The 72,089-nt window shown below is 38.4% G+C and overlaps 2 protein-coding genes and 1 long non-coding RNA gene across 6 annotated transcripts; 1 reads left to right on the top strand and 2 right to left on the bottom strand.

Moving 5' to 3' along the window:
• Nucleotides 1-28,256: 28,256 nt before the first annotated feature.
• LOC113297321 lies at nucleotides 28,257-30,601 on the bottom strand. 4 transcript variants are annotated; one of them, XR_003333448.1, is made up of 6 exons: nucleotides 30,445-30,601; nucleotides 30,235-30,276; nucleotides 29,912-30,149; nucleotides 29,731-29,785; nucleotides 29,086-29,434; nucleotides 28,257-28,570 (listed from the first exon to the last, which is right to left on the bottom strand). It is a non-coding gene; the product is annotated as an uncharacterized LOC113297321 (long non-coding RNA). The 4 variants fall into 4 exon arrangements; XR_003333447.1 differs by having other exon boundaries at nucleotides 29,731-30,149; XR_003333446.1 differs by having other exon boundaries at nucleotides 29,086-29,785.
• A 16,548-nt stretch (nucleotides 30,602-47,149) lies between these two features.
• LOC113297320 (ATP synthase subunit delta', mitochondrial-like) lies at nucleotides 47,150-49,167 on the top strand. Its single transcript, XM_026545754.1, has 2 exons — nucleotides 47,150-47,527; nucleotides 48,464-49,167. The coding sequence occupies exons 1-2, from the start codon at nucleotides 47,264-47,266 to the stop codon at nucleotides 48,806-48,808; spliced, it is 609 nt and encodes a 202-aa protein (XP_026401539.1). The 5' UTR covers nucleotides 47,150-47,263; the 3' UTR covers nucleotides 48,809-49,167.
• A 498-nt stretch (nucleotides 49,168-49,665) lies between these two features.
• On the bottom strand, nucleotides 49,666-52,464 carry LOC113292669 (superoxide dismutase [Fe], chloroplastic-like). The gene is made up of 9 exons (XM_026541550.1): nucleotides 52,346-52,464; nucleotides 52,185-52,243; nucleotides 51,770-51,838; nucleotides 51,495-51,683; nucleotides 50,803-50,974; nucleotides 50,587-50,705; nucleotides 50,322-50,348; nucleotides 50,194-50,217; nucleotides 49,666-50,107 (listed from the first exon to the last, which is right to left on the bottom strand). Exons 1-9 carry the CDS (start codon nucleotides 52,398-52,400, stop codon nucleotides 49,895-49,897), a joined length of 927 nt encoding a protein of 308 aa, XP_026397335.1. The 5' UTR covers nucleotides 52,401-52,464; the 3' UTR covers nucleotides 49,666-49,894.
• Nucleotides 52,465-72,089: the final 19,625 nt, after the last annotated feature.

The following is a 72,089-nucleotide window of genomic DNA, read 5'->3' as shown; positions in this document are numbered from 1 at the left end:
CATTGCAACGTTTCAACACTTGCGACAGTCTATTGGTGTTGTTTTGGTTCATTAAAACGTTTCATTGACTCTTGCCCCTATGCTTATCCTTATATTTTGGGCAATTGAGTCTGAAACTCCAGTAGGTACTTTCCAGTTCAGTTTCTGTAGGATTGTCGTTATTGTCTTTTTAGTATCTCTTTAGTGCTTCAAAATCCTTCTTTTCTTTCGAAATTAAGGTCGCTCTTGTTGTTCTTTCGGGAATGACATCAAATGGGGGAGAGTTTTTTTGAACTTGTGCTTAATGGTAATATCTTGCGGGGTGTGCGGCTGTGGAATTTTATAGGGGTTATCTTGTATCTTAAAACTCCTTGATGAATGCATTTAGCTTCGGCTTTATGATTGCATCTAAATTAAGTTGGTATGTATTTTTTCTTTTAGTTTATGAAATGTCTCTTGTGGAAATTTTATTATGATCCCGTTCTTTTACCTTTGCCAATTTTATTGACAAAAAGGGGGAGAAATAATGTAGTTCACACTACAAATACATATGGTTTTCGGATCATTGTGTAAGGTGGAGTGGTTTCCATTATCGAGATGGAGTATTGACTAAGGGGGAGTGATACATATCACCATAGTATTGTTGTTAAAGTCGTGATGCAATTGGACTTTTGATGTTACATAATGATACTATGACATTGTATAATAATGATCGAGAATCTCGATTTCTCTCATTGTTATAGCTACGGATCTTCAACATCGATGGTGCTAAACTTACAACTTTTGGGATCATTGGAGTACTTGGAAGGACGAAGATTTCAAGGAAAGTTGAAGATTAGACTATGGAATAGGAGCCACTAAAGTTTATCTTTTTTGTATTCCATATGTATTAATAGTTTTGTCACTGAAATTGATAAAGGGGGAGATTGTTAGAGCATAGATCGGTTGACCTCGCATGCGTTGTTATATCAAGCATGTTTGTCAATGTTAGTGATCAAAACTATAAGTCTTGATCTCCTACTTCTTATGAGACAAAAAGTCGTATGCTATATAGACTAGATCATACACATTTGACATTTCGAGCTAAGTATTCACTACTTATCTTTTTCTCGAAATCGTGTGTTGGTAAAGCTTTTCGCTTTGATCAAGTTTATCTTCACCTAGTGACGAAAGTCATGAAAAGTTTCAATTACTTTGAGAATTGCTCTGACGTGAAACGGTCTGTGAATAACGGCTATATAACGTCCTCTGAGAATGTCTCAATGATTGGAATGAGAGTTTAGATTACATAACATGTATTCCTTAATCCGAAGTTTTCGAACTTTGTTGATTGAGAGAAACCGGAGGAATTGGCTTTGCCAAGTCCGCGAACTGACGGAAGTTCTCTTGCCGAGAATTTCTGCTGGGATTTTCCAAAAACTCGTTTGCGTGTTTAGTCCGCGAACTCAGTCCGCGAACTGGCGGAAGTCTCTTTGCCGAGATTTTCTGCTGAGTTTGGGAAACTCTGCCGGTTGCCTTAAGTCCGCGAACTTGTTTGTGAGCTTAAGTGGTTATGAATCTTATGATCTAAAGATGTGCTCTGAACATGAAACTTAAATTACTAAGGAATGCTTTATGCAAACCTTGGATATAAAATTCATGAGCCGATTCATCGAATCGAATCATCTTTGTTTCAATTGTGTCTTGTGTAGTTACATAAGAACTCATAGCAATTGAACAACTCTCTAACTAGTTCATTTGAGTCAATTGAACTAGTTATGGTGAAGAAGAACTAGGTTAATATGAATTGCTCATATGGTTAACCTTTTGGGTTACCATGTTGAACCAACATACACGTACACGTTTGGGCATGGTTTTCACAAACCTAGTAAACGTCTACCCAAGTGTGTGTGACAAGCTAAGTTTTCGATCTAACGGTTGATAAATATTAGCTTGAATCTAAATAAGGTTTTCATCTAACGGTGAATATGGATTGCTTTGTAACTAAGGAAAAACCCTGATTTGAAGACTATATAAAGGAGACATCTAGTATTGTGCAAAACTAATCCCCACACGTCTGTGTGATACTAGTGCGCTCGCTAGAGTCGATTCACCTTTAACCTTTGGTTTTCTTCTGTAAAACCAGGTTAACGACTTAAAGACTTCATTGGGATTTTGAAGCCAGACCGATACTACTTTTATCGTAGTTGTGTGATCTGATCTTGCATCTTCTTTCGTACGAGTACAATCTTTGATTGGCTTGAGATCGTGAGAGTTCTCCGAGAGGCAAGATAAAGAAGTCACAAACATCTTCGTCTCACTGTTTGTGATTCCTCGACAAACCGCTTGTGTATTCAAGAAGGATTGTTGAGAGGTGATTGATTAATCTAGGTTATTCTTCGAGAATATTAGACCGGATTATCAATTGGTTCTTGTACACCTTGATTTTATATCTTAAAACGGAACAAAACCTAGGGTTTTTCCGTGGGAGACAGATTTATCCTTTGATAGACTTTTCTGTGTGAGACAGATTTGTTTATTATCAAGTCTGCGATTTTGGGTTGCAACAACTCTTAGTTGTGGGTGAGATCAGCTAAGGGAATCAAGTGCGCAGTATCTTGCTGGGATCAGAGGCGTAGGAGTACAATGGTACCTTGAATTAGTGGGAGACTGATTGGGGTTCAACTTTAGTTCAGTCCGAAGTTAGCTTGTAGTAGGCTAGTGTATGTAGCGGCTTAATACAATGTGTATTCAATCTGGACTAGGTCCCGGGGTTTTTCTGCATTTCCGGTTTCCTCGTTAACAAAACTTCTGGTGTCTGTGTTATTTATTTTCCGCATTATATTTTATATAATTGAAATAATACAGATTTGCGTTAAAGATCATCAATTTGAAATCCAACCTTTGGTTGTTGATTGATATTGATTGATCCTTGGATATTGGTCTTTGGTACCGTCCAAGTTATTCCTTGTGTTTGATTAAAGACTCGCTAGTGTTTTAGCTTGAGTAAATCAAAACAAGTGAGAGATATTGACTCCTTGAGATACTTTAATCTAGATTGAGTCTAACTGTCTAGTTGATTCTCTAGCAAAGTATTTCGAAGTTTGTCCATACAGATTGCTAATCGAATTATTGGGTGTTGTTGTTAGACCCCTGCTTTTTCAATTGATGTTATTCAAGAATGTTTTGAATTGATTTAGATAAATATAGAACTACTATATTCGGAATACAAGATAGTGCTATCAGTCTTAAAAACTGAGAAAACTGTTATAAGTCTGAAGCTATATTACATGTACTTATACACGTAGAGGAGTAACTATATATCGACTTTCAGATTTGTGTGATACGCATACTCGTATGCAAATCATGGGAAAATCTATTAGTTTCGAGATCCAGATAGGTATGCATATTCTTATTGAAAAAGTGGGGGTACAACAACAACACCCAATATTTCGCTTAGCAATCTGTATGGACAAACTCCAATATACTTTCAAGAGAATCAACTAGACTCAATCTTAATAAAGTATATCAAAGAGTTATATCTTTCTTTCTTGATACAATTATTTCTCAAGCAAATAGAAGTTTGCGAGTTTAATTGAATACAAGAGGAACCACTTGAATGGTACCAAAGACCAATGTTCAAGTATCAATCAATTTCAATCAACAACCAAAGGTCGGATTTCCAATTGATTGATTCAAACGCACAACCTGCGATATTTCAATTATATAACAAAATATAATGCGGAATAGAAATAACACAGACACCAGAATTTTGTTAACGAGGAAGCCGCAAATGCCGAAAAACCCCGGGACCTAGTCCAGATTGAACACACACTGTATTAAGCCGCTACCGACACTAGCCTACTACAAACTAACTTCGGTCTGGACTGTAGTTGAACCCCAATCAATATCACATTGATCCAAGGTACAATTATGCTCCTACGTCTCTGATCCCAGCAGGATACTACGCACTTGATTCCCTTAGATGATCTCACCCACAACTAAGAGTTGCTACGATCCAAAGTCGAAGACTTTAATAAACAAATCTGTATCACACAGAAAAGTCTACAGGAATAGATAAATCTGTCTCCCACAGAAATACCTACAAGTTTTTTGTTCCGTCTTTTGATAAATCAAGGTGAACAAGAACCAATTGATAAACCGGGCTTATATTCCCGAAGAACAGCCTAGTATTATCAATCACCTCACAATAATCTTAATCGACGCGGCGAAATAAGATATTGTGGAATCACAAACGATGAGACGGAGATGTTTGTGATTACTTTTATATCTTTCCTATCGGAGATATAAATCTCAAGCCAATCGTTACGATTGTACTCAAAACGATAGAAGATGCAAGATCAGATCACACAACTATGAGAAAGTAGTATCGGTCTGGCTTCACAATCCCAATGAAGTCTTTAAGTCGTTAACCCGGTTTTCAAGAAGAAACCAAAGGTTAAAGGAGAATCGACTCTAGCTAATACAACTATTATCACACAGGAGGTGTGGGGATTAGGTTTCCCAGTTGCTACAGTTATTCCTTATATAGTCTTTCAAATCAGGGTTTGCAATCAATGGTAGCTTGGTAACAAAGCATTCAATATTCACCATTAGATGAAAACCTGATTAGATTCAAGCTAATATCTTTCAACCGTTGGATCAAAAAATTATCTTGTTACACACAAATGAAATGCACGATTTTAGGTTTGTGTAACCGTACCCAAACATGTACATTTGTTGGTTCAACAATAGTTAACCAAATTGTTAGGTATATGAGCACTTTCATATCAACCATATTCTTCTTCACCATAACTAGTTCAAATGACTCAAATGAACTAGTTAGAGAGTTGTTCAATTGCAAGGAAATCTTATGTAACTACACAAGACACAAACGATTTGATTCACTCGAATCGGTTCATGAACTTTATATCCATGGTTTGCATTTAGCATTCCTTAATTAATATAAATAAGTTCGCAAACAATCGTCTTTAGATATAACCAACTTAAGTTCGCAGACTTAGTTCGCGGACTTAATTTCCCGAAAGGAGTTCTCAAATTCCAGCAGATATCTCGGGTTGAGAACTTCTACCAGTTCGCGGACTGGGTTCGCGGACTGAATTCACGGCTCTTGTTCCGGTTCTCTTGATCAACAAAGTTCGCAAACTTCGGTTCAAGGAAAAAAGAACTTATACATATATGTGTTGCCACACAATGCTTATATCCAACATTGGTTATATAATCTAAACTCTCATTTCAATCATTGAAACATTCTTAGAGGACGTTATATAGTTGTTATTCACAAACCATTTTTCGTCAAAGCAATTTTCAAAGTGATTGAAACATATCATGACTTTCGTCACTAGGTAAAGATGAACTTGGCCAAAGCGAAAGCTTACTAACACATATTTCGAGAAATAGATAGGCGAGATAAACTCGGCTCGAAATAGCAAATGTGTATAATCAAAGTCTATATAGCAAAACGACTTTTGTCTCAAGATAGGAGATAGAGTAGATAGACTTTTGAGTGATAGATAAGTTCAAGTCTCCACATACCTTTTAGTCGATGAAGTTCCACCAGTTCCTTGAGTAGTCCTTCGTCTTGTATGATGATTTCCATGGAGTTCTTGAGATCAACTACACTTTCTATCCTAGTCCGAGACTTAGCTATAGTAGACTTTAAATCAAGACTTATAGTTTTTATCACCAACATTGACAAACATGCTTGAGATAGCAACGCATGCGAGTTCGACCGAGAAATGCTCTAACATTTATGCAAACCATTTTGGAACTGTGGTAAGGGAACCGGGTTAAAGTATTCAAACTAGTATGTTAGAGCACTGCTCGATCGAACTCGCAAGCGTTTCTATCTCAAGATTGTTTGTCAAGTTTAGTTGCCAAAACTATAAGTCTCGATTTCTAGTCTACTTATAGCTAAGTCTCGGATTAGGATAGTAAGTGTTAAGTGTAATTGAGCTTTAGACTTCACGGCGTTTATCGAATAAAGACGAAGAAATACTCAAGGGAACTTGTGGAACTTCATCAACAAAACGTATGTGGAGACTTGAACTCATCTATCAATCAAAAGTCTATCTACTATATATCATGTTTGACAAAAAGTCGTATTGCTATATAAACTTCAATTATACACATTTGGTATTTCCAGCCGAGTTTATCTCGCTTATCTATTTATCGAAATATGTGTTAGTAAGATTTCGCTTTAACCAAGTTCATCTTTTATTCTTGACGAAAGTCAAAAGATGATCATGTGAAAATCGCCTTGTAGCATCTTACATGATATGTGTGAGACAATCATTTGATGTAGACTCGGAATGGTATTGATCATTCAATCACTCAAAAATTATCTTGAAGCTAATAGTTTGTGTGGGACAGCTATTGTCGTCTTCCAAGAATGTTTCAATGATTGAAATGAGGGTTTAGAACATGTAACCATGATTGGATATAAACATAGTGTGTATTCACATTTGTGTAAAGTCCAAAATCGGGAACCATGGTATGCGTACCCGTAGACGTACTGGTTGGTTGTTCGAAGTCCGAAAACTAATTAAGTATGCGTACCCGTACGCGTATTGGCGGAAGTTCAAGTTCCGTGAATTTCTGCTGGAGTTTGGAAGTGTAAATGGTATGCGTACCCGTACACGTACTAGCATAACCAAACTCAGTCCGGCTACTTAGGTATGCGTACCCGTTTGCATACTTAAGTAGGTTATGTTCTAAAATCGATTTGTTCATGAACTAATACATTTATATAATAACGAATGCAATCTTTTGCAAACCGTGGCTATAATGTACATGAAATAATTCGAGTGAGTCAAAATCTATTTTGCTTCAATTATGTCTTTTATACTTCTATGAGAATATAAACAATTGAACAAATCTCTAACTAGTTTCATTTGAGTCATTTGAACTAGTTACGATAAAGATGAAAGGTTGATATGAAAGTGCTCATATGGATAACCATTGGTTAACTATTGTTGAACCAACTAAGTATACACATTTAGGTACGGTTACCTTTATCTAAATGTTGGTGCATTTCATTTGTGTATAACAAGCTAAGTTCGATCGAACGGTTGAAAGATATTAGCTTGAATCTAATCAGGTTTTCATCTAACGGTGAATATTGAATGCTTTGTTACCAAGGTAACATTGATCGCAAACCCTGATTTGAAGACTATATAAAGGAGAACTCTAGCAACTGGGAAACCTAATCTCCACACCTCCTGTGTGATACTAGTTGCCACTAGAGTCGATTCTCCTTTAACCTTAGGTTTTTCATGAAACCCTATAGGTTAACGACTTGAAGACTTCATTGGGATTGTGAAGCCAGACCCAACTATTTTCTCTATAATTGTGTGTTCTGATCTTGTTGTTTTCTATCGTGATTGAGTACTATCTTCTTTAAGATTTGCTCGATATTTATTCTCCGATAGGCAAGATTGAAAAGTAGTCACAAACATGTTCGTCTCATCGTTTATGATTCCACAATATCTTGTTTCGTTAATCGATTAAGATTATTGTGAGGCGATTGATAATACTAGGTTGTTCTTCGGAAATATAAGTCTGGATTATCAATTGGTTCTTGTTCACCTAAATTTATCAAAAGACAGAATAAAACTCATAGGAATATCTGTGGGAGACAGATTTATCTATACAATAGACTTTTCTGTGTGATACAGATTTTTTATCAAGTCTTCGATTTTGGGTCGTAGCAACTCTTATTTATGGGTGAGATCAGCTAAGGGAATCAAGTGCGCAGAATCCGGCGTGTTTCAAGAGGCGTAGGGAATGCAACTGTACCTTGATCAGTGTGAGATTGGTTAGGGCTCAACTACATTCCAGTCCGAAGTTAACTTGGAGTAGGCTAGCGTCTGTAGTGGCTTAATACAGTGTGGTGTTCAAATCTGGACTAGGTACCGGGGTTTTTCTGCATTTGCGGTTTCCTCGTTAACAAAACTTCTGGTGTCTGTGTTATTTCTTTTCCGCATTATATATTGTTATATACTACCTCCGTTTCTAGAAAAGAGGTACTTTCACTTTTTCATTTTAGCCTAAAAATAGGCCAAATTGGAAAAGTGAGAGTAACACTTTTCCAGAAACAGAGGGAGTAATTGAAATATCATAGGTTGTGCGTAGTTCAATCAATTAGAGAATCCAACCTTTGGTTGTTGATTATATTGATTGACACTTGAACATTGGTCTTTGGTACCATTCAAGTTGTTTCACATAATAATCAGGCTCACGGATTTCTATCTGTTTGATTTGTTGATTACATTATGACACAAAGATACAACTCTTGGATATACTTTTCTTGGGATTGAGTCTGACTGTCTAGTTGATTCTCTCGAAAGTATATTGGAGTTTGTCCATACAGATTGCTAAGCGAAATATTGGGTGTGTTTGTTAGACCCCCGTTTTTTCAATTGATATCAGAGCAGGCAAACACGTTTAAGACCTTATAAGTCTATGTTTGTAGCGATCTGACTTTATGGACGAGTGTATCTCTAATAACGTACCAGTTCAGAAATTACCATATGATTTTCAAAGCTTGAATTCACCTGAGAGAACTGTCACATCTAAGTCAATATCTAAACATTCTCGGAATGTAGAAACTGTTGATTGACAAACACACCTAGAAGAACAGTTGGATAAACTTTCTGATGAAGGTGATTCAGATATTGATGAGGAAGTCTCAGAGTATGTTAAGTTTTTGGATTCGTTGAAAATAAAGAAGATTACAACTTCTCATTTCACACCTCTTCCTACTCCTCTCTGTCGAGAAAACAAGAAATTGAAAAGGATTTACGGGAGGTCTTTATTGTTGTAATTTCTCTTGCGAATCGATCCTTAAAGATTCCGAGGAAAACTTGAGTAGAAAGTCACTTGAATGTGATAATGTTTATCAAAAATACTTCTTGTTGGAACAGAAACTTGCAGAAACTGAAGCAAGGATTAATTCCCAGCAAACAAGTTTTGATGACAGAGAAAGCGCTTATCTCTCTCGAGAAAAACGCCTTGAGGCTGATTTAGCTCCTGCTCTTGATAAAATCAAGATGTTTGAAGATGACTTGAAAAAGTTCAATACTAGTTTAAGCAAATTAACCACTATGCTAGGAGCAAGTAAAAATCATCGTGATACACGAGGATTGGGCTATAAGGGAATAGATGCTCCAAGTATTAGCAAAGAGGTAAAATTTGTCAAGGCTGGTGATTCTTCTCAACAAAAGGTTTCCGCTGATGGCAAAAGTGAAATACCTTCACCGGCGGTTAAAGTTCGAAAGAGGAATGTATATCAACCTCCAAAGTCAGCACATACAGATCGAGGTAAGAATATTCCTTATGTTTGCCACTATTGTGGAAATAAAGGTCACTTGGAAAGGAGATGTCTTTTTCGTATAAGGAATGAGAAACTTCATGATGTTCTTATTTGGGCATAACAAGAAGTTGTGAAACCAAGATCATATGCTAAGGCTAATCCCTTTAACATTACAAGTTGTAACTTTCCAACCTTTAGGCAAAGGAATCATTGCTGTGATAAACCTGGATTTGCCTATAAACGTCATATGAAGCCTTTTCACAATCGTAATGGTTATCAAAAGGATAACTTCATAAAGACGAAGACAAGATCCGATGCTCCCAATTGGAGAAATACTAACTTGCAAAAGAATAGTCAATCCAATTCTCTTTCGAGAAATCTTGAAGAGAGTAAGGGAAGAAGGTTCCAATTCTTTCATGATAATCCAAAAGTGAAACTGAATAATCCAAAAACTATAGATGGTGAAAATTCCATAGTTGTCGAAAAGTCTGTTTCAGTCACTTGTGGTGAGCAAGACATTGTTCATCTCAACAAAACTTGATTGTGTTGTAAGTGCATCCTCACCAAGGAATGCCCTGCTATGTATACGGTGAGGGAAGCACGAGAATTAGGGCACACATATTGTGTCAGGTATGATTTTGAATCTTTGGTAACGCCGTAGAATCCGATTGGATTCTTCTAAAAAGGTATGTCTATAAACTTGAGCAAGTTTTGTATTTTTGTTTGTTTTCTTAGAGTACTTATAATAATCCATGTGCCTTGCTTATCGTTCATTTCTACCTAACTTGATCTATGTTTAAGGTTCTTAAATGTTTAGGTTTGAAAATAGTAGTTCGGGATGTTTGGACTTCATGGTACATATACCAGGTATGCATACCATCATTTAAAATCAAAATACAGGGATTTCAGTACGCAATCCCGTTTGCATACTGCTCCAGGTCACGAAAATTCGTTTGCAAACCGGTATGCATACTGGCCTGTAAACGTCGATATTCGGTAAAAAAAAATTGGCCGTGACTTCTTCGTCCGAACTCGGAATGACCTAATTATTTTTGCATTTTCTTCCTCTTTGAATTCTCTTCAAAATAGATATCATAATTCTTGAATTTGGATGAGTTAAATTTGGTATTTGTCCCGTCTCTTGTTTTTGAGTGTTTTGCTCCGTTTCGTCGCACTTGTTCTACTTGTCTTGGACTTGGGCACTTGGATTCTTGGAGTAATTCTCTTCTAAAATTATTTTTATCTTTTACAAGAATGATGTTGGTGAATCACGAAGAAGGGAGTTCAAGAATGGGCAGTAGTACGCATTGCTATGTGATTGTTGAATGTTCACAATCATCTTATGTGAACTATGATGCATGGTCTTTAATGACTTTGTATGTTCTTCTTTGTTAAGAAAATATTTTTATACGCCTTTGGTAGCTATTCTTGGTGTAAATCGTGCGAAAAATATTGATTTTACCTTCTAAGGGAAAAGATTGTTTTTGCAGTATTAATCTTTATTGGTTTTATATATTGCAAAAATAATGTTACGAGATATGTGTGTTTATGTCTGTGAACTATGATTGTCCCATATATGTCAAAAGTTAAGCCTATTATGTCATTATGCAAATATTGATGGAAGATAGGATGAACTTTTGATTGCAAAGATTAAGTCTATTATATGTCTTTATGCAAATATTGATGAAAAATAGAATGAACCTTTGAATATGTCGCAGTATTGATATTTCCTTGATCCACATCTTTGTGTAAGTACTGCATGGCTCCGTAAGTTCTCTTATATTGAGCATTTCCGATTAAATTAATCATGGGTTCTCTTGTGGTTAATTTAATTGAGTATTTTGGATACAAATTCATGTTTCATATGATTTTTTAACGTCCAAAGAAATCCTTCTTTTCTTGTAAAAGTAAGGTCGCTCTTTTTGTTCCTTTGGGAATGACATTTTATGGGGGAGAGTTCTTATTTGAACTTGTGTTTAATTTCCAATTTTCCATATCTTTGTGGGGAGTGCGGCTGTGGAATATTATAGGGTTATCATGTATCTTTATAAACTCCTTGATGAATGCATTTAGCTTCGGATATATGATTGCATATAAATAAAGTTGATATGTGGTTCTCTTTTGGTCATGAAGTATCTCTATGGAAATTTCATTAGGATCCCACTAGTTTTCATACCTATGCCAATTTATATTGAAAAAAAGGGGGAGAATTAATGTGTAGTTCACACTATAAATACATATGGTTTATGGATCATTATGTAAGGGGGAGTGGTTTTCATGTGAGATGAAATATTGACGAAAGGGGGAGTGATACATATCACCATAGTATTGTTGTCAAAGTTGTGATACAATTGAAATTGATGTTGTGTAATAATACTATGACATTGTATAACAATGATTGAGAGATATTGTTTTCTCATTGTTATAGCTATCTCAAGTTTGTTTATCAAGTTTAGTTGCCAAAACTATAAGTCTTGATTTCTAGTCTACTTATAGCTAAGTCTCGGATTAGGATAGTAAGTGTAGTTGAGATTTAGACTTCACTGCGTTCATCGAATGAAGACGAATAACTACTCAAGGGAACTTGTGGAACTTCATCAACAAAAGGTATGTGGAGACTTGAACTCATCTATCACTCAAAAGTCTATCTACTCTATCTCCTGTTTGAGACAAAAAGTCGTATTGCTATATAGACTTCAATTATACCCACTTGGTATTTGGAGCCGAGTTTATCTCGCTTATCTATTTCTCGAAATATGTGTTGGTAAGCTTTCGCTTTAACCAAGTTCATCTTTTATTCTTGACGAAAGTCAAAAGATAATCATGTGAAAATCGCCTTGTAACGTCTTACATGATTTGTGTGAGACAGTCATTTGATGTAGACTCGGAATGTTTCGTATTGAACATTCAATCACTTGAAAGTTGCCTTGAAGCTAATAGTTTGTGTGAGACAGCTATTGTCGTCTTCCAAGAATGTTTCAACGATTGAAATGAGGGTTTAGAACATGTAACCATGATTGGATATAAACATAGTGTGTATTCACATTTGTGTAAAGTCCAAAACCGGGAACCATGGTATGCGTACCCGTACGCGTCCTGGTTGGTTGTTGGAAGTCCGGAAACTAAGTATGCGTACCCGTATGAGTACTGGCGGAAGTTCAAGTTCCGTGAATTTCTGTTGGAGTTTGGAAGTGTATATGGTATGCGTACCCGTACGCGTACTGGCATAACCAAACTCAGTCCGGCTACTTAGGTATGCGTACCTGTTTGCATACTTAAGTAGGTTATGTTCTTGTAGTTCCCTAAAATCTGAGAAAGGTTAGAAGTGGGATTCTAAGGTTTCTGAGAGTGATTTAAGGGAGGTTGAGCACGAACAGTCTTCGCGTAAACCATGCACAGTGGTCGTTCAAAGGATGCTTCAGTCACATGGATGGAGGTTTAGGGCTGGTCTTAGGGTGGGAAGCAGATGAAGAGAGAAATCAGAGAACAAGTTATTGCTCTGAGAGGTTATGAGAAAGATGATCGTGATAGTTTGGAAAAATAGAGGACCTATTTATAGTTGAATTCTCTAATCTAAGGTTGGTGAAGATAAGGATTGCTTTTCGTGCCGTGCGGAGAAATTCTCCCGTCTCTTCAGGAATATAGATAAACTAGGTTGAGTTTATCTCATTATTCCACCGCCTTTACTCTCTTCTGCAGTGAGAAATAAGTCGGGTATTTCTCAAGCGTGTCGTAGACCGCTAGACAAAAACCCTAATTGTTATCCCCCCGATTTGTGTGAAGCTGAGTCAGCCTTTGTGATGATGTGTTGAGAGAGAAATATTCTCTTTAGCCGAGTTGGCCAAGATAGAGAGATATTCTATGATTTGTGAGAATGACTAGGATGAGTCACGTGAGAAGGCATGAAATTCCTCAAGAACCGTGTGCAGAGTGTGAGAGGAGCTGAGGTTGATCTCCCTCTCTCCATGGCCGGTCACATATGTCATGTGAAGATCGTATTATTGTTTGTGGGTCCCTTTTTTGAGCATGCAGAGCTCAAGAGAGCTTATCCACGTTTGTGGATAGACATGTATAATTCATGCTCAATTTACTAGTCGTGAGTGTGTTTGAGAGGCTTAGAAATATGCTTGAGCACTAGGTAAGGCGTGTGCCTATCATGTGAATCTCTCCGAGATTTTGCAGAGAGATTTGAATCTCTCCGAGATTTTGCAGATGGAACAAAATCTCTCCGTGATTTTGCAGGGAGATTTGAATCTCTCCGAGATTTTGCTGACGGATCAAAATGTCTCCGTGATTTTGCAGAGAGATCTGAATCTTTCCGAGATTTTGCGGACGGCTCAAAATCTCTCAGTGATTTTGTAGAGAGATTTTGCAGACAGCTCAAAATCTCTCCGTGATTTTGCAGAGAGATTTGAATCTCTCGGAGATTTTGCATACGTCTCAAAATCTCTCCGTGATTTTTCAGAGAGATTTGAATCTATCCGAGATTTTGCAGGCGGATCAAAATCTCTCCGAAGATTTTCTTAACGGATCCGTATCTCTCTATGGTCAGTTGGGATTCGGCCTGGAGAGAGAGAAAAGACTTTGTACGCCCGATTGATTTCTCTGCAAGACTTTGGATCACTTGTCTTTGGACAGCGTATCTTGCAGAAATGTTCTATGAATCAACTGTGTGTCCATATGATGAGCCAACAAGACCAGTGTATCTCGAAAGGATGTTCTAGGAGTCTGTCGAAAGGGCTCGGAGGTAGAATAACTAGCGTATCTCGCAGGGATGTCCTAGGAGTTATCTGAAAACCTCAGTAAGTCGAGTCAATGCCTAGAGTAAACATAACCAGTGTATCTCGCGATGATGTACTAGGAATCGGTCATTGATCTCAAATAGGGTGAGTCGTGCTTACAGGAGATATGTATATCTCCGCTACGGGTCATAAGTCCGCTGGGGACGTATTTACGCATCTACAAAGCCTACATGACCAGCAACATCTCGTTGAGGACGTATACTAGGAATCATGGCATCACAATCAGCTGCGTCTCGCGAAGACATGCTGGAATTGTGGCAGTTCTGGTTCATAAGTATGTCGGGGACGTTTTACGCTCTACAGAACCTACGTGACCAGCAATATCTCGTCGAGGATGTGCGCTAGGAATCACGGCATCACGACCATAAGTGTCTCGCGGGGATGTATACTAGAAATCGTGGCTAAGGATGCTTTGAGGCCAAGGGCTTAATCTCTCTCGTGAGAGTTGAATTTTGTCTATAGGGTTGAAATGACATTTTTGCGCCTTTTCCAAACTTCACCATCTACATTAAGTCCCTTACTCAGAGTAGAACCTTGATTGTTATATGATGAGTGTATAGATGGTAACAAAACATTCATACAAAGTTACAATTCGTTCGTTCTTTTAGACTTACAGAATCCCCGAATTGATGTTTAGCCTTCGATTGTTATGTCTCTGATCTTGGTTTTGATTATGGACCTTGGAATTTCCTGGGACTTTGTGTTGGACGTTAATGACATGATAATGAAGTCTTGATGAGACAAAATTTCCATAGAATGGAATTTTTTAATTATGGTTTACTTGGCCAAAACCCTATTTTTCTCTCTTTGTGCATCCTTGAGATTCCGAGTTTGTATAGGCGAGTATATGAGGAAGAGAGAATTTTTGAACGGTCTCCTGGATGGCCTTGATGTTGGTGAAGGATCTTGAGAAAATATAGGTACTTCCTTTTGAAGTTACGGAGTCCATATCCCATGTTTTTGAATTCAGGCTTGTACTGTACCTAAACCCTAATTTTTCTTTTCTTCGCGTCTGACTCCTTCAGACACTCTGGAGAGGCTTGACGGGGCTTGGAAGGTGTGCATATATCTTGTGTGGTCGGGACCTTGCGTGATGAGAGCTTGTTTAATTCCTTGTACCAATCAGGCTGCTTTTTATTAGAGAAAATGCATACTTTTGAAACTAAGAGTATTTTCGTCAAAAACCACTATGAGCTTGATTTTTCTTTGGAATGAGAGAAACATGGAGCCTCCCTAGGCATAGTCACGTATTTAAAGAAGGATTGGCGCGTCTCTGGTCCTGGTTTTGGAAATCATGAATCCGAATCCCCTGTTTTGAGCCATTCCTTTTATTTTCTTTGAAATTCTGCCTTCCTGAATTCCGTTTCGATCTCATTCTTATTCAAACACTTAGAGAACTAAATATTCACTTGTATGAGGCCTTTGGAATGATTATATGAGATCTTGGTCGGTCTCTAGCTGTATTAAGGTTTTCTTCTCAAAATTGCAATATAAGGGTATTTTGGTCAAAATCCCTTGTGAGCTCGTTTTTTGTTGAAGAGTAATGAGCCAAATGGGATTGAGAGATTCCTAGAGAACTGTCCAAGAGAATGGAATAGGATTGGTCCCCTCTCTTTTAGAATAAATCCCTTTTCTGTAAAATTCTTGAAATTAGGGTTATTTTTCGTCAAAACCCTAATTCCCTTCGACTTTGATCCCTCTGAAAAAATACCGAGAGAATAAGTGATTTCCCAATGGATTAGGAGAGAATTCTCACGCATGGGAAGAGCTTGTCCACAGCTTGGAGGGATTTTATTAGAAGAAAGAAAACCCTAAATTTCCTTTTTTGAACCAAATTAGGGCTATTTTTCGTCAAAACCCTAATTCTCTTCGACTTTAGCGCCTTTGATAAATTTCCAGGATAATATATATGACTTCCCAATAGTATATAGAATTATCCTTGCTCGTGTTAGGGGCTTGTCTCTTTTACTTTTTTTTTTTTTTTTGAGAAATCTCTTTCTTTGCCGAACTCTTAAAATTAGGGCTATTTTGTCAAAACCCTAATTCTCTTTTCAAATTTCTCTTTTGAAAAATTCTGAGGGAATTGGATGACGTCCCATTGGTCTTGGAAAGTGTTTACACGAGTGGGGAAGGTCTTGGCCATGGTTTGGAGGAATTTTTGAAGAAGGAAAAGCCTAGGTTTCCTTGTTTGACCCAAATTGCCTTAATTTCCTCTTTTTGTTCTAATTCCTTTTCCTTTTTCTTTATGACTTCCCTTTTGAGCTAAGCTTGAAAATAAAACTCTTTTCCACATATTTTGGGCGTGACCTAGGTATGGAGGTCATTCCATCATACTTTCACACGTTTTGTTTGTATTAGAACTCTTCGTTTCGGTGTTCGTCAAGAAACTTCAGTTTTGAGAGCTTGCATAGAATGGATGTAAACTCTTCATTCAGACTCCGATTTGAGTCTCCAACCCCAAAATTTAACGGTAAGAGGATAATCTTTCTAATTCAAAAAGAATCACTTGATTCCGAGTTTGTTTGGTCAATCACATCCATGCATACTTTTGACTTCAGAAATCCCGTATAAAAATTTCAGGAGTTTTCAGATTGCACTTACTTCAGTGTTGTGGCCACATCTCCTAGCTCGTTTGTCCGTTTGAGGCGCCCTTTTGATATGTTGTTGGAAGACATAGGGGAACATATTTTATTGAGGAAGTAACCCAAAATTCCTTACATATTGACATCAGTTTTCGAGTCTTCACGCTGGAATGTGCAGATGTCTGTTTTCGAAAGGAGTCTTGTTGAGTTTGAACTCTTGATACATTGAGAGTCTCGGGAAACGACCCTTTGGAGTTTTATGACCTAATTAATCTTCCTTAGCTTGTCATAGGTCGTGACTTGAATCTCCTTAGGCCAAAACGCGTTCGTGAAATGCCTGTAGGTTTTTTCCTTTAAATGCGAAGTTACATGACTTGATGCATTCTCGTCGTGCAAAACCCTAGCAGTGTTTTTTATTTTGTTATATGTATATATACATATATATATTCAGTCGTTATACTTTTTTACTAGTCTTCTAACTCTCTGTTTCTTTATTCACTTAGTGGACTTCTTTTAACTCTTGTCTTGTTTGTAGAGTCACATGGAAAGTGAGACTTTCATGGGAGCAAGTGCTATTCATGGTGAGAACGATTTTGAATTTGGTAGAATGATGATGAGGCGGGCTTTAACAATTTCAGAGAGCCTTCAGAAAGAGATTTGAGGTTCAGAAGGAACTGACCTTCCTGGAGATGATTTCACGGGATCCATGTCTTTTTTAATTCCGGATGAGACAATTGTTGGAGAATTTAATGTCCTGAGAATAATAACACTGGACAACCTTGCTTCTGGTGATCTCATAAATCTTGGAAACTTAATGACCATCTTGAAAGTCTTCACTTCAGTGTGAGGTGGTTGTCTGGCTCGGTTCTATTTGGGTCCGTCGCACTGAGTTGGGCTCAGGTCCTCGTTTTTTTTAGAGTGGTTCTTAATCTGGAGGATCGTATAGTAGATGAAGAACTAGAACACACTAAGCAGGCGGCTCGAGATGCAGAGGTCAAAGTGAAGATGAATATGAATCAATAGATTTTCTTTCAGGGCCTGTGTTGGATGATTTCATCATTGTCAATATTTTCTCTCTGGACCTTCCTTGTATGCATCTGGTAAAGGAAGTGACCCTCATGAGTTTGAACTTGATGCAAACCCTATATTGCTCAGTCGGGTATGCGATTAGGTGAAAATCCTAAGTTAAATTCGTAATAAGAGTTCCTCCGCTGCGCGACATTCACTGCATAGGCTGTAGAAACTTCGTTTGACGTACGATTTCAGTGGTTGACCCCAACTATCAAACAAAAAAGACATGCCTTTCATCTATTAGAGTAAAATTAGGATTTGGATATACGGTCTCGGATCCTTCCCTTGTTTACTTCAGCGATAATAGTTGGTTGCAGTTGTATGTCGAGTAATGAAGTTTTATCTGAATTGTTGGCCTCATGAGTATCGCTTCAGATTTCTTTTCCCTTAATAAATTCGGCTGCAAAGATATTATCCTTCTCCGTCTTGGGTGAACTGAGGTCCCATCGAAAAATGATACTGGATAATCGAGACTCGGGCGTCCAATTGCTAGGACTCCTCTTCTTTCTAACAGGACGGCTGTTGAGATAGCATAACATTGCTTGCATAAGTACAAGATTTTTCCAAGAAATGTTATGGAAGCTAGTGTCATATTATACTTTATCGCGTCCTGGTCATGATTCTCTGAAACAGGAAAACGACAAGATGCATCTTGGTCGGCGATTTATGACCTTATGTGGCTCTGCAACGCTTTTGTCTAGGTAACGGATATTTTGGATCCTTTCCAAGTTTTCGCTAAGTTTATCCTGTAGACGACGAAAAGACAAATCCGACAGAAAAAGAACTAGGTCAATCTTGTACAAAATGAAAGAGTTATAAGTAAAATAGTAAAGTGAAGTAAACTTCCCGAGTCCCCTGTGATCAGGTTGAGGGCCCTTGACCTAAACGATTTTTGGGGAAAATATTCGTCAAAATCTCAAAGTTTAGATCATCATTTGGTCTTGAAGAGAGATTGGGTCAGCTGGATGGTTGCTCATTTGCTCTGTCGCGTTCGTAATGAGCTTTATCTTCTCCGGTGAGGTCGATTGCAGGAAAGACCCCATCAGTTCTATTCTCAGCAGTTTTAGTACTCCTTCTTTAGGAAACGTGTATTCGATCTGGATTTGTTGGATCTATCCCTACTGGTAACTCTGTGTTGATGGTGGTTTTTAGTTCAGGGTTAAATTTGTAAAACCTTGCATTCAATGTACCGTCACTCTGCAAAGAAACAGAGCCATGTAAAAGTGATGAGTGTCAACCTCTCCACTGGCACATTTACTGAGCCGATATATTTACATGAAATTTATCCATAATGGCGCATGTAGCAACAATCCCAGATACTCTGTAAATTTCAACACATTGCTTATGTTATTCCCTAATATAAGACCATATGGGTACTTTTCCTGTGCTATGTTCCCCGGCAGAACCCTTAATATCGGTATGGAATGACGGATTTGTGTTCACTCGCAGCAGAGTAGCACGTATTTCCAAGTACCAAAGTTAAGGCCATTGCACAAAACGCTCAGATAGAAAGCACAATGCACTCTGTAAATAAGTAATTTTGTGGCAACACACAAAATCCAATTAATTTTGTAATAACTCACAAAAAACTCATGAACCTAACTAATTTGCAAAATTAGGGTTTTTTGCGCCCTGCGTAGTATATTAGACCCCGTTGGTCGAAATTACGCTTAAGAAACCAAACGATTGATCCACCGCGGATTAATAGGTGTAGAGTCCTGACCAAGATCAGAAAACAAAGAGTAGCGGAGCCGCGGAGAAGTAGCAATAATGAGAGGAAGGATGGCCACACCACAGGCCAGCCGACGCCACTTGGCCACGCCCCATGTTACCTAACCGGCCCTACTCCTTTGTCGGCCAATCAGGTCGCCTTAAAACTGCCACACTCCCACGAGTTATGGCTGGGCCCATACTTGCCGGACCCCTTTCCATCGACCAATCAGGTCGCTTTAAATCCGCCACGGCGCACTGGAAGTGTGGCCACGCCCTTGCTTGTCGGCCCCCCTTTCCATCGACCAATCAGATCGCTCTAAAAGCACCACACGCATTTAGAATGAGGTCGGCCCCATGTTGCTTGTCGGGCCCCCCTTTCCATCGACCAATCAGGTCGCTTTAAACTTTCCACACTTACACCAGAAGTGTGGCCACGCCCGTGTTTTGGTCGACCCTCTCTTTCGACCAATCAGGTTGCTCAAAACCTGCCACAGTATTAAAAAAGAGATGTAAAAATTGGATTCCCAAAATTTGCGCCAATGCGCTAACTAACATGCCAAACGTGCATGCCCAACATGCCAGACGTGCCACTTTGCCACAAAAGCATGCCGAACGTGGCAACATACCATAAATAGTGCACTTACGTGCCAACCCACTTCTATCCTTGGCCAACGCCATAACAGACTTCAATGTGGTCATCCTAACCAGAAACACGACGCCGCATGGTCGAAACCCTAATTTTCAGTCGTGGTGAAAATTATGCCACTTCGGGCCCACAACATGCCACGAGCCGTGTGAGACCCAGGAAACCCTAAAAAAGACGCCATATCATAGCCGCCCGTGGTAATACTTACTCCTATGACCATTTCCATATGATGGTCTGGCTATGGTTCCTTTGGCATGGCTATGAAACCATTTGCACAAAACGCCGATACGCCACGGCCACATGCCACATGCCGCATGCACTAATTATGGCTTTGGCACGCCAAACCTTAATTTAGGCAAAGTTGCTACGCCAACCAAGCCTAGTAACGTTTCCCAGAGAATTGGGATTGATGTGGCAATATGGCCAATGTTGCCGGAGCCATATTTAGGTCTAACACCAATATGCCAAAACAGTTGCCACGCTTACGCCACTGGCATGCCGTTATGCCATGGCTACGTCAGGCGCCACTATGCCAATGACGCCACTTTGCTATACGACAAGATATGGCCATAATCAATGGCCATCCTTCCTCATGAGATGCAATATTATCCGTCCAAATTCACCACCGAACTGACAGGCTTGTGGCAAGTTTTAGGCTACCAGCCGCTTAAATCTCGTGGCCATGGCTACGCCAGGCGCTACTTATACCACCGTGCCATTTGCATGCACGAGTTATACCAGTCATGCCGCAGTGCCACTGGCATACACCAAAACGCCATTACCAGGCGCCAACAGAAGGTAGCCATAATCAACGACTACCCTTCCTCATGAGATGCAATCTCAGCCATCCAAGTTTGTCACCGAACTGACGGACTTGTGACAAGTTTTAGGCGACCAGCCAAGACGTACCTAATAGCATCACATGCTATTTTCCTGCGACAATACTCTTGACTTTGACTTGCCGCACATAGCAAAGTGCTACATGTTTTCCACGAAAACACTCGAGACATCAAACATGTAAGAAACTAGGGGATACTCATCAGGGTATTGGTCTGGAGGTTTACATCGTGCGGCGTGCAATACGCTCGTTATAAGAAAGTGTCATGAAGTGGGATAATTAGTTGCGGCAAGAAGTAACGGGTGTAAACGGATCCACTTCCTTCATCATGGAAGCATGGGTTTCTGACGGTTATACGTTACTCCACTCTTCCATCACCCAAACGTTCCCACTTCCTACGAGACCAGGGTACGTTTCAATATGATTTGTATAAATAGGATTCACCTATTTCTACCAAACAACAAGTATTTGTTTGGCAACAACATAGTATCCATAAATCACCAAGAACTGATAAGCTTTTCACTCGGCAAGCCAGTTCCACTTTCTGATACGAGTCATAAAATAAGCCACATCTTCAGAATTAACCATTCTGGTCTCAACACTATCTTCGCTTCCCTCCCTAAGACCAACCCTTCTCCTTCACTTTGTGACCGAAGCAAGCCTGGAACGGCCATTTCTTGTTTAGGCCAGGATTGTACAGATTGATCTCTCGAATCAAAATTACTCCCGTGCAGTGCATTTTTTAGGGTTTAGATTTGTTTCTCATCCACACACCCAAAATTACCAAAACCGGCAGAAACAGTTTTCACCCACAAACAATTGGCGACCACAGTGGGAGATTAATCTCTTGGTTCCAATATCAATTTCCAATCTCCAAATTTCATTTTTCAATCCCGATCTCAAGATGGTAGAACTCAGGTCCGGATCAACAACAAACCCTGAAAACACTAACGCTGAAATTACTATCGGTATTAACGTTCCTTCCAGTGGCATTAACACGCCACCTGTCAACACCAGCGGCGCGGAAAATGTTCCTTCAGGCATTACACCTCCGGTCACCAGATCCATAGTCGCTGCCACCACCCCCAACGTTTCTTCAAGTGTGACACCTCCAACCGTCACCAGAGCCGATTCTACTCCACCATCAGGACGAGAAACTGGGGGAGCCAGGGGAAGCCGATCCCCTATTACCATTGCTGATTTGATGGAAATACAAGAAGTTTTTGCTAAGGCTCAGACGGACATGGACACAACTCAAAAGGAGCGAAAAAATGAACATCCGAATGATTAGTCAAGGGATTCAGAGGTCGGTCATTAGATTGTCATAAACCAAATGTGACCGAACATCAATTGGTGGAGTTGTGCATTAATGCTTTATGGGGACTCTGTTCACAAAACCATGTAATCTATGATAGAACATGTGTGTGAGATTTTTTTTATTTCTCCAAGGTGCAGCGCCGAGATATATTTTCAAGCTCTCATCCGTGTTGCGTTGGCGCTTCGAACTTTGATCCAGGAGCCGCTTCAACTTTTCGCTCCAGAAGCCGCTCCGCTTCAACGTTTCGCTCCAGGAGCCGCTTCAACGTCTCACCTCCATAAGCCGCTCTTCTTCAAATTTTCGCTCCAGAAGCCGCTCCGCTTCAACGTTTCGCTTCCAGAAGCCGCCCCGCTTCAACATTTCGCTCCAGGAGCCGCTTCAACGTCTCACCTCCAGAAGCCGCTCCTCTTCAACTTTTCGCTCCAGAAGCCGCTCTGCTTCCACGTTTCACTCCAGGAGCCGCTTCAACGTTCTCCCCAGAAGCCACTCCGCTTCAACGTTTCGCTCCAGAAGCTGCTCTGCTTCCACGTTTCACTCAGGGGATGCTTCAACGTTCTCCCCAGAAGCCGATCCGCTTCAACGTCTCACCTCCAAAAGCCGCTCAGCTTCAACGTTTCGCTCCAGAAGCCGCTCCTCTTTCACTTTTCACTCCAGGAGCCGCTTCAACGTCTCACCTCCAGAAGCCGCTCCTCTTCAACGTTTCGCTCCAGAAGCCGTCACTCCTTCCTACCAAGGTTCGTTCCCGTAGCCACCACTCCTCCCTGTTAAGGATTGTGATCGCAGCCAGCCAAATCTCTTCTGATCACAGCTGCTGCCAAGAATCGCTACTGCTCGTTTGAGCTTCACCATAGCAGCAACCACTACAAAGAATATTTCGTCCATGTGATGTTCCAAGCATCCCATCCAGGAGAATACGATAAACTTGTATCAAATCACAGAGGTGTGGATTCAAGGTGGTACAATCAAAGTAAGCTACACTTGGGGACTGAAGCCTCCTCCAAGTTTAGAAGTTTAAACGCAGTCACCGCCTTACCAGCGAATGCAATGGAAGCACATCTTCCACGAGGAAATAAGCTCAGGATAATTACACATACGGACTTTTGTCACGCTCCTTACTCACGGGAGAGCCTGATACACCTAAAGCCCAGTCATACGCGAAGGACATACCTAGCGGAGACAGAGCTAAGTAACTATCCTTAAACTAAGTGTTTTATATCTATTAGGCATATTCAATAAATTTTAAATATCTTAGTGTTGATACGTGCTAATTCCTCAACACTCACCACTATGTTGCTAGGCATGCTTCCTCAACACACCCTCCTCTTGGTGTTAAGACGTGCAAATTCCTCAACACTACTATTGTGTTGCTAGGCATGCTTCCCCAACAGACCCCCTCTTGGTGTTGATACGTGCAAATTCCTCAACACCACTATTGTGTTGCCAGGCATGCTGCCTCAACACATCCTTCTTCTTAGTGTTGAGACGTGAAAATTCCTCAACACTCACCGCTGTGTTGCCAGGAATGCTGCCTCGACACACCCCCTCTTGGTGTTGAGACGTGCAAATTCCTCAACACCACTATTGTGTTGCTAGGCATGCTTCCTCAACACACACCCCTCTTGGTGTTGAGACGTGCAAATTCCTTAACATCACTATTGTGTTACCAGGCATGCTGCCTCAACACATCCTCCTTTTAGTGTTGAAACGTACAAATTCCTCAACACTCACCGTCGTGTTGCCAGGCATGCTTCCTAAACACATCCTTTCTCTTAGTGTTGAGACGTGCAAATTCCTCAACACTCACCGCTGTGTTACCAGGCATGCTGCCTCAACACATCCTTTCTCTTAGTGTTGAGACGTGCAAATTCCTCAACACTCACCGTTGTGTTTCCAGGCATGCTGCCTCAACACATCATACTTTTAGTGTTGAGACGTACAAATTCCTCAACACTCACCCTGTGTTGCCAGGCATGCTGCCTCAACACATCCTTCCTATTAGTGTTGAGACGTGCAAATTCCTCAACACTCACCACTGTGTTGCCAGGCATGCTGCATCAATACATACTTTCTCTTATTGTTGAGACGTGCAAATTCCTCAACGCTCACCGCTGTGTTGCCAGGAATGCTGCCTCAACACATCCTTCCTCTTAGTGTTGAGACGTGCAAATTACTCAACACTCACTACTCTGTTGTCAGGCATGCTGCCTCAACACATCCTTTCTCTTGGTGTTGAGACGTTCAAATTCCTCAATACCCACCACTGTGTTGCAAGGCATACTTCCTTAACACATCCTTCCTCTTAGTGTTGAGACGTGCAAATTCCTCAACACTTACCACTCTGTTGTCAGGCATGCTTCCTCAACACATCCTTTCTCTTGGTGTTGAGATGTTCAAATTCCTCAACACCCACCACCTGTGTTGCAAGGCATACTTCCTTAACACATCCTTCCTCTTAGTGTTGAGACGCGAAAATTCCTCAACACTCACTAATCTGTTGTCAGGCATACTATCTCAACACATCCTCCTTTTAGCGTTGAGACATACAAATTCCTCAACATTCACTACTGTGTTGTCATGGGCTCAATACATTACAGTTCTGACGACTCCACCACCTCAACGCTCATCTTTATATTCAAGGCTCGTTGCACCAACACTACATGGCACCAGTACTCCGTGGCCAAGACAGAAGAGCGCCAACCCAAAGATTGCAGACTGCTCAAGCCTCTTGCCAAAGGTCAATCAAATTTTCCTGGTAATATTCTCATGTCTTGCCTTTTCGATTTTGTATCCTTGGCTGTCAGCATCTCATGCTTACCCCGCAACAATGCCACTGTTACGTGCTAAGCAGGGGACAGTTGATGGTGGTTTTTAGTTCAGGGTTAAATTTGTAAACCCTTGCATTCAATGTACCGTCACTCTGCAAAGAAACATATCCATGTAAAAGCGATGAGTATCAACCTCTCCACTGGCACATTTACTGAGCCGATATATTTACATGAAATTTATCCAGACTGGCGCATGTAGCAACAATCCCAGATACTCTGTAAATTTCAACACATTGCTTATGTTATTCCCTAATATAAGACCCTCTGAGTACTTTTCATGTGCTATGTTCCCCCACAGAACCCTTAATATCGGTATGGCATGACGGATTTGTGTTCACTCGCAGCAGAGTAGCACGTATTTCCAAGTACCAAAGTTAAGGCCATTGCACAAAACTCTCAGATAGAAAGCACACTGCACTCTATAAATAAGGAATTTTGTGGCACCACACAAAATCCAATTAATTTTGTGATAACTCACAAAAAACTCATGAACCTGACTAATTTGCAAAATTAGTGTTTTTTGCGCCCTGCGCAGTATATTAGACCCCGTTGGTCAAAATTACACTTAAGCAACCAAGCAATTGATCCACCCCGGATTAATAGGTGCAGAGTCCTGCCCAAGATCAGAAAAAAGAGAGTAGCGGAGCCGCGGAGAAAGAGCAACAATGAGAGGAAGCGTGGCCACACCACAAGCCAGCCGGCGCCACTTGGCCACGCCCCATGTTACCTAACCGCCCCTACTCCTTTGTCGGACAATCAGGTCGCCTTAATCCTGCCACAATCCCACGAATTGTGGCTGGGCCCATACTTGACGGCCCCCTTTCCATCGACCAATCAGGTCGTTTTTAATCCGCCACGGCGCATTGGAAGTGTGGCCACGCCCTTGCTTGTTGGCCCCCTTTTCATCGACCAATCAGGTCGCTCTAAAAGCGCCACACGCATTTAGAATGAGGCCGGCCCCATGTTTCTTGCCGACCCCCCCTTTCCATCGACCAATCAGGTCGCTTTAAACTTTCCACACTTACACCAGAAGTGTGGACACACCCGTGTTTTGGTCGGCCCTCTCTTTCAACCAATCAGGTTGCTCAAAACCTGCCACGGTATTAAAAAAGAGATGTAAAAATTGGCTTCCCAAAAGTTGCGCCAATGCGCTAACTAACATGCCAAACGTGCATGCCCAACATGCCAGACGTGCCACTTTGCCACAAAAGCATGTCGAACGTGACAACATACCATAAATAGTGCACTTACGTGCCAACCCATCTTCTGTCCGTGGCCAACGCCATAACAGACTTCAATGTGGTTAACCTAACCAGAAACACGACCCCGCATGGTCGAAACCCTAATTTCCAGTCGTGGTGCAAATTATGCCACTTCGGGCCCACAACATGCCACGAGCCGTGTGAGACCCAGGAAATCCTAAAAAAGACGCCATATCATTGTCGCCCGTGGTAATCCTTACTCATGTGGCCGTTTCCACATGATGGCCAGGCTATGGTTCCTTTGGCGTGGCTATGGCACCATTTTCACAAAACGCCGATACGCCACGGCTACATGACACGGCCACATGCCACATGCCGCATGCACTAATTAGGGCTTTGGAACTCCAAACCCTAATTAGGAAAAGTTTCTACGCCAACCAAGCCAAGTAACGTTTCCCAGAGCATTGGGATTGATGTGGCAACATGACCAATGTTGCCGGAGCCATATTTGGGTCTAACACCAATATGACAAAACAGTTGCCACGGCTACGCCACTGGCATGCCGCTATGCCATGGCTACGCCAAGCACCACTATGCCAATGGCGTCACTTTGCTATACAACAAGATATGGCCATAAGCAATGGCCATCCTTCCTCATGAGATGCAATCTCAGCCGTTCAAATTCGCCACTGAACTGACAGGCTTGTGGTAAGTTTTAGGCTAACGGACGCTTAAATCTCGTGGCCATGGCTACGCCAGGCGCCACTTATACCACCGTGCCACTGGCATGCACGAGCTACACCGGTCATGTCGCAGCGCCACTGTCATACAACAAAACGCCATTACCAGGCGCCAACAGAAGGTAGCCATAATCAACGGCTACCCTTCCTCATGAGATGCAATCTCAGTCATCCAAGTTTGTCACCGAACTGACGGACTTGTGGCAAGTTTTAGGCGACCATCCAAGACGTGCCTAATAGCATCACATGTTATTTTCCTGCGACAAGACTCTTGACTTTGACTTGCCGCACATAGCAAAGTGCTAAATGTTTTCCACGAAAACACTCGAGATATCAAACACGTCACAAACTGGGGGATATTCATCAGGGTATTGGTCTGGCGGTTTACAGCGTGCGGCGTGCAATACACCCGTTATAAGAAAGTGTCATGAAGTGGGATAATTAGTGGCGGCAAGAAGTAACGTGTGTAAACGGATCCACTTCCTTCATCATGGAAGCATGGGTTTCTGACGGTTATACGTTACTCCACTCTTCCATCACCCAAACGTTCCCACTTCCTACGAGACCAGGGTACGTTTCAATATGACTTCTATAAATAGGCTTCACCTATTCCCACCAAACAACAAGTTTTTGGTTGGCAACAACATAGTATCCAGAATCACCAAGAACTGATAAGCTTTTCACTCGGCAAGCCAGTTTCACTTTCTGATACAAGTCATAAAACAAGCCACATCTTCAGAATTAACCATTCTGGTCTCAACACTCTCTTCGCTTCCCTCCCTAAGACCAACCCTTCTCCTTCACTTTGTGACTGAGGCAAGCTTGGAACGACCATTTCTTGGTTTAGGCCAGGATTGTACATATTGATCTCTCGAATCAAAAGTACTCCCGTGCAGTGCATTGTTTAGGGTTTAGATTTGTTTCTCATCCACACACCCAAAATTACCAAAACCAGCAGAAACATTTTTCACCCACAAACACACTCTGAAGGCATTTTCAGATAAGTCTGATGTCGATCTGAGATTTTGCAAGATTCTGTTGAGTCTCCGGGAGTCTCCTTGATCCGTATCCAATGTTTTCAAGGATTAGCAGTAGATTTTTATGAAAAATAGATTTTGCGCCCGTGCATTGCACGGGCCTAGATATTTTGTATAGGATGTATTTTTTCTAGTGAGTTTCGGGATTAAAAATTTGAAACATGAACATAAAAAATAGGCTATTAAATCATGGAACAAAGAAAAAGCTAAATTATCGCTATTGAGTCATTCTTAACGAAAAGGGGAATATACAAAAGTTTCACACTAATCACTAAAGTAGTCAAGAGAGTCTTCTCTCTATTTTTTTCGTTTAAACATGAAGAAACCTTGTTCCAAATCAATTTGTTGAACAGTCATACGCAAAATTACAGCACATTCCTGATTCTAAGTCGAGGTTCAATCGCAGCTTCCGTTGTTCTTCATGAGTGCAGTAGGCATAACCATGAGTTTGACTATTCTCTATGTTGAATTCCATGTGATTTATAAAGCAGCTAATGCTTGTGCCTGCAATTATTCACAGAAAGAACGTTAATTTTATGATCTTGCAATAGTGATAAAAATGACATAATCAATTAGTAAAAATGAAAACACTTTATACTCCAAAGCTTGTTTATCAAAGCAATGTTTAACTAATGAAAAAGAAAGTCCCAATACCAAAGGCACGAAACATTTTTGTAAACATGGAAATGGTCTTTAACCATTTTAGTTGGCCAGGACGAAGAACATAAGAAAACAAATACAAAAGGAAAACAATAAGATACTAAGATCATAGCTCGGAAAGGGGGAGAAAATAATAAATTGTATTGCAGTTTCAGCCAGCATAAGTGGATTTTTAGTGTGGGCGGTAGATACAGTACAACTACAATATGTTTTGGAAGAAAATTAGCACAAAACCAAGTGATACTGACATGTGAAACTATATTCATAATATGAAAGACTTGAAGAAGTGTATTATCAAAAAGTGTGATAAAAATATAGTGAAAGAAAGAAAAGGGTGCACTTCCATGGCATAAACGAACCTGGCTCCACACTTGCCACTGTGCGGAAAAATGGAGTTGCCAACCCAACCAAATGCAACCATGAGAAGGTCACCACTTCTTCCTCCAGTTAAATGTAGATTTATTGATACTGGTGGTTTGGCATGTATGCGTGGTGTTTATAGACATGGAATCATTTCATCTGATGCGACACAGTTCAATCATCCATATCAACTCTACGTGGTATTTCTATTACTACTTGCAAGCTAGTCCAAAGGATGCAAATAACGAAATGGTTACCATTGAATCTGGTGTGTTTCGAACACACAACCTTCTGACTCGAAGTCAGACACACTACCATTAATGGACCAAACCAAACCATGAAACTTTACTGTAAAAACAAATTAAACATGTCAAAATAAAAAAAATAAAAATGAAGAACCATGTCAAGCAATGAAATTAAACTATGTTCTTTCTGCCACAGCACCATCGTTCCCTTTATATGCATGAAAAATGAATGCATTCTGTCAAGGTTCGTAACTATGTTGTTTAGTATACATAACTTTGATGATTAATATTTTTTTTGCTCCAAAGAATAGCATATATATAGGCATAAAATTCTCAACATTTGATGACATCAAACTGCAGGCTCTGCAACAACAAAATAGTTGTATGTTTCCACCATACCTTAGCGACACCAATATGGTCTTCCTGCTTTCCATATTCGTCTATTATGTATTCTCTGTCGTTGTAGAGGAAGAAAAACTTTACCAAATATAGAATTTAGAAGAATACTATCACCAAAATGAACTACTAAGAAGATGAGTCAAGCCTAGTCCATAAAGTATGAAGAGCATAAGATAATCACCAACTCTTATGTGTCCAATGGACTACCATAGTTCCTTCGGTAGGACATTCCTCTTGCGTCTTAGAATGTATGAGCATAATATTGCATCCTGATTGGACCGGAAATCTTCATCCCAGAAGAAGTGCCTAACCAATTCGGGTGTGGCATCCTCAAAGACAGTGTTACTGCAATAATCTGAAGGGTCGATCTAGCAATCAGAATATACTAACTCCAAAAAAAAATCACCTTATAAAAATCCCTGTGAAACCAAATATCAAAAAAGAAAAAGATAAATGATCAAAATTGTTAGGGTTATTGATTAAGAGAATAAGGTTAGGGTTTACCAATAGGTTTTGGTTATTTATTCTTTTCGGCAAGAATCGTAGCTACAAAAACAAAAACAAAACAAACAATATTAAAACAAAATCAACGATGAAGAATCAGAAAAGATATGAAAACGAAAGAAGAGGAAACCCTTTTTATTAAAAAAAATAAAAGAGCAAACCCCAAGTTTTGAGAACACGAAAAAAGAAGAAACATGATTCTTCTCTTACCAAAGAAGAAAGAACATGGAGATACTACGTTTTTTCCACCGTTTTGGTTCACCATCCGTGGTCAGAGACTAATAGAGGTTATCGGTGAGCAGTTTAGGGGTTAGTATATCTTTTTTGATTTCGAAGAACTGTTTTGAGACGGAAGTCTCAAAGTTAAAACCAAAGATATACAGTATTGCCAAAAGATAAAAGAAGTGGTGTCCAAAATTCGTAATATTAATATTGGTGGTGTGAAAACAAAAGTTTTCTATTGGTGGAAATTAATTCTGGTGGGGCCAGAAGCTCTCAGAATAGAGCTTTGTTCAGCTTTTAACCACGCGAGAGGAAAATCAACTGAAATCATATTATTAATAGATTACTAGGGCGTTTTGTTGTGCAGGAAGAAATCCATGTGATTCGGGACGCACTAGCCTATTCACTAAGGGCAAACTCGAAAGAGAGAAAAGTGCTGGTAGGGATAACTCTCTCGGCTAAACCTGTAATGGATTTACAGAAACTGAATCAATGGAACGTTTTTATGTTCGGATTGGTGGAATCGTATTTCTTCCTAAGAGACCATGATTGATATCTGTAACTGAGTGAACAACCTCCCACCGTGGTCGCCAAAATGTAATTACCTAAAATCTGAAAGAGGTTAGAATTGGGATTCTAAGGTTTCTGAGAGTGAGTTACGGGAGGTTGAGCACGAACAGTTTTCACTTAAACCACGCACAGTGACCGTTCAAAGGCTGCTTCAGTCACAGGGATTGAGGTTTAGGGCTGGTCTTAGGGAGGGAAGCATATGAAGAGAGAGATCAGAGAACAAGTTATTGCTCTGAGAGGTTATGAGAAAGATGATCGTGATAGCTTGGAAAAACAGAGAACCTATTTATAGTTGAATTCTCTAATCTCAGGTCGGTGAAGATAAGGATTGCTTTCCGTGTCGTTCGGAGAAATTCTCCCGTCTCTTCGGGAATAAAGATAAACTAGGTTGAGTTTATATCCTTATTCCTCCGCCTTTACTCTCTTATGCGGTGAAAAATAAGCATGGTATTGCTCACGCGTGTCGTAGACCGCCAGACCAAAACCCTAATTGTTATTCCCCCATTCGTGTGAAGCTGAGTCAGCCTTTGTGAAGATGTGTTGAGAGAGAAATATTCTCTTTAGCCGAGTTGGCCAAGATAGAGAGATATTCTCTGATTTGTGAGAATGACTAGGATGAGTCACGTGAAAAGGCAAGGAATGCCTCAGGAACCGTGTGCAGAGTATGAGAGGAGCTGAGGCTGATCTGCCTCTCTCCATGGCCGGTCAAATATGTCATGTGAAGACCGTATTATTGTTTGTGGGTCCCTTTGTTGAGCATGCGGAGCTCAAGAGAGTTTATCCATGTTTTTGGATAGACATGTATTCATGCTCAATTTACTAGCCGTGAGTGTGTTTGAGAGGTTGAGAAATAGGCTTGAGCACTAGGTAAGGCGTGTGCCTATCATGTGAATCTCTCCGTGATTTTGCGAAGAGATTTGAATCTCTCCGAGATTTTGCAGATGGCTCAAAATATCTCAGTGATTTTGCAGAGAGATTTGAATCTATCCGAGATTTTGCAGACGGATCAAAATCTCTCCGAAGATTTTCTTAACGGATCTGTATCTCTCTATGGTCAGTTGGGACTCGGCCTGGAGAGAGAGAAAAGGCTTTGTACGCCCGATTGATGTCTCTGCAAGACTTTGGCTCACTTGTCTTTGACCAGCGTATCTTGCAGAGATGTGCTAGGAATCAACTGTGTGTTCATATGATGAGCCAACAAGAGCAGTGTATCTCGAAAGGATGTTCTAGGAGTCTGTCGAAAGGGCTCGGAGGTAGAATAACCAGCGTATCTCGCGGGGATGTCCTAGGAGTTATCCGGAAACCTCAGTAAGTCGAGTCAGAGCCTAGAGTAAACATGATCAGTGTATCTCGCCATGATGTACTAGGAATCAGTCCTAGATATCAAATAAGGTGAGTCGTTCTTACAAGAGATATGTATATCTCCGCTATGGGTCATAAGTCCGCTGGGGACGTATTTACGCATCTACATAGCCTACATGACCAGCAACATCTCGTTAAGAACGTATACTAGGAATCATGGCATCACAATCAGCTGCGTCTCGCGAAGATATGATGGAATTGTGGTTGTTCTGGTTCATAAGTATGTCAGGGACGTTTTACGCTATACATAACCTACATGACCAGCAGTATCTCGTCGAGGATTTTCGTTAGGAATCACGGCATCACGACCAACAGTGTCTCGTGAGGACGTATACTAGAAATCGTGGCTAAGGATGCCTTGAGGGCCAAGGGCTTAATCTCTCTCGTAAGAGTTGAATTTTGTCTAGAGGGTTGAAATGACACTTTTTCCCTTTTCCAAATTTCACCATCTACAGTTCTAAAATCGGTTTGATCATGAACTAATACATTTATATAATAAAGGAATGCAATCTTTTGCAAACCGTGGCTATAATGTTCATGAAATGATTCGAGTGAATGAAAATCGATTTTGCTTCAATTGTGTCTTGTATACTTCTATGAGAATATAAACAATTGAACAACTCTCTGACTAGTTTCATTTGAGTCATTTGAACTTGTTATGATAAAGATGAATAAGGTTGATATGAAAGTGCTCATATGGCTAACCATTGGTTAACTATTGTTGAACCAACTAAGTGTACACGTTTAGGTACGGTTACCTTTATATAAATGTTGGTACATTTCATTTGTGTATAACAAGCTAATTTCGATCTAACAGTTGAAAGATATTAGCTTGAATCTAATTAGGTTTTCATCTAACGGTGAATATTGAATTCTTTGTTACCAAGGTAACATTGATTGCAAACCCTGATTTGAAGACTATATAAAGGAGAACTCTAGAAACTGGGAAACCTAATCCCCACACCTCCTGTGTGATACTAGTTGCGACTAGAGTCGATTCTCGTTTAATCTTAGGTTTTTCACGAAACCCTGTAAGTTAATGACTTGAAGAATTCATTGGGATTGTGAAGCTAGACCCAACTATTTTCTATATAGTTGCGTGTTCTGATCTTGCTGTTTTCTATCGTGATTGAGTACAATATTCTTTATGATTTTCTCGAGATCTATTCTCTGATAGGAAAGATTGAAAAGTAGTCACAAACATCTTCGTCTCATCGTTTGTGATTCCACAATATCTTGTTTCGTTACAATTAAGATTATTGTGAGGTGATTGATAATACTAGGTTATTCTTCGGGAGTATAAGTCTGGTTTATCAATTGGTTCATGTTTCACCTTGATTTATCAAAATACGGAACAAAACTCATAGGTATATCTGTGGGAGACAGATTTATCTATATGATAGACTTTTCTGTGTGATACAATTTTTTTTATCAAGTCTTCGACTTTGGGTCGTAGCAACTCTTAGTTGTGGGTGAGACCAGCTAACGGAATCAAGTGCGCAGAATCTGGCGTGGTTCAAGAGGCGTAAGGAACGCAACTGTACCTTGATCAGTGTGAGATTGGTTAGGGATCAACTACATTCCAGTCCGAAGTTAACTTGGAGTAGGCTAGTGTCTGTAGCGGCTTAATACAGTGTGGTATTCAAATCTGGACTAGGTCCCGGGGTTTTCTGCATTTGCGGTTTCCTCGTTAACAAAACTTTTGGTGTCTGTGTTATTTCTTTTCCACATTATATTTTGTTATATAATTGAAATATCACAGGTTGTGCGTAGTTCAATCAATTAGAGAATCCAACCTTTGGTTGTTGATTATATTGATTGACACTTGAACATTGGTCTTTAGTACCGTTCAAGTTGTTTCACATAATAATCAGGCTCACGGATTTCTATCTGTTTGATTTGTTGATTACATTGTGAAACAGAGATACAACTCTTGAATATACTTTTCTTGAGATTGAGTCTGACTGTCTAGTTGATTCTCTCGAAAGTATATTGGAGTTTGTCATACAGATTGCTAATAAAAATATTGGGTGTGTTTGTTAGACCCCCGCTTTTTCACAGTATGTGAACCAATACAATTCTATATTCTAGAACCAGTTTAGTACCCAAACCGGTACGCAAACTGAAAAAGTTCTGTGAACTCCGGAACCGGTAAAAGTCTTAAGTTTGCAAACCGGTACGTGAACTGAAAAAAGTTCTGTCAACTCCGGAACTTAGTGTTGCACCTAAGTTTGCAAACCGGTACGTGAACTGAAAAAGTTCTGTCAACTCCGGAACTCGGTTTTGCCTATAAGTTTGCAAACCGGTTAGTGTACCTTGACTCATCCGATTCACGAACGACTCAAGTATTTGTACTTTGTGCATTTACCAACTATGTCGATTGTGATCCAATTGCGATTAAATTAGTTCTATGAGATGATTTGCATTTGATCAATTCTCTATAAACACGAGACTCATTTGATCGCATGATTGTGACTCAAGATTAATGTTTTGTGAAAATGAAAATGAGTGTTAAGCTTTTATGTTCAAATCGGCTAGTTTAGGCTAACCATGTTGAACATAGTCTTTATACAAGGTTCGGTTACGGTTTAACTGACCAGAGTATATATCTTGTTTATGTGAATAAGATTCAAAGTTTTCATATAACGGTGAATATTGTTTGCTTGGTTCCAAAGCTATCTTAGCATAAACCTAAAGTAACCTATGCTTTGAAGTCTATATAAGGGGAACTCTTGGAAACTGGGATCTTTGAATCCCGATACTACTTTTTGGTGTGTCCTAGTTGTATCTAGAGTCGTCCTTTCCAGAAATCCTTTTAGGGTTTAGCGACTATCAAAGACTTCACAGGGATTCGTGAAGCCAGGTCCAATTATCTTTTATCTTGATAACTTGAGTATCTTGATCTTGTTCAGTTGTTGATTTATCACTTGAACAAGATAGATAGAATTCACAAAGTTCTCTTCGTCTCAACTTTGTAACTACACAAGTTTTATACTTGTGAGGTGAATAATAATCTAGGTTGCACTTCGGGTTGCATAAGTTCGGATTTTGAGGATAGAAGAAATTTTTTCAAGTTGCTATCGATTTCCGTCACCTGGATCTTACGTTTGATCTGATCATCCGTTTCGATCGTAAATCAGGAAATCAATTATATGCTTAATCTGTTGGGAAGCAAATTTGGTTTAAAGTCTTCAATTGAGATTGAAGAAACTCTTAGTTGGTGGGACTCCATCTAAGGGAATCAATTGCGCAGAGTCCTACTGGGATTAAAGAGGTAAGGAGCGCGATTGTACCTTAATCAGTGGATTTCCTTTTAGGGCTCAACTATATTCCAGACCGAAGTTAATTGGTAGTAAGCTAGTGTCTGTACCGGCTTAATATATTTTGGTGTTCAATCTGGTCTAGGTCCCGGGGTTATTCTGCATTTGCGGTTTTCTCATTAACATAATATCTGGTGTCTGTGTTATTTCTTTTTCCATATTATATTGTTTATCTTTATAATTTTAATACCATAGGTTGTCCGTTGATTATCACAGTAACTAGGTCCGACCTAGTTTGTTGGATAAGACTTGATTAATCCTTGGACATTGATCTTTGGTACCGTCCAACAACTATCTTTGTAGTTAAGTTCAAGGATTCAGTTCTGTAAACGTTCTAACAACAAGAGAGAGAGAACTCTAGACACTTTACTTGATTGAGTTTTTACTCTCGGGGTTGTGTTGAGTTTGTCCATACAGATTGCCTACGAAAAAATTGATGGTGTATTTTGGTACCCCAGTGTTTTTATCATTGATGGCATCAAGTGTAATATACGGGTAATTTTTACAAATACTTTCATCTTTTTCCATTACATATTTTAGACCACGAACTCTATCGAAAGCTTGAGATGATCATTTTTGCAAGCATATATATTTTTTTAGGGATGATTAGAGAAGGTGTGAAAATGTTGTGATTTGAAATGATTGCTCAGTGACACATGTTATGCCGCGCGTCTGAATATTGGTTATTCAGCGACACAAGCTGCGTCGCACGACGCTACATCTGTCTGGCGACTCAACATTTATCGGACGACAAATATATATTGCGTCCCAATGTACAAATCATTAAATTTATTGGTTTGGCGATCAGTTTTGGTGATTTTCCCGTCTCACAAATTTCATTAGAAATGCCTTAAAATACTAAAAGCAAACACGGTGGTGTTTTTCTTCTTCATGTGTCTACAGTGCAAAAAAGAGTACACTGGGGGATAAATCAACTAACTATGGTTGATGCATCACATACAGAATGATTAGCTCGAAGAAACTAAGGTTCTGACTTGGACACCATTACTCGAGTATCAGGCCCATAATGATGCGGATAACATCCGAACAATTTTTTTTTAATTTCTTTTATAGTCCTTTCTGGATCGATTTTAGCCGTAACCAGTATATTTTTTAATAAAATATATAAGATCGTTCCTCTCAAACACAATTTGTTCCAGTTATTTGATTTTATTTATTTTTGGTTTCTTATTTTTTCTTTCATTGTCGTTCAAGTAGTATAGAAAAATGGATTTAACGTTTCACTTTACAAAAATATTTTTATCTTATTCAAGCATTCATACCAACCCTTGGAAAAACGATCCAACAAACATCCCTTCATGTTTTGAAAGAGAGATAAAGATTTCTCTTTGACAATTGAAGAGAACAAAAAATAGTATATATGCGTAGTCTTATACCATAATTTAGAGGAACTTCTAAAAATGATGAAATCTCCATTAGATTTATGGGAGCACTAAGAGCATCTCCAATGGAATATGAGTCTCTAATAATATTGAAGTCACCTAGGATTTTAAAAACTCTCAACAAAAAAAACCTCTCCAGTGGTGGTTAGATATTAAAAATTTAATCTGATGTGGAAATTTGAGTTTGGAAGAGAGTATGGGTTTTTAGAGACTCTCATCCATACCCACATCATCACTATTTGTTTTTATTTTATTTATTTTGTTAGATTTTGTGGAATAACTTTCTAAAAATAAGTGACAAGTGTTTCAAAATAGGTATGAATACAACTACCACTGGAGATGCTTATCAAAACCAAAAAAATTATTTGATTATATGTTGTTAAATACCTCTTTTTTAGGTCTTCACATGGGATAAATATCCATACACCATTGAAGATGCTCTAAGAAATAACATCCTACATGCTACAATAAACCGTGAGTACTTTACTATGTTTATATACACCTATTATTTGATTGAAGTCATTTTACTAGTCATAGTAACTTATCATTCATTTGATTTCAGAAAATTTATGGCGCAATAGCGAATCGGGAACTGGTTGGAAAACATTTCGAACACGATGAATGTTATTAGATGCAATAACGATCAAACGTTTGATTGATTAAGATATAATGTGTTTTATTTGATATCATGTGGTTTGTGTACCTATTAACGAATCTGGAACTGGTTAAAATATATGTCAGTGTTTTAATTTCACACTCGATCATGGCCATCCATTTTCTGTAACAACTCTATTTTATGAGTCGTTGGATCTTGACGACTATTTTTTAGATAAACTAGTTATTGAGGATTTATCTATATAAGATTACCCCCTTTTCAAACATAGTTTGTCCTAATCATCTATTAGTTTGTTTGTTTGTTTTTTTTTTGTTTTTTTTTTTATATATGGAAGAAATTGGTATTCACTCAATAATAAGATGTTCTCTTATTCAAGTATACATTGTGAGACATCCTAAAAACAACCAAATGAACATCATTTCATATTTTGGAAAAAAAAAAAAGTAAAAGAATTTGTAGGCTTAAAAGATGGGAATCAAAACAACCATATAAACAAGCAACCTTATATAAATTATTCGCGCTATATAACATCTGATGTTCATGTGCATTAAACTACCGAAGATGGTTAGCGATTGGTATCCCTGGATTGTCAGATAAAGAGGAAGTGAGTATTTTGATATGTGTATCCGTATTTAATCGTCTGATTGAATTTATTTTGGTTAGCATGCTAATTTGTCATTCATTTTATTTCAGAAAAGTATAAGTTAAATTATGTGGAAACAACGGACCGAAAAACTATTCCTGCACAAAGCCTGTTATAATCTCTTCAAGAAATAAAAAAAAAAAATGACATGGTGGTGGGGTTAGAAACCTACGATTATGAACCGCAAGTGCACGACGTCTATAACCCAGACAATGGCAAATACGGGTCAATCCTAAGGGGAGTTGGATTGGTGAACTAAACTTTTAAGTTCTAAAAATACTACTTAACCAAATGGGTAGTCGAAAGACCAAAAGATAGATGGTTATACCAAAGAAACAAGATTGAAAACTATATAAAGATAAACTAGGGCTTGAATCTACCACCTAAATGCATATAAATTTGATAAACTAATTCTCTTTTCAATCAATGAGCTATAGAAGTTCTAGCCACAAACTATATTGAAGATGTGATAAATCACTTGTACATATGAATGACTTAATCTCAGCAAAATATGTCAATCCCTAGCATTATCTATCTGTTTAAGGCATAAATAATCACAAATTGAACTAAACCAGATCACATGGGCTTGAATACATATCAAATGATCATTCTAACTACCATGGATGCATAACATACAAGGTGAAAGTAATTTGATATGAATTCAGAGATTAATCATATTTTTCAATAAAAATCGATAGAGAACAAGTAAAATCAAACAAAGAAATTCTAATTATTTAGAGGTTTCATCTCTGCCCTAGCAGAGAATTTTAGAACATAAGAAGATTGAAATTAAAACCTAGATATTACTACTACAACTTGCACCGGCTACTCCGGGCTTGAGTTCTCATCTACAAGCCATTCCATATTTATACAAGTTTTTCCCAAATCCAATCAACCCATGAAATAATAAAATACAAAGTGGTATTAGACCACTAGCTATAACTCACCATGACCATGTCTTCAATTGCATGCTGTTGTTTCCAAACATGGTGCTTGCAAGGAAAATTAATGGGCATGTCTTCTTTTCTCTTGTACTCAAACAAATCCACCTACCTATTGTTAGGTTATTGTGAAGATAGAGGTACAATTGATTGACAATTAATGGGGAGATGTTTAGAAAGAGTAAAATCGGTGAAAACAAGGATGGGGCTCGAGACTTCATTGTCGACTATTGAAAGAAAATGGAGAAAGTGTTTACAGTAAGGTATGGGTTTGGCAGTTTGAAAAAGGAGGAGACAGGGTGTGGTCGGTATGGAGAGTACTCAGTAGAGAGGAAAATGGATATGAGAGGAAATTAAAGTTTTATTGTCAATGAGAAAGTGATCAAGGCACGTTTGGGTGTTGGATGATTGTACCTAGCTTAGGTGTATGAAGTTTTAACTTGTTTTATCATTTTCCAAACATGGATTAAACCCATTATTCAGTCCATCTACTTTCTGATATGAGTTGATCATTAGTTCACACGTGAATTCCACTCTCTATACTGTTGCCACTCTAACCTCCAGTCACCTTCTCATTTTATGAGCCTCCAAATTTTCATCACTCCTACAAAACAAACACAAAATGTTTACAACAATAAGATTACTGATTCTTCAAGATGCAAAATACACAATTTGGCTTAAAATAGGACAATACAACACTTGATATGTGACAAAAGACAACAAAATAATCTAAAAATATGCATTATTAGGCACCGATCACACCCCCAAACCTGAATTTTGCTCGACCTCGAGTAAACTAAAAACTAAGAAATCATACCTATACCATTATCGCTGGTCTCTCGATTTCATTTAGCGGATGCAATAAGCCTTTTAAACCACTAAGTATCCCTAGTGGACGAGTTGAAGTCTCGTGAGGGTTTGCTTAGTACATACCCATAAAGTTCTAGGACAAAATAGAGCTCATCTTGTATGAAATGTGTCACCTGCAACTCTAAGATTAGTTCACAACAAAATGGATATGTCAATCTAGCTTTCAATGTACAAGTGACACACACTGATTCCAACACAAAAAAAAAAAAAATTGAAATCCAAGAGTTCTAATTGTTAATATGTGATAAGAGTGTAAGGTGTAATTCTATCACGAGCATGCATAAAAACTGATTTATCAACCGAAGTCATGTCTGCCAATAAGTAAGATATAGTTGAACCGATTCAAATCCAAGCTAGCTACACCCTCCTTTGCTTATTACATGACTATTTACAATACTAACACAAAGACTAATTACAAACATATGAAAATGCATTGATACTGACTATTTACTTTGACAACTTTGAAACAAGAAGTAAACAAATACCGACTTTATGGAACAAAATATAACAAATTGTCTTATCATTTATTTATTTAGAGTAAGAATGAAAGAGAAGAAAACAAGATGATACAACGAAGATACAACGACTTTTCATAAAAGAAAAAGATACATTACATTAACATTATAACAACATGCAACATGCAACATCGATATTCTAGATGATTGGCGGTCTGCTGGATTATGCAAATCAGGCGCTATACATGTTTGATAGATAGTGCAAGTGCATTTTCAAATCACATGTTCAAAAAGTTTCAAAAATAGTAAATAAAACTCGAATGTTACTGTGATAGAATCAGAAAGATATCAAACTAGTACATCATCATCTAGATCGAGAACCCTAACATATACGCGCAGGCATCACAGTTCATGGTAGACGAGCACAAATTTATTTTTATTTTTTTCATCAATTTTTTTTTAATTTTTTTTAAAGGCATAGTTCAGTTTCAATTATAGCACAATGGCAGCGACATGGTATCTACTCTTCACCCCCAAACCTAAACTAAACATTATCCTCAATGTTTCTAAAGAAGATTAATAAAATTGAACAACAACATACCATGAGAACCATGCGGAGCAGAGAAAAGGATAAAAGTTACCAGATGTCGGCGAAAAAAAGAACTGAACCCCTTTATTCACGACTAGAATCCAACATAAACCAGCTGCTATTGGATTAACACAATATATACAAAAAAAGAAAACTGAAACTGACTCAAGATAGAGAAATTGAACATTACTTCCATTTTTTTAATCTCCGTCATGTATTCATACTTCCATTTTGCTAATAAAACCTTTATTGATCTGTTAGAATTTTGGATTTTGTGTTCCTTTTCTTCTTTGTATGATGATGCTAATACCTTATTTGCAAAAACCAAAGTCAATTCCTTTTAGCCATATCCTTTTCAACATAGCATTAGAATGGATAAATGGATGTCTCTAGGTTGGACTAAATACATGTTATGTGATACGAGATTTTGCCAATAAAGCTGTTTTCTGCACAACTCCATCTTTTTTGGTATTTTTCCATCTTGAAGCCGAAACTTGTGCAATTTGACGGTTATAAAAAGATGGCATTTGAGATCATAGATTTCCATGTTATTATATAGAGTGACGTACAAAAAGTGTTTGATCAAAATTTGATAGGTTGCTTTCAAAGAAACCTTACCTAAAGGACATTTCTGATTTAAAATCTTCTTTTGTAGCATGTAAACTTTTTTTGGTTACTGTTTTTTTTTTAAAGTCCTCTTTTACAGCATGCAAATTTCTTTTTACTCATAGAATTTGTGATGAAGTAGAACGCTCTCTTGCTATTTGGTGGTAAAATATTACTTCTATTTTTTTTGTGAATCAAGATTGTATTACTGAAGAAACTCAAGAATACAGGGGATAGAAAAGACTGTAAGAGATAGTCAGATCCCTAGCATATTATGCCCGGAAATAGAGCTACCGTCAATCACGTAATTAACTAGAGTAGTTGGAAGGGAAATTACATTATGTACTAACTTTCTATTACAATTATCTATGATCAAAATATTGCCTAGAAAGTTTGGCATTGTTTGCAACCATTCATTGAAAAGAGAAGATTTTCTTGCTTCAAGAGCCAACTTGTCAGCAGCTTGATTTCCTGATCTGTTGGTAAAATTAAACCCTAGGAAGTTGTTGCATTCCTTCAAGATCTTCATAGCTTCCTTCACGATTCCCTGATTCTGCCAAGACATTAAAGACTTTATGCCTCTAGTAAAGTCAATTATTCTTTTACAATCACCCTCTATCCAGAAATTTGCAACGTTCAATTGCTTTGCCCATTTAGATCCCTGCAACAACGTAAGAGCTTCTGCTTTTTCCGGACAAGAAGCTAGCTTTGAACACTCCAGATTTAGCTCCTTAGCTATCTCATGCATCATCTCGTATGATTAGACCTAAACCAGAGTTGGTAATATAAGAAATCCAAGAGGCATCAAAGTTAAGTTTTAAGCAGTTGATATCCAGTTTAATCCATGGAGTTCTGATTTCAGGACAAGGAACAATATTCTTTTTGATAGTCGAGTTTCCCCAAAAATTTAGAAATCTCAGGATAGAGATAGAAGTTTGCAGAGAAGTGATTGATCTATCTTGAAAGATTCTGGAGCATCTCTCCTTCCAGATAAACCAACATTTAGTTGATGCGATTTCGGTCAGGTTCTCGATACCCCTATCATTCCCTGTATTCCATAATTCATAATGTTGCTGAAAAGAAATATTTAAAGGAGCATTCATAAAACCACCTGAAAACGGCGTAAATCCCATATAGCTTTTGCAAAGCAGCAATCAAATAGTAAATGATTTACAGATTCGGTTGAATAACCGCAAAATATACAACTTGTATCATTGCAGCCTAAAACTAGTCTAACATGCGAGTTATTTATGCATTCCAAAGAAAAAGTTTAATTATTTGGGGTAAGCTTGTTTTCCAGAATTGTTTCCAGAAAATTTGATTCTCATCAATGCTTGTACTTAATCCACTTAGGCTGGGTTTGGTAATGCTTTTATTTTTCCAAAAGCACTTTCAAAACCTATATATGTTAATAGTTTTTGAAATTGGTGTTTGGTAAAAAAAAATCAAAGTGCTTTTTACCCAAAGCACTTCCCAAATTCCTCAATTTTCAAAAGTTGGGGAGGAGGAGCTTTTAAAAGCTACAAAAGCATAAGCTTTGGGTCCCACCAAAATTTAATGTTTGATTTATCCTTTTTGTCCCTATTTTATTTTGTAAATGACAAAAATTACCCTTAAATATATATACAATCCATTTTTATTTCATATATTTTATTCTTTAATATTATTATATATTATTTTTAAACTATTTTATGATACATTTTCATTTAATTTGTCAAAAAAAAAACTAAATAATAAAATATTTGTTTAATATCACAGTAGATAATAATATTAAATAATTACTTAATTTTAGTTTGATTTTTTGTTTGAAAATTATTTATATATATATATATATTAAAAAGTGGTCAAGTAAATTTAATATTATATATGTTTATATTTAATGGAAAAAAAAGTTAATTATTTTTAAACCCTAAAATTGAAACAAAATTATTTTCAGATATAAGTCTATTTTTGTCATTTGATACAACAACAATAGTTACATATGATATTTTACCAAACACACTTTGATTGCTTTTGTTAATCAGTTTTAATTTTATTTAATATTTTACCAAACGTCTAACTGCTTTTTTCTCATAGCACAACACATCAACGCACAACAGAAAAGTGCTTTCAAAAGCCGCAGCAATACCAAACTAGGCCTTAACCTATCATACAAGTAGGAATTACCAATAGGTACTATTATGGTAGTCTTAGTTAGTAGCAGGTCCACCCACTAAAGCCCAGTAACCAGAGGTCCATAATAAAAAGAAAAAGAGGAAATTGGACCAAAATTTTTATCCCCTGGTCCGGTACACGTGCGGGACGTCATAATCCACTTTTAAAAATACCCAAACTACCCATTCCCTGATAATACATATATATTTCTTAAAAAAAATCACTATTTTTTTCATCTTGTTGCAGAGGCAAATTTTTTTCCGCTCTCCTCCTCTCTTTCTTCATCTTCTCAAATTTTGCTCCTGCTTTTGGATTACGAGCTAGAGTTTTTATGAAGATCTCTTTGAATATTTACATGTATGTTATGTAATATCTCTTTCTGTTGTTGTTTTTTTTTTTTTCAACTGAATCTGTGAAGATCAGATCGTTTTGATTACGTTTTCACCTTCTTCTTTCGGTTTTTGTTTGTTTTTTGCATTTGTTTTTGTTTTGGTTTGTTTTTTATGAATCTTGATCGTAATTATTTAATTGTTTGGCTAGATTATGATGTTTTTAACATATTTGAAATTTCGATTTGATAATCTTGTTGTTTTCGCTTCTTGATTTTATCAAAATCGTGCTTGTTTGTTATTTCAGGGGTATTATCCAACAGTACATATGTTGAATACTGATACAAATTGCTTTTGATTCTGTTTTGTTCTTAGTTTTATCACTTGTTGTTGTTTGATTCATAAGTACATATCTTCGATACTGAAATAAGACTCTCTCGATTTATGGTCTTCTTCAATATCTCTCGCTTCTACAAAATCAGATGAAAATTTCTTTGTTGCAATGTTTATATTAGGGTTTTCACGATCTAATCGTGGTTGCATTTGATTTCGTCTTTTATCTCCGTGTCTAATTTGTTGATTATTTTAGTAGATCTAGATGAATAATCAGATTGTTTGTTCATTTCGTTATTAGATCTGATTATACCAGTTCCATTTTTGTTGGTTTTAGATTTATTTCAGTTTGTTGTTGTGTATGAACCAGCAGTACGTATATCCCGTACTGACAGAAACCTATTCTACTTTTAAGAAGAAGAACAACAAGATGGTGCATCATTATGATTTACGAGGAGAATATTTGTTTTCTGTTTCCAGGTATGCTTTCTAATCATCTTGTTTGATTATTTTGTTCGGCTTTTCTTCTTTTGATTTGTTTTTTATTGTATTATGATAATCAAATCGATTTGATTGACGCTTTTATGGTTTTTAGGTTTTTTACAGTTTTTTTCGTGTATGAATTGACAGTACATATACGGCGTACTGATACAAAACTCTTCTAATTTTGTTTTATTTGAAGTTTTTCCAATTTTTTTGGTTCGATCCATGAGTATGTATGTATAATACTGATAGGAAACTGAGCTAGTTGATTGTCAACAATTGTGATTCTTAGTGATCAGAGAATCAGACTAGTTAACCCATTACGCACACCTAATTCCCTTTCCTGCTATGTTTCTTGAAGATTGCAGATTCTGTTGGGGCTTTTCTCATGATGGATATGGCTCACATAAGTGGTCTCGTTGCTGCATTTGTACTTGCCGACCCATTTGAATACTGTAATGTTGTAACAACCACCACTCACCAGGTACACCTAGTCCCATTCATGAAGTCTGCAAGACTGCAACTACTGACACCAACACAAGCAGCATTTGTTTTTATTGGTTTAGGTTCAAGGGTCATGTTGTTTACTATGTCTTCTGTTTCAATTTGCAGTCATTACGAGGTCCCAGAGGTGGCATGATTTTCTTCAAGAAAGATCCTGTTCTTTGGGTTGATATGGAATCTGCGATTAACAATGCTGTTTTCCCAGGGTTACAGGTAACTAAAACTGTAGCGGTTATTTGTGATTTATTATTGGTTCAACATTATAACATTTTTTAGGTTTGTTACAGTTGTTTTTCGTGTATGAATTGACAGTACATATATGGCGTACTGATACGAAACTCTTCTAATTTTGTTTTATTTGAAGTTTTTCCAATTTTTTTGGTTCGATCCATGAGTATGTATGCATACTGATAGGAAGTGCTATTTGCTGTGTTTTTGCTCCTTTTTTAGTCTTACCCTTCAGTACTTATGTGAAATACTGTAATATGTCTTTCAATTCTCTTATTTTTCATAGATCTGTCACCTGTTGTTGTCATACTGTTGATTTGTAGTTCATGAATCTTCAGTACATATATCGCATACTCATAGGAAGTGCTCCTTGTTATGTTTGATTCAGTACGTATATGAAATACTGAAATAGATGCTCTTTGTTACGTTTGATTCAGTACTGGAATTGGATATGAAGATGATCTGGAGCTGCAGTTCAGAACTTATTGCAAGAAATGACAGATTTTGAATGATAGGAACATGAGTTGTTGTTGGTTCATATTTGCAAGCTTGTGAAATCGGTGGTGGTCTTGATGAAGTTACAAATTGGTTGTGACGTGTATTTGAAAGAAGGTGTGCTGCAAATGGATTTGGAGGAACATAGAATGTTGGGTTGCTACATTGTATGATCCTAATACGTTTTCTAATTTATTTATCATTGATTCTTACAGATTTGTACTCTACCTGGAAGTAGTGCAGCAAATATGTACTCGAATTTGTAAGCATTCAGATATATAATCGGATTTGTAAGCAGTACGACAGATATGTACTCAGACAGATATGTACTCAAATTTGTAAGCAGTGTAGCAAATATGTACTCGAATTTTTAAGCAGTGTACCAGATATGTACTCAAATTTGTAAGCAGTGTAGACACACACGTTTGGTAGTAATGGGCATTATGGACATTTCCATGTTTTAATTAATTTTGGACCTCTGGATAAAAAAAGATTCCAGTTGGACCCTACTATAAATAACTATATGGGCCTAGGACCAAACAAGAAATTTTCCATCATACAAAGGATTACTTCTATAATCAGGTCTCTTCCTCCATGCTCCAGTCTAGTTCTTACTTCTTACCATCTTTTGAGGGTCTGAGGCAGATCAGTAGCCCCACTGGGCTTTTGCTTATAAAGAAGAATCGTGTGAATAGGATCTAAAAAAATATATGTGTTTACAAGTCTCTCCTTTTAAAACAACAAATTTCCGAATCACATCCCTCACTCTATCCTGCACCAATATATCACAACCGAGTCTTTGCTAAACAACGCAGTGAGGAGAAACATAATATTTGGGGGCACTACTAGAAATTTAACCTAATATCTGAAGAACAGCGAAAGAAAAGATTTCTAGGGTTTCTCAAAATGTTTCGACAAATTTCACGTCAGTTGTTATCTAGATCGAGTATGATCAAAGGGTCTAGATCTCTATCAACAGATCTACCAGCAGGAGAAACAACGGCAAATCAAGCATTCATTGATGCATGGAAAAAAGCATCCCCAAATATGGATCCACCAAAAACTCCATTGACTTTCATGAATCCTCGTCCTGCTACTCCTTCATCGATTCCTAATAAACTTACTGTCAATTTTGTCTTGCCTTATCAATCTGAGTTGTCCTCAAAGGAGGTCAGTCTAACTCAATCTAAATATCTCATTTCATTTCTCGTGATTATTTTTCTGCAAATGTTGTTATTATTTGTTAAGAATTGAGTTTTTGGATTTAAGGTTATTCTTTAAAGTAGATGTTTCTTTTTAGGGTTACGATTGGAATCTGCAATACTGATTAGAGCTGACCTGAAAATATGAAATTTTCTTATTCAGAATTGATAACTATTAGTAGAACCTTATTTGACCTACCAATAGTGGTTGGTGCTAATTTACAAGCTTATGCATAATGCCTAAAGAAACCAAATGTGGGGGTTATGATTATTCGTGTATACTAAGTATTCATGTTAGCGGTGGCTTAGGATTCTTGTGGTTATGTCATACAATATCTATATAGTATTATTTGTGTGTCTGTTGAATAAGTCCCTCTGGAGCTTGATGCACCTAGCAAAGTTTGATACGAAACATTCCAATCTATGCCTGCATTATTACTTGTTGATCCTTTTGATTGTACAAGAGAACATGTCCTTTCCCACACTTTTGATTCTGTAGATACTTGTGAGTTTCAACAAGTTATAATGAGTTGATATAGTAAATGAGTGTTGCACAGATCAGTTCAAATACCAGAGTAAAATCATGTCCATCAATTTCAAGGACTACTCTCTAATTAAAATTGAATAATACTCTCGTCATTGTCTGGGTAAAGTAAGAGAAATGATACAATAACCTATTTGCTTCTCTTTTGCAATACCATTTAACCACTTGTTATCTCTTTTTTGAGGCATATATGTGTTGGAGACCATACAGTTATACGAGTTCAACTCACAAATCAGTGGGGTTGAGGAATCCCGTTTATATACAAGTCAATACATAGTTGAAATGACCTAGCATGACTGTCAGTGCAAGATGCAAGTAGTTCGTTACTGCAATTGTGTAACGTAGTTTTTTTTCTTCCAGGTTGACCAGGTCATTATACCAGCAACAACCGGGGTGATGGGAGTTCTTCCTGGACATGTAGCTACCATCGCAGAACTCAAACCTGGGGTTCTCTCAGTGGTTGAAGGAAATGAAACAACCAAGTATTTCATCAGCAGTGGATTTGCATTTATCCATGCAAACTCTTATGCGGATATAGTTGCTGTTGAGGCATTACCCCTTGACCAAATTGACCCAGCTGAGGTTACAAAGGGTCTCGCAGAGTTCACTCAGAAGGTGAGTTCTGCCACAACTGACTTGGAGAAAGCTGAAGCTCAGATTGGAGTTGATGTTCACAGCGCCCTCAATGCTGCACTTACAGGCTAGTTGATGTCCTCCAACAACATCCCTTTCAAAACTTCTTCTTTTTCTTTTTTTGTGAATGTGAGGGCTGAGTACTCTCTCTTTTGAGATCATACTGATTTTTGGGGAGGTTGAATAAATTATCTAGAAACAAGATTCTCTCTGTAGTTTTTTTCCAAATCACAGTGCAACTTGAATGGTTAAACTCTCTCTGCTGTATTGACTGTAGGGGAAAGGTTAGCAGATGCCTATCTCCAAATGTTTGTTCAGTATGTTCCAATCTGCTTTAAATTTAAATTTGAAAAATGTAACTTCCAATCTGCATTTCCAGACTCGGGCTTTATGTCTCTTTGTAATAATACATGAGAGAGAACATGGACATATTCATAGTAGTAGAGAAATGATCATGAAGATCTGAATATTCATTTTCTTGGTTGGGTGTTTTACCTTTATCAATACGTTGTGGTATTTTCTTTTTCTGGTTAGACCGTACCTTACTCCAGGAGCGTAAGGTGGAAATAGAACACCAGGGACATTCTACCCATTTCACTACTTTATTTATCTTGTATCATTACCATTTTGACCAAAACCCCGAAGTTTTGAACCGTAAGGATTTCCCTTTGCGAGAATCATCAAGTGGTTGGTTCTCAAGATTAGGAGGTTGGGATCGAACTTTTGTAGCATAAAAAATATTAATCTTAGGGACCATTGTTCTATGTACAGAAAAGAAAAAAAAAAGATTTTCCCTTTGCTAAATTTTTTCTCTGCTTGCGACATTTGCCTCTCAAAAATAAAACCTTTTTTTTCTTTTCTTATGTTATGATGAGGAATATAAAACTGAAGTCTTCTGGAACTTTTTTGTTAGTGAGGAAATCTTAGCAGTAGAAACAACAAAACTTCATTTTTTTTCTCCTTGTGAACGATATGATACACTACTGAAGTTCAGAACGGAGAAGATACAAGATTACAACTTGATAATTTTACAAGGACAAGGGCACTGAATCAATGCCACCAAGGACAAGGGCACTGAATCAGTGCCACCAGATAATGAAAGTCTCATTTACAACTGGTGTTTCTTTTCGTTTTTTCTGGTCAAGAGACAATGTGAGTTTATTCCACTTCCGATTCTTCTGTCTCACTGTCTAAATACATTTGTGCAGGTTCGGCATCGTCTATTATATCTTCATCTTCCTCTCGTCTTTTCCTCTCCTCTTCTTTCTCCCTCTCAACTGCTCGAACTTTTGCCATCTCAAGTCTAGAACTGACTGCCTCCCAAGAGACGAGGCTCTCCACAAAGACTGATATGTAGTCAGGCCGTCGATTCTGGTGACATACAACGAGTAGAGGATTAAAACAAAAGTAAATAATGTGCATCCCGGGACAGAAGGGAAGGGGACGTGGATTCTTACCCGGTAGTCGATGTAGTAGGAATGCTGTTAAACCACATGAAAATTTCAAACAAGATTTAGTATTTAGCAAACAGCTATAGTTGCAAAATATAAGAGCAACAAACACATTAAGTATATGTTAGTAGTACCTCCCAAACATCGATGGTGAGAATTGGCTGCAAGCAAAACAAAATGTTGCATGAGATTTACATGGAAAATAACCAGATAATTATACTCTAATGGAGTTCTGATTAGCTGATTAAATTAGCTATTGTGTTGATTACATTTCTAAGACCCGTCGTAGCAACAGGATCTACACTGTGTTTTGAAAAAGAAAACAGGAACCGGGCGCCAGTTGACAAGCATGGACATATATCTAGAGTAAGGAAAATAATGTAGTCAAATTATACGCACAGTGTAATCCCAAACTAGAGGATTCACAGCATTTGGACACTTCACTACTACGAGTTTCTTGTCCTCCTCTGATGGACAAGGATTGACGGCATTGCCCACATCAAGTCGATTGGCTTTATCTGAAAGTAGGAAAAAGAAAGAGATAGACCTTTGGTTATTACAAGAATGTAAATTGTTTCAAAGATAAGCAAACAGAAGAGTATATAATTCACCCACAAGCTAGCCAAGCCCAACCAGAACCGAACTGTGTAGAAGCAGCAGCCTTGAAATCTGTAATGAAATTCTCGAAAGAACCAAAATCTCTTTCAATAATTTCTAAAAGTTCCCCAGATGGTTTCCCCCCTCCACCTGGTTTCATGGACCCCCAAAAGAAATCATGATTCCAAATCTGGCAATAAGCAAAAGATAATCAGTGATTCTTTCTTTGGTTAAGAATGAGTAGTTTAGTATTGAAGGAAATCAATAACAAATACTATGTTCTATGTTAGAATGAAAACTTGCAAACAACAAATACACTTAATCACAAAAGTGTATTCACCTATCTGTTCACTTGTTCTGATTCGTAATCCATCCACTATTATCACGGTGAAGAGTTTTAACTACTAATCTAAGATTATGAAAATGAGAATTTCAGAGAACATCACTTCCTCACTTTAACAGCGGAACCTCAAGTTTACATTCTTACCAGCTTAAATAGTGTTATCAGCAAAAAACTACAACTTTTTTGGGCTTCCGCGGACAAAAAAAGGTTACAGAGTTTCAAAAGAAGGAAATGTATCCCTGTACTAAAAACTCCTCAACCCATGAAATAACTCGAGTGAAATTTCTTAAAAGAATTGTTAAGAACCACTCCGAGCTTTCATTTTAAAAATTCAAGAAAGCCCAAGCTAAGGAAATGGAAAGTATACCTGGGCGGCATTGTTGAAGGCTGGAAGAGGATCCCCTTTGTTATACGTAATACGTACGACATCTTCTAGTGACAATCCATCTAGCTCGGTTCCTATTATCTGTTTATTTAGGTTATCCACATATGTTCTGTGGTGTTTACCCCAGTGATATTCAAGAGTTTCCTTACTCATATGTGGCTCTAGAGCATTCTAGCACATAAATTAGAAAAAATCATAGTTAGACGTAAAACAAAATCAATTAGGCAATGACTTTATGGCTTCCTATGATGAGATACCAGTGGGTATGGAGGAGGCTTCAACTCAAATTGTGCTGTAATTTGAAATGCCTTCTGCGAACATTTTCGCTGAAAAATAAACAGAAAGCACTTAAACAATAGAGACAAGATTTATAACAGGCTCAGCTTTATAAATTCAGCAGCACAAATTTCAGATGACCAGAAATCCAAGTAAAAGAAGAAGATATTACAAGCTCGAGTGAAACCTAAAAATTCCTTCACAAAAAGTTCCCCAAATGGAATTCAAGAGACTCGGTTTCTTATGTAAATTATAATAAATAAAAATAAACAAATTAAATTTAGGGGTTTAGGGTTTAAGGTCTATGTGGATAAGAACCAGCAGAAACTGAAAATAAGCTAGAACTTTTGGTGTAGAATTTCAGCTAACAGTAAGAAGCTAATAATTCCTAATTACCTGTAAGTTTCTCCACTGTGGGTGATTACATTTTGATGGCCCAACAGCTCCATGAGAACCTGAAAATGAGCCCCCAACGAAACAAAATAAAAAACACAGATTTTGATTAGCCTGGTTTCGTTATAGATGATGCAGACAGAGGTTCTAATGGCAATGGGTACCTTGGAGTGGAAACAGTGAGCAGGTTAGAGGAATAGTCGTTGTTGTGGCCTGCATTTTTCTTTTCTTTTTTTCGATAGAGGAACTCTTTGAAAGTAAGGAGAGAAGAGGCGACTGGAGAAGTACGTGTCCGAGAGAAGGGACTAAAAGCAGTAATACACGTCACTACTATACATCCGCAAGTTGTTTTCTTGTTGCGGTGGGTGATTATTCGAGTTTTTTTTACATAGCTTAAAACGTGTAGAAGAGTGGATAAAACTATCCGTATTAGAGCAAGTCTTTGGGGTGAAATTCAAGTAAATGTTTTTTTTTTGGAAAGCAAATTCAAGTAATCTCAAATGTGAATATCTGCGACAAAAAATGAGTCCTACGATAATGACTTCCTATTGGGGTGGAAAAATGGTATTTTTGAGCTATCATCCAGAGGAGTTTGTAAATACCTGAAAATGCCAAAGGATGACGTCGGTATGGGCATCATCGGACCAACTGACGTGTAAGAAGACCATTAGGACCTCTTGGAGTGGTCCTCACTAAGGAGGACACGATAGATGTCCCCTTATCCCGAAAAGGACTGTGAAGTAGTACTTCCCCTTTAGTGGAATACACGTGCACCGTAAAGAAGAAGGAAGCTTCTAGAGAAAGACAGGAAGGACATACGTACGACTATTAGAAAGGAGGTTTACCAAAACATGATAGGAAAGGACACACGGTCAACATTCCACTTCTTAGGAAACGTCTATAAAAGGGGGTATGTTCTCAACTGACAGACTCAATGGTTATCTTGTGGAAAACTGTGTTCTACTTTCTGGAACAAGTCTCTATGCCTTTCTTTATTTGTACCATGTACATCCTGTACCGCGTACATTTTGGCGGCCACAGTGGGAGACTTGGTCACAGGATTAGGACAAAGTTCGTCACATGGACGCTGAAAGATTTGAGCGCCTCGTTCAACCACGCATCTACGGGCCACTGAACCAGGTCAAACAAATGTTATTTGACATAGAAGAAAACGACCGTCAGCGTCGAACGCTTTTAGCAAGGCTAGCGGCTATTGAATCACCGCCTGAAGGGAACTGCGACGAAGGATCAGGCTCACCTCAGCGGAATCAAGGAGGCGGCTTCGATCAGGACCATTGGCTACGAACACCTCAGGGGAGGTCGCAAGCTAATCAGTCTGCGAATCAGCAGATGTCTGAAGCGCAAGCTCGAATCGCGTTGTCTGACGGGAGGTTCACTAGATAACTTGAGGAGAAGTATAGTCTTGAGACTCAAGCCAGCGCATACACAATAGCATCCCCAATTCCTCCAGAGATCTTGGTTAGGCCGATGCTCGCGAAGTACAAAACGCCAAAGTTCAAGCTGTTTGAGGGAAGCGGAAATGCAACTGAACACATGCACTATTTCATGATGTCCCATAACGAATACGCTCAGGATGAAAACGTGTGTATGAGAGAGTTTGGCAAGACCTTGAGGGGAGACGCGTTTACTTGGTACATTTCCTTAAAGCCGAATAGTATACGCTCATGGGATGAAATGATCCAGGCATTCATGCAGAAGTTTTTCTCCAAGCCAGTGAAGATCTCAATCTCAGGGAAATGTTAGGTGGAAAAGTGGGGAGAAGCTTAGACCCTTCGCGAAGCGCTTCAGGAGTGAGTCTCTCAGGTGTCGTACAGAAGTGCCAGAAGAAGATTTGGTGGGCATCTGCATATCCGTGCTTGATCCCAAGACGCATAGGATGTTTGAGAATACTCAGATAACAATGTTTGCAGACTTGGAAGAAGCGTTTTCCAAAACGGATGCCACCAATGAGGAGATTGACTCGGCTTCAAAGGCCTGGTAACACTCTGTTTCTTACGCTAAAGAGGAAATCTCAGGAGCGCAGAAGAAGCGTGGGTCCTCAGGGAATGAAAATCACCGCGCAAAGAAAATATCAGAGCAAGAAGCGCCAGACTTTTCCTGCTAGTATGAGCAAGCAGTAGGATTACTGAAAGAGTGGGTTAAGAATGGTGACATCACATTGCCAGATCCTCGAAAAGTACCAACCGAGGTAGATAAGCGAAACCCTCAATACTGTCTCTTCCACGGGAGGGTAGATCATCCGACGAGATTGCCGGACTTTGAAATGGGCTATTTACAACAGACAGCATAGTGGGTAAGTAGATGTCGACAGCGGCAACCGCATATAAGACGATCCTTTGCCAGACCACCATGTGGCGGCATTTACTCATGATCCAATGGAAGAGGAAGTATACGCTGCAGCTGCAAACGAGGATATTGAGGAAATATATGTAGTGTCCTCAAACGACACGACGAAGCAGATAGCGGAAGCAGTCGCGCAGAAACCTTTGTTCGCCAACTTCTTTGACACTTAGGGATTTGACGCGGGTCAGAGGTACTTGGCTTCGGTATTTTTGACAAAGATCGCTGCAAGAGAAGATGTGATCGCGTATTTGGAAAAGAAGTATATGTTGCCTGCTGAAATCATCACATTCTCTGAAAAACACAAAGCCGTCAACAGTGATCATACGCGTCCATTGTATCTTACTGCTAACGTAAAGAAGGATTCTTTCAAAAGAACGTTCATCGACACAAGAGCGTCCCTCAATTTGATATCATTGCACATCTTGAAGAACGTAGGTGTGAAGGAATCATATTCCAAACAAGGATTCAATGTTTCAGCGGGTTGAGTCAGTATACCATTGGAACGATCAACTTGGAAGTTAAGGTTGGACCATCAGGGCAGTCGAGCCTTTCCACGTGATGGAGGTGAAAACAACGTATCCCATCTTACTTGGGAGATCGTGGTTACATAAGCATGGGATTGTGTTAGATCATAGCTCGGTTGAACCCACCAAGCGTTGGTATGTCAAGTTTGGTTATCATATTTTAGTGAATCAAAACTCAATTAAAGAGTCGCTTGATTATGTACTAGAGACAACTTCGTATAGGTTAGGATAGAAAGATTAGGATAATGAGACATACAAGTATTACTCGAAGACTTGAAGAATGTGAAGAAGTAACAAGCTACATTGACGACATCATCCTTCCTCTTGAGGTTAGTAATATTTTGACTAGAACTATTTCATTCCCAACGTATCTTTCAAGTCGTGCTATATTGAAAATATAACAACGAAGCTGTGAATAATTATACTCTAGTAGACATAGTGTTAAGGAATTGCAATGCGAAGTATAACGCTTATCTTTTGAACTTCGTATATAAGACATCGACATAATCGTATGAATGCTATTGTGATTATGTGTATGGGTATGGGTGAAAATTTTGTCCTAGGAAACAATGTTTACATTCGTTTAAAGGAAGTACATTCATGAACTTGTTTTATGAATCGAAAGGTAAATCTATAGGATTATTGGTATTATTATTCATTGCATATCCTTGGATTACCAATATGTGTGATTAGTACAAACCGATCATAATTTATTACGTATCTTGGTAAAACTATTCACAGTGCCTGACTTATGTATTGGTATGACTTTTATTAGTGTAACCGATCCTAAGTAATCACCTAAGATGGTATGATCTATATTTGTAATTGGTGTGACCGATCCTAGTAATTGGTATAACCGATCCTAGTAATTGGTGTGACTGATCACAAAAGAGTTGTAATTGATCCTTGTAATTGGTGTAACCGGTCCTGGTAATTGGTGTAACCGATCACAAGTAATACCATGAGAATATGGTAACCGGTCCTGGTAATTGATGTAACCAATTTGGTAACTGATGTAACCGGTCCCAGTAACCATATTAAGGTAGAACCGTTCCTTTTGTTTACTAGAACCGTAAACCCATGATTAGAGTGTTGATTTGATAAATCACATAGTTCTTGGAAATCAGATGAACCAGTTCTAAACTCGTTCGGAAGTGTGGTATAATCGGTTCCAAGATTGTAATATGAAAAATGATTTATAAAGAAATAAGATGTCGACATACTTTGAACATGTTCAGTAACTCTTATCTTTTATTGTTCAAAGATATTCTTTAATAACTCAAGGAGGCCCGGATCGAAATAAGTTTAGAATCTTTTAATTAAGGTTGTTAATTTTATATGCTTTTAATTACCAGCAATTAAAATCCATATCTCTGGAAAATAAAAATCGGTAATGTGCATTTACTAATTGGAGATTTTCTAGTAGGATTTCGGTTAATATTGGTCAGAGCATTTCTAGGAATTATGAAAACCGAATTTGGAAATATATTGCATATCTTGAGAATATTTTCAGTTTTGGAAATTCCTTGGTCTATAAATACCCAAGTTTGCATTTCGAGCAAACTATCCTAAGAGCCAACAAAACTACCTTGTTGTGTTATTACTGGTGAAGCCGTCTATTCGGAGAGGAAAGTACCCTAATTAGGCGAAATATCTTACGACCGCTCGTTTAAAGACTTGTGTGGGATCAAGAAGCTCTACGAGTGCCGTTGGTGGGAAACTAGATAATTGAAGTATTATTAGTTTTCGATTTGATTTGATTGACTAATGGTTGTTGAAATTTGATTGCACCTAGTTTGTTTATTCTTGAGAATCTTCTCTTCTGATATAAGATCCACTAAAACTAGATCAAAGTGTCGACGGGATCTTTAGAACTGTTTGTAGATATAAAGACATCTTGTGATAATCCATTGCTAACAGACTCCGTTCTATGCGTGATTGATCACAAGAGATTCAAGTTGTGGTGTCCAGGTGTTTATTGAAGATTTAAGAACATTTGAAGACGAAGAAGATTTCTTATTTGGGTTCATAATCTTTGGTGTGCACAAAACTTGATTGGCCGGGATTCAACTATAATCAGTTTATCTTTTGATTAGTTGCGTAGATCGACATCAATATTTAGTATCTTGGTAGATCCTATTATTGATTTCATATTCTAAACACAATTACTTTGGTAGTTGTTAATTAGATTGATCTAGAACCCGACAAAGGAGTTTATTGGATTAAACAGAAGAGCCTTTGTCTAACTCATATCACTGAGATTAAATAGAGTTGTTACCGAACAGATTTGTTGTTCCTTTACTTTTTGGAATTCAAACCAAAGGAATTATTCCAGTACGTGCACTTATTGAATGTCGGAAACGCAGGGATACTGAAGAAACTAGGTGAACTATAGGTTTAGTTGCTTGGTCTCAACTATACGAAGTTGGTGTGATTTTGTATCGCGACTTAATTATGAGAGTATTCAATTCTGGACTAGGTCCCGGGGTTTTTCTGCATTTGCGGTTTCCTCGTTAACAAAATCTTGTCGTGTCATTTACTTTTGTTTTCCGCAATTATAATTGTTGTTATTATAATTTAAAGTAAATTACACAAACGTAAACTCCGTATTACTTGATAGTGATCCTATAGAGTTTGGTTAAGTCCAAACATATTATCAAGTAATCACACTTTGATTGTTGTATTGTCTCGATCTTGTATCCATAGACGATCACACAAAGTGTGAATACTGATTCGTTGTGTTGTCTCGACTCAGTCCATAGACAATCACTTTCGGTAAGAGGACTTATAGGTGGAAAAATTTTAGATTGAGGTATATTTGGGTACCTTCGTCTTTTCAATTGGTATCAGAGCAGGCAAACACGAAAAGATCTAACAACTATATTTGGAGCGATGCAACCTATAAGAAATGAATCCTATTGATGATTTAGTTAACGTATTAGCAGGATCAGAAGACTCAAATATGTTTGAATAAAAAACAAACACTGAAATTGTTGAGTCCCTTCGGTCCAAAGTGAAAAAGCGGGGGTCTAACAACCACACCCAATATTTCGCTTAGCAATCTGTATGGATAAACTCCAAAATTCTTTTAAGAGAATCAACTAGACAGTCAGAATCTTAATAAAAGTATATCAAAGAGTTATATCTCACTTTCTCGATTTAATACTTACTCAAGCAAATATAAATCTGCGAGTCTAATTGAATACAAGAGAAACTACTTGAACGGTACCAAAGACCAATGTTCAAGGATCAATCAATTTCAATCAACAACCAAAGGTTGGAATTCCTAATTGATCGATTCAACGCACAACCTGTGATATTTCAATTACATAACAAAATATAATGCGGAAAAGAAATAACACAGACACCAGAAGTTTTGTTAACGAGGAAACCGCAAATGCAGAAAAACCCCGGGACCTAGTCCAGATTGAACACACACTGTATTAATCCGCTACAGACACTAGCCTACTACAAACTAACTTTGATCTGGACTGTAGTTGAACCCCAATCAATCTCACACTGATCCAAGGTACAGTTGCGCTCCTTACATTTCTGATCCCAGAAGGATACTACACACTTGATTTCCTTAGCTGATCTCACTCACAACTAAGAATTGCTACGACCCAAAGTCGAAGACTTTAATAAACAAATCCGTATCACACAGAAAAGTCTACGGTAATAGATAAATCCGTCTCCCACAGAAATACCTACGAGTTTTTGTTCCGTATTTTGATAAATTAAGGTGAACAAGAACCAATTGATAAACCAGACTTATATTCCCGAAGAACATCCTAGTATTATTAACCACCTCATAATAAACTTAATCGACTAGCGAAACAAGTTATTGTGGAATCACAAACGATGAGACGAAGGTGTTTCTGAGTTCTTTTATATCTTGCCTATCGTAGAAATCAATATCAATCCAATCTTACGATTGTACTCAAATACGATAGAAACAACAAGATCAGATCACGTAACTACAGAGAAAATAGTTGGGTTTGGCTTCACAATCCCAATGAAATCTTCAAGTCGTTAACCTACAGGGTCTCGAGAAGAAACCTAAGGTTAAAGGAGAATCGACTCTAGATAATACAACTAGCATCACACAGAAGTTGTGGGGATTAGTTTTCCCAGTTGCTAGAGTTCTCCTTTATATAGACTTTCAAATCAGGGTTTGCAATCAATGTTAGCTTAGTAACAAAACATTCAATATTCACTGTTAGATGAAAACCTGATTAGATTCAAGATAATATCTTTCAACCGTTAGATCGAACTTAGTTTGTTACACACAAATGAAATGCACGTTTATTTAGGTTTGTGTAACCATACCCAAACATGTACACTTAGTTGGTTCAACAGTAGTTAACCAAATGGTTAGCCATATGAGCACTTCCATATCAACCATATTCTTCTTTACCACAACTAGTTCAAATGACTCAAATGAACTAGTTAGAGAGTTTTTCAATTGCTTAGATCTTATAGAAGTATATAAGACACAATCGAAGCAAAAACGATTTGATTCACTCGAATCAATTCATGAACTTTATAGCCACGGTTTGCAATTATGCATTCCTTAGTTTATATAAATTTAAGTTCACGAATAATCGTTTTTAGAAAATAACCAACCTAAGTACGCGGAATGGTACGCGAACTTTAGTACCCGGAATAACTTTGTTTTCAGTTCACAAACTCCAGCAGATTTTCACGGGACGTGAACTTCCGATGGTGCGCGTACTGGTACGCGGACTTTAGTTCTGGTTTTCCTGAGCAACAAAGTACGCATACTTTGGTTCAAGGAATAAGGACTTACACATATGTGTAACTACACAATGTTTATATCCTTCCAAGGTTATATATTCTAAACTCTCATTTCAATCATTGAAACATTCTTAGAGGACGTTATATGATTGTTATTCACAAACCATTTTTCGTCAAAGCCATTTTCAAGTAATTGAAACTTAATATGACTTTCGTCATTAGTAAAGATGAACTTGGCCAAAGCGAAAGCTTACCAACACATATTTCGAGAAATAGATGCATATCGACATACGAAAGACTTAACTTTTGACAAAGTATGGGACAATCATAGTTCACGGACGCAAACACACATATCTCATAACATATTGCAATATATAAAATTATAAAGATTAATACTGCAAAAATCATCTTCCAAACAATTTTAGAATTTAAACAAATAAACCTAAAACAATGAATATGAAAACATTGGACATAGCTATGTGTAATCACAATAATGGCTATTCCAAAAACTAGTTATTCTTCCTAAAACACAAGAAATAAAATTCTCATAAAAAGATTTACTAGTCAAAATAAAATCAACTCTTAGAGAATATGATTCGAAAAACATATTAAACAAAGCCAACAACCAAGGATTGAACATGGATGAGTTCATCAGTTGCTTTCTTCAGTTCGTTTTTCAGAAAATCAAGATTCCTTGTTGCAATTCCAAGTTGTTCACGTACCACCTCAAAATCTCGAAGAAGATTTCCGACCAGTTGTGATGACATCTAAACTGGTAGTTTTTTTCATGATGAATAACATGATAGCAGGTTATGAAAACAAGGTTCTCATGAGACTCGATAGACTTGCTCTTCTCAACATTGTCTTCCTTGTTGCATCCATCCATTGTGCACACAGAAATCAGGTGAACCTTTTGACGTTACAGAACATGTATGTACCAAAACTGAGCATGATACATACATATATATACGAGTGTTTCTTAGGAAACCCTAGGGATACTCATATACGTTCCGTGTGGGTCAGGTGTATGTGCACTTATGGTTACAACCTTGGTACGAGACCAAAAGAATAATGAAGCTAAATTTAGAAGAGGTCTTGAAAAACTCAAGAATCATTCTAAACAAAGGATGACTTTCTTAGTTGAAGAGAACATAAGATAATTGTTGAAAATCAAGGCAATCAACAAGAAATTATTCTCAAGAGTGAACGATCATACAAACATTACATCATGTAAAGTACTGGAGCAAGGCTCAACAGTTTAATGATCATCGTTTCGTAAAATGAAATATAACAACAACTACTTTCTCAAAACACACATGCTTCTTGAGAATTATAAACATCCTTCCATATTACAAGAAGGATGCTACATTGAGTAGTCATGTTGTATTTTGATGAGCTTTTTGCTCATCAAGAATATTGACTTCTACTCTCTTTCCTTCTTGAAGATTTTCAGAAAGATCATTAGGATTAGTAGAAAGAGATTTAACCAGAGGGGAACAAGGAAAACCTGAACCTGATGTTTTCCTTGCCTTTTTAATGCTCCGTTTGAGTATGTTTATGCTGATCTTGAGCTCTGAGACTCGATTATTGATATGAATGAAATCTGGAGTTGACACCTCGGGTTCACTGTCTTCTTTAGAAGGAGATAAGGAATTTGGCATTTCTTTCTTTCTCATATGCCTTTTTCTCTTCTCAAAGTAATTTAAAGAGTCAGTTGTCCACCTGACATTCTTCCTTTTACAACTGTAGGCATTTTGTGTCTTAAAATCATAATCTAGAAATGACTTATCACAGCATTTCTCTTGATTGCAGACACTGCCTTTTACTCCAGCAATATGAGAGATAGGTTTAATTACTTCTTTAGACATCCATGCAAGAATGTTATGAAGTTTCTCATTCCTCAGTCGAAAACGATATCTTCGTTCAAGATGTCCTTTATTTCCGCAATAATAGCAGTTAAAGGATTTGTTCTTGACTGTTCTCATGCGAGTTAATTTAGAAGGAGTACAATCCTTGTTTCTAAGACTGTCGGCTGCTTGAAAAGTTTTTTTCACATGAAAAGTTTTCATTAGCATGAACAAAATTGATCTTACCAGTACTTGGAGCGTCTATTCCCTTATAGGCCAGACCACGTGTATCACGATGTTCTGTACATGCTCCAAGCATAGAAGATAATTTTGTAGAGATAGTATTAAATCTTTTCATATTTTCTTCCAGTGATTTTACCTTATTAAAAGCAGCAATGAGATCAGTCTCCAACGATTTTTCTCTGGCGAGGAGACTGAGTTCTCTGTCATTAAAACATTTTTGTTGAGAGTCATATCTTGCTTCTAATTCCGCAAGTCTTTCTTTCAACACAAAGAGATTTTGAAGAAGTTTGTCACACTCGGACCTTTTTGAGCGCAAGTCTTCGTCTCGATCTTTAACGGTATTGTAACAGTTTATATCCACAATCGTAACCTTTAAAGAGTTTTCTTATCTTTCTGTTTTCTTGACAGAGAGGTGCCAAATATTTTCTCAAGCAAGCTGTTGACTTCTTTTCTTTCAAATCATGGTCAATCAACATGATATATTGAGAGACTTCCTCATCAATAGTTTGTCCTTCTTCTGAATCACTCTCATCTTGTAGATGGTGGATTTTCGACAAAGGCTAAAATCGTAAACCCATAATTATACGAACTCCTGATCCAGCAATCAGATGTGAGTATTGAGACATGGGTCCCTCATCGAATTCTCTGACTGAGAATACTGTCTCTCAGAGCACATGCAAATATGTAGTCTCTCGGCTGGACAACGACATATCTCATGAATACTGAACACTTCAGCAATTATTTCTATATAGAATCACGAGATTTACGGCTCCTAGACAGCTTGCTCTGCTAGTATAGAGCGATAACGTCTTCAGGATACAAACAACAAGTTTCCCTGACTATATAAAGGATATGAAGCTCCAACAAGCTCATGTCAGAATAATTAATGCTCCTAGACAGCTTGCTCTGCTAGTATAGAGCCATAAGTTAATTATTCCTAAATTCTTGGATTCATCCACTGAATTTCCGAAAATTTTCAAATATTTTCGCAATATTTCGTTACTTCAATCTATGGTTCTTCCTAGCAGAATTCCATGGGTTAGTAATAAATATTCAACGCACGGGCGTCTGAGCTACCTCCGAGTAAGCCCCGACTCAAATGGTGTAAGTGTACACAACGATGATGCACTAACAATCACCGCATGAACGAGTATTTCAAAATACGATGAAACGATGAACCTATGCAAAATAGGAAGGAAAATAATAAATAATTAAGTATTGACCAAGGTATTGAGGGATTGGGATCACCGGCCGGTCGGCCGTGCCGTGGCCAATCCCACACTAGTTTTATATTTTATCATATTTTTTGTTATTTTCCTTGATCTTATGAAAATCCTTTCATTTGAACAAATATCCTTCGTTTTGAGGAAACTCCTCAGTTTCATGGTGTTTCCTTCGCACCAAGGAAATAATATAAAATTAGGAAAAACATTGTGGGGCCATGTATTGGCCAACCGGCCATGCCTTGATCCCGGTCGGCCCTACACCTCATGGTTCCTCATTATTTTATTATTATTTCCCTAATCTCATGAAAACTCCTTAATCTCATGGTATTTTCACAAAACCATGAAAATATAGTATAAAATTAGGGAAACTCGTGGGACCGGGCCCAGCCGGCCGGCCATGCCTCAGCCGGTCCCACACGCCCCTTATTTTATTATTATTATTTTAAGGTTTCCTTGATCCCATGAAATTCCTTGATTTCATGGTATTTCTTTCAAATTATGAAAATTCCTTCAAATCATGGAAAATAATACACAAAAATTACATAAAATTAGGGAAACTTGTGGGACCGGGCCCAAGCCGGCCCCACACGCCCTTATTTTATTATTTTAATATTATTTGCTTCCTTGATCCCATAGAAACTCTTTCACTTTAAGGAAACTCCTTAATTTCAACAAAATTCATTTTTCATGATATTTTCATAAAATCATGAAAAATATTATAAAATTAGGAAAAGGCACCATGGGACAGTGGTCACTGGTCGGTCGGCCATGCCTTGGCTCCAGCGGTCCCACGCCTCATATTCCTTCATTTTATAATTATTTTCCTTCATCTCATGAAGTTTCCTCAGTTTCAGCAAAACCCTGATTTTGTCATATTTTCTCAAATGGTTACGCAAACGCACGCCAGAAAATATCAAGATTCTCAGGACTGAGACAAAGACGTGTTGACGATGTGATCATGTTACCTTTACCAACCAGGGTTGGCTCTTTGGCTCGCAATGAGCCGGTCCCACGTATTTTCATGATTTGACCTAATTTGCGCAACTGCACGTATTAGGTCCAAAACTCTTCCAAATAATTTTGGAATTTCATAGAATGATCGTCAGTCGATCCAGTGACCACCCAGGGCCGGTTTCATGACCCCTTGGTCCGGCCCTGACCCCTTCATAATTAATTAGGTTTTATCACCTAAGGCTCGGACGAGCATTTTTCGAATAAATGATTAAACCAACATTTAATCATTCTTTTATCAACAAATCACCAACTCTTCAAGATTCCTTGGTATTTGCTCACGCAAGCATATGGACGCTACATGGTCAACCCACGGTCTCATGCAGCTGGTCCTCCTTCATTCCATGGTTAAATTTTCGATAAACTATCACTCGGTCATCAATTGATCAAATTAGGGTTTCTGAGTCCAAGGATCATAATTCCAGAGTTGAACACTAATAACTTTACGACGATCTCATGATCATTATTTTTATTAATTATGCTCGGTTCAACTACCAGTATTCTAATTAATGTTTTATTTTGGTCACACTACCAATAATTCAACAGACGAGCAACACTTGCTCAGATGAGCAATATTTTCTCAAACCAAGGAATATTGGTTCAACTATCAATATACAATAATTCATCGAATGAGCAATACTTGCTCACCTCAACGTGAGAATTACACATCTGTCTCAACGGACACGTTCAATTCATGAGTTTCAGAACATTTTGCAGAATCATGTTCAATTCAGCAAATACATGGACTCATCATCCCATGAAGTCAGCAACTGACTAAATACACTTCTGCCCTGCAGACTCCACGTTCACGAGACATCAATCGTGTCACTTGGGGGATATCAACTAGGGTTTTGGTCTGGCGGTCTACGGCACGTGTGTTCATACACACGATGGAATGTGAGCAAGTCGTGCAATCAGTTGAAGGAGTTAACAAAGTAGTGGATGGAAAATAGACCAAGTCTCCGCATGATGAGCAACTGGTTTCAAACACGATTTCCACTTCCTCACTCTTTGATTCCATCAACTGTCACACTTCATGGGATGATGGTGTCTATAATTCCAGCAATATAAATAAGTCTATGAATCATGATTGAAGATAGAACATCAATCTCACGTCTCACAGACAATACGAGATTAACTCAACATCTGAGTAATTACTCTCAACAGAGATTCAATCATTCAGAACTTATCTTATTCAGAATTCACAACACACCCACAATCTTTGATTACCATTGATTCCACATATTTCTCAGCTTCCCTCCTACAGATCAACCCATCCTCTCTTGTGACCGAATTTACTCTGGAACGACCATTGTCTTGGTTTAGGACGGAGTACTACAGATTGATCTCTCAAATTCAAAGCACTCCCTTCTTGCAGTACATCTGTGTGAGGTTGAACATTTCGCTCGGTTCAAGGAGTCTCCTCCGTGCGGTCATCTCCTCAATTCCTTGAAAACCAGCAAATCTTTTTGCCCCATCTACAGATTGGCGACCACAATGGGAGATCATTCTATCGGTTGCAATCTCACAATTTCACAAGATGGCCGGTCTTAGGTCTGGGTTAGTCACAGGTTCCAACGCAAACGGCGCTAGCACTAGCAACAACAACAACAATAATGAGGATATCCCGGAAATGATTCCGGCCTCTAACACTGACGGTGGTGATGTCACTCCTCCTCACGTCAACGCGGATGGTCATCCTTTGTCCGGCCGACACCCTGAGGAAGTCAGAGGGAATCTACCGCCTACCATTGCTGATCTCATCAAAGTGCAAGAGACTCTTGCAAAGAATCAAACCGATATGTCTACAACACAGAAGGAGCTATTTAATCAACTGAAGGCTCTCACTGATAGAATGTCAGGGAAAATCCAAGAAAAAGGAAAAGAAAAGGAAAAATCCTCAGACGCCGATCCTGAAGTAATTCCAATTCATACAATTGATGATGATGAAGCTCGCAAAGATGCGGACGATCCATCGATGAAAGAATCATCAAACTTCATCACTCGGGAAGATTTAGAACGCCTTCTGGAGAACCGTGGAAAGGATAAGACCCCACATGTCCATCGTCACCAGCCTCCATACCCTGCTGCTATGCAGAGGATTCCTCTTCCAAAAGGTTATATCTCTCCAACCTTTACTTTGTACGACGGAACCGACAAAGCTCGGGAACATGTTTCTCGGTTCCTGGAAGCTTTGGGTGAACATGAGCATAACCATGTTGTTCGCCTCAATTTTTTTTTAAAAATCCTTGAAATTCAGAGCGTACACCTGGTACAACAACATCGCACCTGGAACTATCAACAGTTGGGGAGAAATGGTTAATGCTTTCTATAGGAAGTATTTCTTCGTTTCAGAGCAAGTTACCCTCTCTGATCTCGGAAGGATGTTTCAAAAGAATAACGAACATCCTAACGATTATGTGAAAAAATTCAGATTTCAAGCGTTGATTGCCATGATCCGAATGTCACAGAGCAACAACTTGTGGACTTATGCATCAACGGAATGATTCCAGTCTACAGATCCTTATTGGAGAATCTTAGGTTCCAGACCTTCTCATAACTCCATGAAGCATCCAAGAGGTCGGCAACTACTGCACCTGCTCTATTAGAAAGGACTAAGACTGCAAAAGATGAAGAACCACGAGAGGCCAGAGGCAACAACAGACGTTTGATCAACAAACAATACAACCTTCAACCTTCCACAAATGCTGTCGCGGAAGGAAGCAAACGAAAAGCTGATCCACAACATAAGCATACTTCCTCAGCCCCTTCAAAGGCACAAAAGAAATATAATGGGCAAGCTCCTCCTCAACACACGGAAGATCCAGAAGCACCTGATTTTCCCTGCTCCATTGAAGAAGTTATCGAATTACTGGACGCCTGGATTCAAGATGGTGCAATCAAGTTGCCATATGTCAAGAAGGAACCAACTGAAGAGGCCATGGAAAATCCTCGGTACTGTCGCTTTCATAGGTTCGTCAGCCACCCCACAAGTGATTGTAAAACTTTGAAACACATATTCAGAGAAAAGGTAGAATCGGGAGAACTCAACTTGGGGACTGAAGGAGTACACAGAAACCCCCTTCCAGTCCAAACCTTTACCATCTCTGAGCCTCCCGTCAAAGAAGTAGTTCAATCCTTAATCGAGTATGTCTGCGAATTGCTATACTTATCAAAGGCTCAAAGGAAAGACATGTTTGCGGCATTAAACCACATCGTGTCAGGAAAGTGTCTGTTGATTCAAGAGACACTCACTGAGCCTCCAACAACAGACAAAGAAATGTATGACTGGGGACTGCTCACCACGGTGCACATCAAAGGAAACGAGTTCAAGAGAGCATTTGTTGATGTCGGCACTACCGTCAACATCATATCTTTGAAAACTCTCAGAGCCGCTGGCATTACTCGACAGGAATCTACTCATGCCCCCATGGCAATCAGAGATCACGAAGGAGTTTCCAGAGACGCGTACGGCTACGTCATCCTCAAAGTCAAAGAAAATTTGGTCTGCACTGAGACCAAGTTTTACATAATCCGAGAAGATCCAGGATATGTATGATTCTTGGACGCACATGGATTCATAATGGGAAGGTAACGCTGACACCTTCAATTACACATCTCTCCGCTGAAGAAACCTCTGACTCAGAGGAAGAGAAAGAAGATACCTCACCGTTCGAGTATCTGGAGGAGGTCAAAGCCTTGACAGAACTTACACAAAATCCTGAGGAACACCCAAACGCTTTCGTCAAGAGATTTCGCACTCAGGAAAGTCTTATTCCTTCTCATATGCCCATATCGTCAGTTTTCAAATATGCTTATTTGGTTCAAGGGCTTCACTCCGTAAACAATTTAGCAATCGCAAAATGCTATGAGTGGGTAATCTCGCCTCAGCAATATTTCACCCAATGGTTGGGTCCAGAATCTCTTCAAGTGGATTATAATATCAACAGATTCATTGATGAACATGTGGATAAACATGACAGGCATTACGAGGGATACTCCTTCCTGCACGAGTGCCCATATGTGCCACAACCACAGAATCCCACCACACGAGGAATTCCGAATCAACAGAAGATATTCAAAGCGCGGACGACCAAACCTAACAAATTTTGTGAAGGGGACCTGGTTCTCAAAGAAGTTCAGCGCAATCTTCACTCGGCAAGAAACTCCAATTGGGAAGGACCATTTATGGTTGCTAAATCCATAACCGGAGGATACTACAAACTGATCAACACAGATGGCAGAACCCTGCCAGTAATTCACGAGAATTGGCTTAAGGCGTTTGTCTGAAATTATCAGGCATTTGAGGTACTGGGCGTTTGAAGCATTCATGGCGTCTGGATTTGGCATTTAGGATTTTCTTTCATTGTATTTCAATTCTTCCAAAACGTTTGCAATACTTGCAATAAGTATTTGAATTCAGCAATTTATCAAAATTCAGTTCATACTTCTTAAAAGAAAATCTCTATCAAATCCAAAAGAAAATCCTTAACCATCTACCAATCCAAAACCAGCTAATATCAAAACCCAAATAAAAACCTCACATCTCTCATAAGTTCAGAAGTTCAAGAGATTATGAAAAAGGAAGCAAAGAAAATCAGCAAAAAAGGGTTTTTGCTCCTCTACATCCTTCAAGACTTGCAAAGATGCCTTCTCCTTGTTCAGTTCTTTAGTCAGCCTGGCAATCTTGTCTTCTTTCTCCATCACAACATCATTGGGAAAGGATATGTTGTTCTCACATGAGTCCTTGATACCGTTCATTTGCTTACGAAGCCACTTCACATTGAAGCCAAGTCTTTCTGAATTCTCCAAATTAAACTCCCAATCAAAGATTATATCTGGAGTCACAGTATTTCTGTCCCTAGTGCATATATCACTCACGACACGCAAGATAATACCTACTTGCATTGTTAAGGCATAAGCACGTCCAGGGTTCTTATCAACGATCATGTGACCAAACTTCTTCCATATTTTCTCATATATGCAAGCCTGCATATCCAATGGGAACGCTGAATCCACCAACTAGTTCATGATACGGGAGGGAAGCATAAAATGGAGGATCAAAAGAAACTCCTGCACTTGGATATTCATGCACCACTATACGGTTCTCAATTACTGGGGCAGCTTCTACAATCAGGACAACAATATTCACTACCGGTGTTTCAGTTTCTTCTATCACTGAAGCAGCAACAATATGGGTTTCCACAACTTCAATGACAACCTTCTCATGTACTTGAAGTGCAGGTATGGTTGTTTCTTCATCAATAACTCCAGGTCAGTTCGAGTTATCCTCATTAGATTCAATATCCTCAACTTCGGTATTTGACACCTAATACGAAGATTACATGAGGTTAGAGTCATTTAAGCATGAAACCAAGTGAGATTATAAAATAAAGTATAAAAGCAATTCAACATCATCAAATTTCATCATTATGCACCCAAGACGCGAGCAAATAGCATGAAAGTCATGAAGATACGTTTTACAGTAACCTCGTCTGAAGAAACTGTACTCTGCCCTGTACTAGAAGACAAACTGGGAGCAATATACAAGGAATCTGAATATGGGTTATATACCATTCTCTTTGTATGGATGTCCTATACAACGTGTCAAAATTCCATAACAATCCGATGAACGAGCAAGGAGATGTGGCCAAAACATTGAGCAACATACCATCTGAAAAAGTTCTGAAAGTCTCATGGAAGTTTACTATTTCGCCTTTTTCAGGCCCTGAAAGTGCTCAAAACTTAAAAATATTCTTTGCTAAAGCTTGGAAATTTTCCGGGCATGAATATGCATATGCAGATCATGAAAATCCGACTCCAGATAAAGGTTTTACGACATTTTTGCTAAAAAACTGAGTTCTGAATTTTCTGACGACGAATTTCGACTAAGTTTTCGTATATACACATGGATTCTCATTCATTCATTCACAAATCAGCACTTTCATACTTCTATGAAGAGGATACAAGACATTTACTTACTTGGGGAGTCTCCGAAGTGTTCGAGGAATTGGGATTGTCCTTGTTAACGACAAAGGGCTCATTACTTCTATTCGGCTCCGATTTTTTGGAAGTGCCTCCGTCTCTATTCTCATAGGATGGTCGAGTATCAGCACTATCCATCTCCATGACAACATCCTCCCGGACACATCCTCAACAATCAAAATTTTATCTAAAAAGCATCATAATTGAATATGTGAAGGGATACTTACGGCTTCTTCTTCATCGCTCAAATCAGGAATTGTTGCAGAAAATCGAAGACCATCGATATTTGATGGAGTAAAATTCTGCAACGGAATAACAACATTGGTTTCATGATCCTAATAATGTGGGCGAGAAAAAGTCACGACAAGGGAAATACCGAGAACTCACCAAAGAACCAACTGGGGACTTTATGGTATTAGGTAACAGCTTATAAATTTTGTTCCTTTCTTCTCCACCGTGAACAATCGCTTCAGTTTCTGAGAAATCTACACAGATTCGAGGTCTTACATTACGACCGTCCTGTGGTAAAATTCAGTAACATAATTAGAATATAGTTCTCATAATTTCATGAAGATTATACGAAGAAACATACCTGAGAAGATCCTGGAGACGATTTTCGTTTATCACCAGAGAGATACTTCAATCTTGGTCGACCAGAAATCATCTCAGTAGAAGGAGGATCCTTCACTGGAGGTTGACCATCCATCACGTAATCACGCAACCGCTGAAGTTGTTGATCCCAAAAGTCTACATAACCTGGAGTTACATATGCAAATCTCTCGGAGCAAGGGAACCAGTAATTACTTCCTTCCACATGAGTATGGTCTAATTGGGTTCTAATATGTTCAACTGATGGCTTCCTCCTTCGAAAAGTTGGAACACACTGATCCATACCCATTTGTCGAGCTGCTCTGTCAATATTATATTCCTCCACTGAAAGTCCTCCGTATATAGCCGATATCAAATGACCAGGGGTGCAACTCAACATGAAAGATCTTTCTCCATCACTCAGATTTGCACCAGACATTAGCATCACACTCTCTCCAGTATTGAAAGTTGTTGGCTGGGAAACATAAGCATGAACTGACACCCACGGGCGGAAGTTGAACTCAGATTCATCATCCAACACATCAATGAGGCGTGCTTTAGACCGAGGCTGCTTTGTAGACCAGCGCATGATCCTGGCATTATCTTTTTCAGAGAAAATGTGACGAGCATCAGCATTCGGTCCTTGCAAAATATTACGTGGAATAGGCACATAATTCTTGAAGTGCTCCCACATCAAAGCTTGAAGAAACATCGTATTGGCATAAACTCAATCTTCATAAAGCCATTCGATACACTGGAGTCTATAACCAAGGAGTCTAAGTTAGAATACAAAGAACCCAAGAATAGGATACCTATTGAGAGTTGCTCACCTTGAGCCATCTTGATAGCAAAGGGGATCACGAAGGGCTTCAACAAGTTTCCACTGTCTTCAAATATGTCTCTCGACAGCCATAAACATAAGAAGGCAGTAATGGGTAACGTACCGTCGATGGGACTATCAGAAACCTCATCTCTTGGCCACCAGCGTGACAACCAGTGAGCATAGCAACCTTTACTGCCAGACGCCTTATTCACTTCCTCCATTGCAGCTGTCAAGATGTTGGAAATTGCAGTCTCCTCATCTGAAAGATCTCCAGGGAGATTGCCCGTGATCGGGAGATGCATCAAAGCATCCACATCCTCTAAGGTAACGTTAAACTCTCCCCATCTTCATATAAAGGTGTGAGTGGGAATACACCAACGAGCAAGTAGAGCCACAATACCTCTCGCATCATGGAAAATGAATAAGTCTCCAGAAGCCTGAATAGCTCTCGTCACTTGCGCCTGATCGAGCATAGCCCTGACATGAGGGAAACCCAGCATATGTCTCGCCCATCCAGAGAATTTTTCCAAAGGTCGTCG

Source organism: Papaver somniferum, chromosome 7 (assembly GCF_003573695.1).
Source record: "Papaver somniferum cultivar HN1 chromosome 7, ASM357369v1, whole genome shotgun sequence".
NCBI classification, from domain to species: Eukaryota; Viridiplantae; Streptophyta; class Magnoliopsida; order Ranunculales; family Papaveraceae; genus Papaver; species Papaver somniferum.
This window is presented reverse-complemented; position numbering and strand designations above follow the sequence as displayed.

Bases quoted from the DNA above. Each gene is read 5' to 3' on its own strand.
- LOC113292669 (XM_026541550.1), bottom strand. From the start codon at position 52,400: ATGCAGGCCACAACAACGACTATTCCTCTAACCTGCTCACTGTTTCCA. The intron at 50,975-51,494 runs GTATACTTTCCA...GCTTATTGCCAG, and splicing joins CCTTCAACAATGCCGCCCAG to ATTTGGAATCATGATTTCTT. The intron at 50,108-50,193 runs GTAAGAATCCAC...GTATGTCACCAG, and splicing joins CCTACTACATCGACTACCGG to AATCGACGGCCTGACTACAT.
- LOC113297320 (XM_026545754.1), top strand. From the start codon at position 47,264: ATGTTTCGACAAATTTCACGTCAGTTGTTATCTAGATCGAGTATGATC. The intron at 47,528-48,463 runs GTCAGTCTAACT...TTTTTCTTCCAG, and splicing joins CTGAGTTGTCCTCAAAGGAG to GTTGACCAGGTCATTATACC.